The 61,141-nt window shown below is 59.8% G+C and overlaps 6 protein-coding genes across 9 annotated transcripts; 2 read left to right on the top strand and 4 right to left on the bottom strand.

Annotated features, from left to right (window-relative positions):
* The first annotated feature begins 20,938 nt into the window (after nt 1–20,938).
* On the top strand, nt 20,939–35,055 carry TIMM44 (translocase of inner mitochondrial membrane 44). Its single transcript, XM_080824580.1, has 13 exons — nt 20,939–21,083; nt 23,172–23,273; nt 25,970–26,140; nt 27,090–27,170; nt 27,907–28,056; nt 28,776–28,915; nt 29,213–29,298; nt 30,020–30,112; nt 30,201–30,325; nt 31,687–31,737; nt 33,420–33,509; nt 34,090–34,200; nt 34,502–35,055. The coding sequence occupies exons 1-13, from the start codon at nt 21,039–21,041 to the stop codon at nt 34,619–34,621; spliced, it is 1,365 nt and encodes a 454-aa protein (XP_080680706.1). The 5' UTR covers nt 20,939–21,038; the 3' UTR covers nt 34,622–35,055.
* A 567-nt stretch (nt 35,056–35,622) lies between these two features.
* On the top strand, nt 35,623–37,196 carry CTXN1 (cortexin 1). Its single transcript, XM_080817881.1, has 2 exons — nt 35,623–35,816; nt 36,193–37,196. The coding sequence occupies exon 2, from the start codon at nt 36,213–36,215 to the stop codon at nt 36,459–36,461; it is 249 nt and encodes an 82-aa protein (XP_080674007.1). The 5' UTR covers nt 35,623–35,816; nt 36,193–36,212; the 3' UTR covers nt 36,462–37,196.
* A 1,301-nt stretch (nt 37,197–38,497) lies between these two features.
* SNAPC2 (small nuclear RNA activating complex polypeptide 2) lies at nt 38,498–40,994 on the bottom strand. The gene is made up of 5 exons (XM_080824984.1): nt 40,775–40,994; nt 40,008–40,127; nt 39,780–39,848; nt 39,190–39,505; nt 38,498–39,099 (listed from the first exon to the last, which is right to left on the bottom strand). The coding sequence occupies exons 1-5, from the start codon at nt 40,955–40,957 to the stop codon at nt 38,768–38,770; spliced, it is 1,020 nt and encodes a 339-aa protein (XP_080681110.1). The 5' UTR covers nt 40,958–40,994; the 3' UTR covers nt 38,498–38,767.
* Nucleotides 40,995–41,997: 1,003 nt separating this feature from the next.
* On the bottom strand, nt 41,998–45,466 carry TGFBR3L (transforming growth factor beta receptor 3 like; the record flags this gene model as incomplete). The annotated part of the gene is made up of 7 exons (XM_080817154.1): nt 41,998–42,193; nt 42,657–42,729; nt 42,937–43,095; nt 43,187–43,313; nt 43,942–44,250; nt 44,334–44,470; nt 45,397–45,466. The coding sequence occupies 6 exons, from the start codon at nt 45,464–45,466 to the stop codon at nt 42,662–42,664; spliced, it is 870 nt and encodes a 289-aa protein (XP_080673280.1). The 3' UTR covers nt 41,998–42,193; nt 42,657–42,661.
* Nucleotides 45,467–45,875: 409 nt separating this feature from the next.
* Nucleotides 45,876–55,506, bottom strand: MAP2K7 (mitogen-activated protein kinase kinase 7). Of its 4 annotated transcripts, none has more exons than XM_080817113.1 (12): nt 55,343–55,506; nt 53,541–53,588; nt 50,480–50,621; nt 50,193–50,288; nt 49,992–50,124; nt 49,782–49,901; nt 49,531–49,638; nt 49,247–49,426; nt 49,055–49,135; nt 48,812–48,954; nt 48,271–48,316; nt 45,876–48,144 (listed from the first exon to the last, which is right to left on the bottom strand). In XM_080817113.1, exons 1-12 carry the CDS (start codon nt 55,464–55,466, stop codon nt 48,010–48,012), a joined length of 1,356 nt encoding a protein of 451 aa, XP_080673239.1. In that variant the 5' UTR covers nt 55,467–55,506; the 3' UTR covers nt 45,876–48,009. The 4 variants fall into 4 exon arrangements, with proteins under 4 accessions (XP_080673239.1, XP_080673240.1, XP_080673241.1 ...); XM_080817114.1 differs by having other exon boundaries at nt 49,992–50,105; nt 50,222–50,288; XM_080817115.1 differs by having other exon boundaries at nt 49,992–50,096; nt 50,222–50,288.
* A 1,342-nt stretch (nt 55,507–56,848) lies between these two features.
* Nucleotides 56,849–60,819, bottom strand: LRRC8E (leucine rich repeat containing 8 VRAC subunit E; the record flags this gene model as incomplete). The annotated part of the gene is made up of 2 exons (XM_080813854.1): nt 56,849–60,094; nt 60,682–60,819. The coding sequence occupies 2 exons, from the start codon at nt 60,817–60,819 to the stop codon at nt 57,851–57,853; spliced, it is 2,382 nt and encodes a 793-aa protein (XP_080669980.1). The 3' UTR covers nt 56,849–57,850.
* Between the last annotated feature and the right edge of the window lie 322 nt (nt 60,820–61,141).

Genomic DNA, 61,141 nt, shown 5'->3' with positions numbered 1-61,141 from the left:
TTTAGTGAAGTGTGAATATTTTTTGTCAATGGCTTTCTCAAAGAGAATGAAACTTTTGCACCATTTTCAGAGTTTTTATAGAGATGCCAAATTGATATATTTACATGTAATGGAAACATGAAAAAGTTTTATTAAACAATTGTTCATAGCTGTGTAGACATTTTAATTCAGTTTCCAAAGCTCTCAAAGCGTATTTTTGGAGTACGGAGTGATATCGGTTTGGGGTGTTACTTACGGTTCCAAATGACTCAATTGTCCAAATACTTAGATCTTTCCACAGGGATCAGGTTTGTGTTCAATGCTGTATGTTAACTCTGACTGGAATTGTGTGATATTTTGGTAATAAATGAAGTGGGCTCATCGACATGTGGTGGTGTAGGGCTGGTGGTGTGTGATCGTCAGCAGCCCCGCTGAGCACAGCGCCGCCCAGGGCCGCAGGTGACTCCCTCCCGCCTAGGTAAGCGACAGCTGCCCTCTGCCCGGCTGTCCCCTACGTGCCTGGCCACAGAGTGCCCTGGGACAGCCCAGCCCCGGGGTGTAGAGGGGAAGGCACCCTCCCACCCCCGCCCACTGACTCTGCCCAGATGTACCCCTTGTCTGGACGTCCACACAAGCCAGCCCCCTCCCCTGGGAGACCCAGAGGCCTCTCTCCTCCAGAGGTTCTCTGAGAGGTTTGTGGGCTTCCTGCGTTGCCCCTGGCCGCTGCCTCCCCATCTGCTCCCCACACCAGAGCCCCGTGGCCGTGGCTGTGGTTGTGCGGAGTGTCTTCTGATGCTCATCTCCTTCGGTGACGAGAGAGTGAGTTCTCACGTGGAGGCACAACGGAGCACAGGGGTCCGTAACACCCACCCATCTCCTTCGTTTCCAGATGTGGCTAAATGGTCCCATGCGTTCCCTGTAGAGAGGGTCAGTCTGGTGCCACCTGGGGAAGCAGGGTGGCACTCCAGCAGGAAGGGGCTCCGAGGGTGTCTCTCGGGTCCTCAGACCCAGGGCCAGCTCGGGGCCTCCAGCCGGGGCTCCTGGGGCCCCCGGGGCCCCTGGGCAGCATCTCGGGTGCCGGTAGTCCCAGGCATCAAGGAGAAAAAGGATCTGGGTGTCAGTCCTTCTCCGTGTGTTGGACAGCAGGGCTTCCTGGACCAGAGCGCAGTCCACCTCCTCCAGGAGCCTCGTTTAGAAGCAGACTCTCGGCGTCGGCAGGTCCGGGGTGAACCAGAGTCTGCAAGTCTAACCAGCGGCCCTGGTGAGGCCAGAAGTGTGCTTCAACGAAGCCTGCCAGCCCCCCATCTCCACCTGATGGCTGCCGATTCCCCCCCACCCCAGAAAGTGGAGCCCAGAGAGACAGAGCCCCGGGTGCAAGGTGGTTGGGGGCGGGGAGCTCTTTTCACCAGATGGTCTCCTCCCGAGCTGCTCCGTTTCTCCGTTCAAGGTTACGCTCCCGAGGACCTAACGCCTGCCTCCCTTTATCTCTGAGTTTTGTTTTTTTGTTTAACCTCAGTAACATCTTAGCCCGATTTGAAAGGATTTCCCAGGAGAGAAGGGAGAAAGTCACAGGCACCGCTGTCGTCTGGGAAACTGGTTTGTGTTTAATAATAAGATCGTGGGGGCACCGTGAACTGACCCCTGATCCTCCGGGGCTCCAGAAAGATGGTGGTGGCCGGGGGCTTTGAGCCTCTGACCCGTGGCAGAGCCCTGGGCTCTCCACCCCACCAGCTCTGGGAAGGCCCGCAGCCGTCCTGCACCACAGGGAAAGCTGGCCTGGGAGCACTTGTCCCAAGCGAACACCTGCTTTCCTCCACGTGCTGGGGCCTGGCAGAGGTTGGAAGGGACCAGCCTGAAGACCCCCAGCCGGTGCGGGCGAGCCGCGAGCCGGGCGGGTGCGGCCGCGTGGGGCCGGCGGCGCAGAGAAGAGTGGGCAGTGGCTGGAAGACGGGGGGGGGGGGGGGGGGGGGGGGGGGGAGGGGCGGGCAGGCGTGGCCGCTGTTGGTGACCAGTCAGTGTCGTTCACTTTGCCCAGTGCTTGGCAGCCCTTGACGGGCTCGTCCCTGCGAGGGAGAGGTTAGTGCAAGTGCTGCGCAGGTGCCCATTTTACAGATGGTGCAAGTGAAGCTCGGCCGGTCGGAGAGGAGACGGCATTCGGTGCTTTGCTTTTTGTTTTTTGTTTTTTTTTTCCTTTTTAGCCAGTCTCGTATAGAGCATTCCAGGTTTGGCTTGCCTCTTAGTTTTGTGAGAGTGTCACAGACGCGATCAGATACAGTCTGTGCCGGGCCTGGAGCTCCAGAGCCACCAGGGGCCGCAGGAAAGACCCTGGAGTCCAGGGCAGGAGGACAGGTGGCCTCAGCTAAAGCTGAGTTCAGTTCTCTACAAGTGGATGCAAGCATTCTTCGTCCTCGTAAATAAAATTGCCGCGTCCCGGGGAAACCGCCGCGTGGGTCGTCACCAGATGTGGACGGCGTGACGGGGACAGTCTGACCTGACACACGGAACTCGTGGCAACCGGCAGCTTCCCACAGGGGCCCCTCCGATGGCTGGGCTGCCAAACCCGGGGCCATGGGACTCCCGAGGAGGGTCACACGTGCTCGAAGTGGAGGCGCTGGGGCAGACGCTCCGAAGGCAGGTGGAGACGGGGCGGCGCGTGTGTCTCCGCAGGTTCACAGGTCTCCGCGGCAAGCTGGCCTGAGGCAGGCGGTGAAGGCCTCCAGGGCTGAGGCCACCCCTGCGGTGAAGGGGGGCTGGGAGCCGGCAAGTCCACTGCGAGTCCCCACACAGGGCATCCGCGGTGTGTGAGCTCACAGGGGACAGACAAACGGCCCGCGGCGCAGCGGTTCCAGGTGAAAAGAGGAGGTGACCAAGTAAAGGGACTCTTGGAAAGGGAAGTGTGCAAGGCGGAGGGGTCGGAGTCCCGCACGGGCTGCTGACCGCCGAGGGGGCCGTCCCGAGACCCGGTCGGAGGTGGAAGACGCCCGCCGTGTAGGCGTCTGGGGCCCGGACCCGCAGAGGCACAGAAGCACGAACCTTAAATCTGCTTCAGCAAAAGGCTTCCAGATTTATTATGATCTTTTCTGATAATTTAGAAAAAAAAAAATCTTAAAACATCCCACTCATCTGTTTTTGTGACCCAAAGAAAAAGATGTGTTTGGTAAAGTTATTTTTAAACCTTTCAGCCACACGAGGATGCAGTCTTCAATGTTTGAATTTAAAGAGATTGTGTGTGAAGCACCCCGCTTTCTTCCCTCTCCTTCCCCGCCGTTTGGGCCCTTTTAATCCCCCCTGCCCAATGCAGGTTATATCCCTAAAAAAGCCAGGAATCAGACCGGAAGGTGTAGCAGCTTGTCGGTGAGGACCGGGTCGGCAGGGGACAGAGGGAAGGAGAAGTCAGGGCCCTCCCAGCCATCCCTGGCCACATCCTGCAGGCTGGCGTGAGTCTCAGAGGAAGGGGGACATTCCTGGGCTTGTAGACATGTCACCCCAGTCACGGCCGTCTCCCTGTGCCTTCGCACCGTCTCCCGTCTGTCCAAACTGCCCCTTTCTATGACCTCAGTCCATAGGGTCAGGGCCCACCCTACTGACCTCGGCTTTCAACTTGACCACCTCCTTGAAGACCCCGTCTCCAAATAAGGTCACATGCGGAGGTCCTCCGGGTTAGGACGCCAACACGTATTTTTCAGGGGACACAATTCAACCCATGCCTGGCCTTCTCCAAGGTTTGTCACCAGGTCTTCTCCGTGCTCCCCCAAAGCAGTGCGGTGGGGGTCCACTGTGTGCCCCACGCTGAGCTCCCCTCCGTGAGTTTCGGGGAGGAGACTGAGCCCGCTTTCTGCTGCCTAGAAGGGTTTCTCCTGCTGGATTCCACGTGACAGTGGCTGGCAGGACAGGCTACATAATTTGTGAGGCGCAGTGCAGAATGAAAATGGGCTTTGTTCAAAAATTTCAGACAGGGAGTGCCTGGCTGGCTCAGTCGGTGCACCATACGACTCTTGATCTCAGGGTCGTGAGTTCCGGCCCCATGTTCTTAAAGAAGAAGATAAAATGTGGTCCATACATTGGAATATATGCAGCCTTAAAAAGGAAGGGCCTCCTGACCCCTGCCACAATGTGGAGGGACCCCAACGACACGGGGCTCAGCGAGAGCAGCCAGACCCAGAAGGACGCATCCCGCAGGACCCCACTCCCAGGAGGGCCCCGGAGGAGTCCCGTCCACACAGACCAGAGAGGAGAGGGTGGGAGCCGGGGCTGGGGCAGGGGCTGCGGAGTCCGTGCTTCGTGGGGACAGTCTCTGTTTGGGGAGATGGAAAGTTCTGGAGACAGAAGGTGGGCATGACTGCAGGACAGTGTGAGTGTGCCTCATGTCACTGAACTGGACACTTAATGGTTACGATGGCAAATCTTATGTCATACGAATTTTACCACAATTAAAAGTAAAGTTTAAAAAATGTACTGAGAACGTTAAAATGGCAACAGCAGAGCGTGACACGGAGCACAGGGCCGTGTGGGTCTGCAGAGGGTCACAGCCCCCCAAAGCCACCCACTTGGCTGCGTCTCACACCACCTGCTGCATGAGCCTACAGGCCTCCGGTGCGGCCGAGGCTCCCTTGCCCTTGGTGCCCAGGTTGGGGGAGGGGGGGAGACCCGCTCCCCTTGCTGGTGCTGACCGAAGCCCGACACCCAGTCCCGGCCAGTCCCCGTGAAGATCCACACCGGGTTTGCTGGCGGACGGTGCTCGGCGCCAAAAGAAGCAAAGTGGGCAGTGATGGGTGCCAATGGCCTGGGTGCTGGTCTGGGGCACCACCCCTCCTGGGCTCCCGGCCCACGCTGAGGGCTTCTGCCTCCGCAGGCAGCCTGAAGTTGGGGAGCCCGTCAGCCCTGGCCCTGAGCCCCTGGGGACGGGAAGCCCACAGCCCGGCATGGCTCCTTCTGCTGGAGGAGGACCCTGTCCCCTCTGGAGAGCGTGTCTGGGATCGCTCCCAGCCTTCGTGGATCTGCCCCCTCATTCCACAGGAGCATCAGCAGGGCGGCTGTCTGTCCTCTCCGCCACCTGCTGTCCCCTGCCACCAGCCGCCACCCACACTCCCCACTGGTTCCTGCCCTGCCGGCCTGGGCTACTGTGTCCCCGATGGCCTCCGTCCTTCCAGCCGTTCTCGCACTCAGTCTGCACGTAATCACTGTGTCAGACATTTGAGAGAGCTTGGTCCGTGGGTGAGCACGTGGTGGTCCATCCATACGGCAGCGTAGGACTCGGCCATGAGAAGGAGCTGACAGGCTACCGCGTGGATGATCCTAGAAAACGTGCTGAGCGAAGGAAGCCAAGACACGAAAGGTCACAAATTGGGACGCCTGGGTGGCTCAGTCGGTTCTGCGTCTGCCTTTGGCTCAGGTCATGATCCTGCGGTCCCGGGATTGAGCCCCGCATCTGGCTTCCTGCGTGGTGGGGAGCCTGCTTGTCCCTCTCCCCGCCCCCCAACTTGTGTTTTCTCTCTCTCCCTCTCAAATAAATAAAATCTTAAAAAAAAAAAAAAGTCACATATTGTCTGATTTCATTGCTAAGAAATGTCTAGAACAGGTAAATCCACAGAAAGTAAGTTAGTCACTGCCCGGGGCTGAGGGAGGAGGGACTGGGAACAGCTGCTTCGTGGGAACAGGGGTTCCCTTTTAGGGTGATTGAAATGTTCTAGAACTACAGACTGTGACGTTTGCACAACTTTTCTGTGCTAAATGCCGCGGAACTGCTCACTTTAAGAGGGCGAATTTTCTGTTACGTGTGTTTCACCTCAGTCAAAAGACAAAAACCATCTTAGGTGTTTCAACTGCCAAGAATCTGATGCCAGTGAGTGAGACCAGCTGACTCACCCATGGGTGCTCAGCCCCGGCGGTGCCAACCTTGAAGGCTCCAAATGGGTCTGTTCCCACGGGAACAGGGAGTCAGGAGAGCTAGGTATCTGTTGGCAAGGGGGGCTTAAACGACAGAAGTGTATCGTGTCACAGTTCAGGAGGCCGGAAGTCAGGGATGCGGCTGAGGGCAGGCTGGTTTCCTCCGAGGGGGATGGGGAGTCCTTTCCAGCCCCTCTCTGGCGTCCCCTGGCTTCTGGGAACCTCACCACCATCTCTGCCTCCGTCTTCACATGGGTGTCCCTGTGCGCGTGCCTGTGTCCAAATGTCGCTTTTATAGCGACGCAGTCCTGTCGGATCTGGGGCCACCCGCCTCCAGGATGACATCGTCACCTTCACTAACCGTCCCTGCAATAAACCTGTTTCCCGATCAGGTCCCACCCGGAAGTGTGCTGAGGGTCAGGACCGCAACATACGAATTTGTGGGGAACCGCGTATCGCTTCACAACAGATTGGAAATGATAAAGATTTATTTATTTTAGAGAGACAGAGCGAGAGTAGGAGTGGGAGGGGCAGAGGCAGAGGGAGAGAGAATCCCAAGCCGGCCCTGCACTGAGCACGGAGCCCGATGCGGGGCTCGATCTCACGACCATGAGATCATAACCCGAGCCGAAACCAGGAGTTGGGCGCTCAACTGACGGCGCCACCCAGGTGCCCCCGGATTGGAAATTTTAAAAGAGGCCAATTTCAAAACCGGAGCCTTCATCGCAGCTCGTTAGGGAAGCGTAGGCTGCCTGGGAAAGACGCCCATCCCCTAGACAACCACGCGTGTGAGCCCTCCCAGGCCGGGCTGAGAGGCCAAGTCTGGATGGGGGTCAAGGAACTTGGGAGGTTTTGTGGGACCAGCAGGCGCAAGAGTAGGGAGGAGGAGGAGGGAGAAGCCCCTGGCGGAACAGGACAGGGGGATTCTGAGAGCCGTGGGGCAGGGCTCCCGGGACAACTCCATCCGCGAATGTGGAGGGATGTGCCAGAACCCAGGAGGGCAAGCCTGGGGAATACGGGGCCCCCGAAATGCTGGCACCATCGGCTTGGACCCTGAGCTCCACCCTGGCAGTTCCCTCAACCCCCCACTCTGGAGAAGTCTCCACGGCAGAGGGCATGAGAGGGTGGAAGAGGACGGGGCTTGATCCCAGGACCCAGCATGGACGACCTCATCTTCCCACTTCATCCGTATGCTGGGACGTGACGTTTCCCGACGGGTCGGTGGCTCCCAGCCCCCAGTCCTGTGTCAGCCGTCCTGTCTCCGCTCCCTCTTGCAACTTAGCCAGCGTGGAGCCCTCTGTGAGCCTCGAACCCAAGACCTGAGCTGAGATCAAGAGTCAGGCGCTCAGGGGCACTTGGGTGGCTCAGTGGGTTAAAGCCTCTGCCTTCGGCTCAGGTCAGGATCCCAGGGTCCTGGTATCGAGTCCCGGATCGGGCTCCCTGCTCAGCAGGAAACCTGTTTCCCTCTCTCTCTCTGCCTGCCTCTCTGCCTACTTGTGATCTGTCTCTCTTTCAAATAAATAAATAAAATCTTTAAAAAAAAAAAAAAGAGTCAGGCGCTCAATGGACTGACCTGCCCCAGGCACAACCCCCCTTTTTTAAAATTCCATGATATTTATTGCTACTTAGGTGACCATGTGAATGCCTTTTATAAGTCATTAAGTGCTGTACAAACCCGAGGAGTTACTAGTGTATGACCTTCCCACACCACCTGTATCGGGTATGTCCTCCCCTCTGACAACAGGTGGGTCCGCAGAGACGGGAAATTGGTCAGCGCTTGCTGGGGGAAGGGAGGAACAGGTACAGGGTTTCTGGGGCGGGGGAGGCCAATAAAAATATCCTAAAATTAGACATTGCCATAGTCGTACAACTCTGTGAATATACTAAAAACCGCTGAATTGTATACATTTTAAAAGGATGAATTTCATAGTATGTGAATCCTGCCTCAAAGGTGTTACTAATAACACGAATCCCTCCCACTGCCCTCAGATGCTCGCCACCGGTCTCAGGGGCTTCACAGACACTCCCCATCATGTGCTAGATGCCCACCCGCTTGTCCCCAGGACACCAGGACACATGATAAACTGTAGAATCTTTCCCAAACTTCTTTTTTGGATTTTTTTTTTATTTGACAGATCACAAGTAGGCAGAGCAGCAGGCAGAGAGAGAGGGGGAAGCAGGCTCCCTGCTGAGCAGAGAGCCGATATGGGGCTCGATCCCAGGACCCTGAGATCACGACCTGAGCCGAAGGCAGAGGCTTTAACCCACTGAACCACCCAGGCGCCCCCCCAAACTACTTTTTTAAATAGTATTTGAAACTGGGGCTCCTGGCTGGCTCAGTCAGTAGAACGTGCAACTCTTGATCTCTGAGGGGTAAGTTCAAGCCCCATGTGGGGTGTGGAGTCTAATTAAAATAAACAAGCAAATGGTATTTGAAATTGATCTGGGGGAAGTAAAGTCAGAACAGTAACATATACCCACCTTCTTACAACTATTTTATTCATCATCTCATCTCAGGAAATACTAAATATGAAAAAACCTGAAAATAAAAAAATAAAAGAAAGAGGAAAATTCTTGGAATATAGGTGTGGGTAGATTTCTTTATTTTTCCTCTCCATTTTGATCGAATTGAAAAACAGATGACGGTTTCTTTAAAATCACAAAAATTCTCAAGATACAAAGTGTATTTATGGCTGTGTAGCCTCAGTTTCCCCCAAATTGTGTCACAAAACTCTCCAGTGTGCCCAGAAGATCACTATAGTTCTTATACACTATGAGCAGGTCGCTTGGTACAAGGTCAAAGGCAGCACCTGCTTCTGCCAACGAAGTATACCGTGCCTTTTATCCTGGAGGGAGCCCAAGGGGGGTTCCTTCGTGTGTTCCCTCCCAGCGACTTTTGATGTGGAATGTGGCCAGTGGATGTGTTTCTAGCTGCCTAGAACTCAAAGGTCCGGAAGTAAAATTAATGTTGGCAGCTGTGAGTGTTTATTCCCACAGAAGTTCAATGCCAGCGACTCAAGACTTTCTCACCCTGTCCTTTTTAACTCCCTGAGCAAGGGGATATAGGAGGAAAGGAGATAATCCAGCCACTTCTCACCTCCCTGAGTGGGATTTCAAGCAGGCTGAGAGGAGAGAAATGGGGGAGTAGCATCGTGTCCACGCGCGGTGGGGGGTGGGGCGGCTAACTCGTCTGGCGGCGGGTCCTACCGCTCCAGCTGATACCCTTGACTGCAAACGAGGCCAGCCCTCCACAGGGCACTGATTCCCCCGCCCCCAGCATGACTGAGCTGGGGGAGAACCACGCCGAGGGTATGCTCTGTATGGGCGTCTGAGCTAAACTGCCCTCGAGTCTCATAAGACTTTTTACAGGGGTGCCGGGGCGGGGGGGGCTCAGTTGGTTAGGCGTCTGCCTTCGTCTCAGGTCATGATCCCAGAGTCCTGGAATCGAGTCCCACATCAGGCTCCCCGCTCAGCAAGGAGCCTGCTTCTCTCTCTCTCTCTTTCAAATAAATCAATTAAATCTTTAAAAAAAAAATAGTTTCTCGGGACGCCTGGGTGGCTCAGTTGGTTAAGCCGCTGCCTTCGGCTTGGGTCATGATCCCAGGGTTCTGGGATCGAGTCCTGCATCGGGCTCCTTGCTCAGCGGGGAGCCTGCTTCTCTCGCTGCCTCTGCCTGCCTCTCTGCCTGCTTGTGTGTACTCTCTCTCTGACAAATTAAATAAATAAAATCTTTAAAAAAAAATAGTTTCTCTGGTGATTCTTATTGTTTAAAAAAGACTCTTTTTACATTGGAAGAAAGCAGTGGTATCGCCCTCCTTGCTCAGAGGAAAGAAGGGATTCCGAACACATCTAAATGTGGTGGTTAGAATGAAATCTTGGAAGAAACACAGGCCGTCGGTAGTGACAGATTAGAGCATGAGACTTGATAAGCGATGTGGCAGATTATGAATTTGATAATCCGGAAATGTTTTTAATCTGTTTTGCCTTCTGCACACAACCGCTCTTCCTAGAAAGAGGCTTTCTGGATCTGACACCAGGGAGATCGTGAAGTCTAGAAAACTTAACAATAATAGCTATAACAATTGTAGCCGTATTTGTATAAGACGTTCTCCCGTCCTCAGATTTCTGTTATTTTGTCATAATGAGGAAAAAGTCAAAGATGCCAAAACCTTTCATCTTTTGTTTGGGCGGGGAGGGGCGGAGGGCGAGGGAGAGCGCGAGAGAGACTCCCAAGCAGGCCCCACCCTTCCCTTAGCACGTGTTTCCGGTCCATCCCTGTTGCAACAGGTGCAGAGCGTTATCCCCTTTTTGGGCTGAGAACCGTCCCTGCGCGTGGATGCGCCGCGTGACGTTTTTATCCATTCATCTGTCGGTAGACGCTGGGGTCGCTTCCCCCCTTCTGGCTGTTATGAGTAAGGCTGTGTGAATCTGGGCATGTGCGGGCCACCTCCATGCCAGCCGTTCTCTGTTTTGTTTTGTTTTGTTTTTTTTGCTTTTTCTCTTCTCCCCTCCCCATCTTCCCTTTCTGGATCACAGTCGTGGAAGCAGGATTGATCATCGTACCAAGACTGAAAAGACAGACCCTAGGATGATAAGTGCCCCCAAACATGCTCAAAGCACGCCCCACTGTGATTTACCTGTGCCCCGGGCGCTTTGGCCTTCATGGGTCCCCCAGGCCATAAAGAAAAAAATGCATATATATATATATATATATTAAAAGTTAAATTTTACAACTGGGGTGGGGCGTAAAGATGGATATAATCCGGAGTAGATTATGGGTGTTTTTCCTTCTAACTGTAAAAGAAACGGAAACATTTGCAAGGCCCCCCAGAGTACTGTGGGGCCCTAGGCATTTACTAGATAAGTCAGCTCTGCTAACAGGTCCGGCCTGGCTCTTGGGAAGGCCTGACTCACTGACCATCCCACCCACAACCTACCCAGGCTCGGATGAGCGCAATTGATTTCGAGAAGAGCGATCAGCGCGGTGGTTACGAATGGCCTGCGTTGCCCGCCTTATACCCGAGCAGGCAGGCGTTGCCATTCACCCGTCACCGAGCCCCGTCCAGCCCGTCTCCTGGCTTCTCAGCAGAGCCCCCCTGGCCAGGTTCCCCGGTTTGGGACACTATGGTGGCTCCTAGTGACCTCAGTGGTCTCCTCACTGCAACCAGAGGGATCTTTCTGCAAAACAGAACCGACGGTAGGGCTCGCAGGACACCCACCACGTCCTTCTGCACCCCGGATATTTGCATAGGTCATCCCCCCCGTCCCAGAGCGTCCTGACCTCGTCCCCTGCCTGCCATCCCTCCCACAGCAGCCTTCGAGAATCGCTTTGGGCCCATACCACAGACCTCCCCGCTCGCTGCCCTTTGCTTCCTTGCCTAGAAAATGGGGGAGATGCTTGCTGTCAACCTCCCAGACTTGAAGGAGAAGTCAGCGTCTGCGGATGCATGGCTCTTGCTTCCTCATTACCCTGCCCCGGGGCCAGGAGTCCCCCCTGCTCTGACCTGGGGCGACAGCCCTGCCCTTTCTTTCCAAGGCCACATTCTCTCCGAGGCTCCCAGCGGCTGTGGGCAGCTTCCTTCCCCTTGGCAACTTTGGGCGCCCATCTGCACCCAAGAGCTTATGCTAGCATCCGCCTCAAAGGTGGGGGGAGCTGCTAAAGGAGCCGGCAGGCTGGAGCAGAGGAGGGGAGCCTCCAGTGCCAGTAGCTATTATGGTACCTGGAGGAGGCGAGAGCAGGAGATAGAGGAGAGAGCCAGCCGGTAGGGGAGGGAGCAGGGGCGGGAAGGAAGCCAGGCAGAAGGCAGACAGAACACGGAGGCCTGTGGGCAGCAGCAGCTGGGCGTGGGCAGGGGCTCTGGGCCCGAGGCAGGACTCGGAGAAGCTGTTGGAGGAGTTTGCAAGCGCTGCCCTAACAAAATACCACAGGCTGGGGGTGCTTACATGCCAGACGCCCCCCCCTCCAACCCCGGGCAGGCGCGGCGGGGCCTCTGTCCTTGGCTGGCAGGTGGCCCTCTCCGCACCCGTGTCCTCGCAGGGTCGTCCCTCTGCCCGTGTCTGCCTCCTCCTCCTCCTCTAAGGGCACCAGTCACGCTGGACCAGGATCCATCCTGATGACCTCATTTGAACTTGCTTATTATCACTTTGAAAGTGGTGTCTCCAAATCTCCAAATCGTCGCATTCTGCCGGGCTGGGGGGTAACAAGGTTCACAGATGAACTTGGCGGGGGGGGGGGGCGGGGATGACGGCCAGCCCAGAACAGCCAGCGAGGGGCTTGTTGGAAGATGGGAAGCAGGAGGAGCCGTCGGTTGCAAAGAAGCAGACTTCTCTTGCTGAGGATGTGTCTGGGGCCCCAGCCGGTCTCCCCGAAACCAGAGGGCTGTCCGGGGCAGCCTGCGGGGGAGCCTAGCTACGTGGTGAGATGCCGGACTCCCTCATTCGGGTTCTTCATGGCTACAAAGGGCCTGACGAAGCCTGTATGCGAAGCTCTTGGCACACTGCCTGGCCTCGAGAGCTTAATAAATCACAGCTATCATTCTTAATTAAGATGATTTGGCCGGCAATATTAATCTAGGAAAACCACCATTTGGGCCAAAAGAAAAAAAAAAAAAAGAGCCTGATTACATAATGATAAACATCACGAGAAGTTGGAGACATGGCATTATTAAAACTCTGTGCCTCATAAAATATAATCACACCACATGGAAAAAATGTTCGAAATAGAATAAACTGCCAGAAACGTAATTGCAGTGAGAATTCAAGAGACTCCGTGGCAAAGCGAGGGTATGAGAACAGAAATCCTTTATCCGACAGTCACACTCCTCGGTATTATCCAAACTTACAACCGCACCCCCAAACCCGCGCGCACAGGTGTCTAAAGCTGATTGACTCCTCATCACCCAAACCCGGAAGCAGCCCAGACAGGCTTCAGCGGGGGCGAAGGGACAAACTGCGGGACATCCCGCCAAGGGGATGATAACCAGCGTGAGACAGAGATGGTGCCATGTTGACGGTCGGGGAGGCTGGGCATCCCGAAGGGCAGAGGGTCTGTGGGGTAAATGGGAACTTCCTTCACTTTCCACTCAATTTTGCTGTGAACCTAAAACTGCTCTAAAATGCAAGTTATATTTTAATTTTTTAAAAGAGGCCCTTGTTTTTTTTGTTTTTTTTTTTTTAAAGATTTTGTTTGTTTATTAGAGAGAGGGCGCAAGCAGGGGGCATGGCAGGCAGAGGGAGAGGGAGAAGTAGGCTCCCCGCAGAGCAGGGAGTCTGATGTGGGGCTCGATCCCAAGGAGCCCTTGTTTTTTACATTAATGCCTATATTGAGAATACAGTACCCTTCAGGGAGATGAATATATCAAATGTATGCATTCATAAAAAGTAATGACACAGAGGGGCGCCTGGATGGCTCAGTGGAGTAAGTATCTGCCTTTGGCTCAGGTCGTGATCTCAGGGTCCTGGAATCGAGCCCCACATTGGGCTCTCTGCTCAGCGGGGAGCCTGCTTTTCCCTTTTCCTCTATCCGTGTGTTCTCTCTCAAATAAATAAATAAAATATTTAATTTTTTAAAACATTTTATTTATTTATTCAACAGAGAGATCACAAGTAGGCAGAGAGGCAGGCAGAGAGAGAAGGGGAAGCAGGCTCCCTGCCGAGCACAGAGCCCGATGCGGGGCTCGATTCCAGGACCCTGAGATCATGACCTGAGCCGAAGGCAGAGGCTTTAACCCACTGAGCCACCCAGGCGCCCCTAAAAAAATGTTTTTTAACTTTCTATTTTAGAAGATTTACAGAAAAATTGCAAAGATGGTACAGAGTTGGGGCGCCTGCGTGGCTCAGTAGGTTTAAGCCTCTGCCTTTGCTCAGGTCATGATCCCAGGGTCCTGGGATCGAGCCCCACGTGGGGCTCTCTGCTCGGCAGGGAGTCTGCTTCCCCCTCTCTCTGTCTCTGCCTGCCTCTCTGCCTACTTGTGATCTCTGTCAAATAAATAAATAAAATCTAAAAAAAAAAAAAAGATGGTACAGAGTTCTCCTGTACCCTACAACCTTTCCCCTAGTCATAATATCTTAGAATAAAGTATTTATTATGATTAATGAACTAACACTGACACATTATAATTAACTAACATCCATATTTTATTCAGATATTTTCAACCTTTCCGTGATGTCCTTTTCCCTAAGGTCACCCAGCTGTCATGTCTCCTTAGCCGCCTCTTGGCTGGGCCAGCTTCTCAGACTTTCCTGGTTCGTTATGACCTTCCTTGACAATTCAGAGAGGAACCGATCAGGAATTTTATAGAATCTCCATCAGCTGGGACCTGTCTGATGCTCTTCTTACAGACAGAGTGGGGTGGTGGGTTTGGGGAGGAAAACCCCAGAGGGGAAGGGCCCCTCCCATCATATCACATCCTATCCAGAGTCCATGCTGTCAGCAGGTCTAATCACAGGTGTGTGTTCGAGGAATAGTAACAAAGACTGACAACATACATAGGCCAAGAAGGAAGTGTCTAAGCACAAAAAGTGGACACTGCCCAGGCCCCAGGTTCTGTTACAGTACAACTACAGAAAATGCAAGGGGCGCTACCCTTGAGCCCTGAGTCTCACCCTCCCCAGCCTGCACAATCAAAACACTCTAACACTGATGGCGGGGCCTGGGGGGCTCTAAATTGGCCCCCATGGACCCCATCTCCTATATTCGTGCTCCTGTCTGATCCTCTCTCCTTGAGTACAGACAGGATCTAGTGAGTCCATTTCGACTAAAAGAATAGGATCCCTGGGATCGGAGATTAAGTTACAGAAGACCGTGACTTCTGTCTTGCTGGCCCTCTCGTACACCCGTGCACGTCAGCTGGTTGTCGTGTTGGAAGCTGCCGGATGCCCACTTGGCAAGCACTGAAGAAGGCTGCCAGCCTATGGTCCGTGAGAGACGGAGGCCCTCGGTCCGACAGCCGGCCAGGGACTGAATCCTGCCAACAGCCGTAGGAGTGATCCTGGAGCAGAACCTCCCCACCGTCGGGCCTTGAGAGGATGACAGCCCCACCTGACACATGGCTCGCAGACCCGTGAGACGCTCTGAACCAGGGGACCAGCTGGGTCATGCCAAGATGCCTGACCCACAGAAACGGTGAGAGCATCCGAACTGGTCTTAAGCCATGACATTGTAAAAAAAAAAAAAAAAAAGTAAAAACAGCTTTATTGGGGCGCCTGGGAGGCTCAGTCGCTAGGCGTCTGCCTTTACCTCGGTTCATGATCCCAGGGTCCTGGGATCGAGCCCCGCATTGGGCTCCCTGCTCAGTGGGAAGCCTGCTTCTCCCTCTCCCACTCCCCCTGCTTGTGTTCCTGCTCTCGCTGTCTGTCTCTCTGTCAAGTAAATAAATAGAATCTTTAAAAAAAAAAAAATAGGGGCAGCTGGGTGGCTCATTGGGTTAAAGCCTCTGCCTTTGGCTCAGGTCATGATCCCAGGCTCCTGGGAATGAGCCCCCATTCGGGCTCTCTGCTCAGCGGGGAGCCTGCTTCCTCCTCTCTCTGCCTGCCTCTCTGCCTACTTGTGATCTCTGTCTGTCAAATAAAGAAGATCTTTATGCATAAATAAATGAATAAATAAATAAAAATAGGGGCGCCTGGGTGGCTCAGTGCGTTGAGCCTCTGCCTTCAGCTCAGGTCATGATCCCAGGGTCCTGGGATTGAGGCCTGCGTAGGGCTCTCTGCTCAGCGGGGGGCCTGCTTCCCCCCCCCCCCCGCCTGCCTCTCTGCCTACTTGTGCTTTCTCTCTCTCTGTCAAATAAATAAATAAAATATTTTAAAAATAATAAATAAAGTAAAATAAATAAATTAAAATAAAAATAAATAAAAACAGCTTTATTGAGGTAAAATGGATATGCAAAATCTGCAAATCCTTAGCGGATATAATGTGATGAGTGTGAACCTACACGCACGCCGATGACACCATCGCCACAATCCAGGTAACCTATCGCTCACCTCCAAGGTTTTCTTGTATCCTTTGTTTTTGGGGTGTTGGGGGGAAGAACACCTAACATGAGTTTTCTTAAAACTGAAAAGAATTTTTTTTTAAAGATTTTATTTATTTATTTGACAGACAGAGAGCACAGGTAGGCAGAAAGGCAGGCAGAGAGAGAGGAGGAAGCAGGCTCCCTGCCCGAGCAGAGAGCCTGATACTGGACTCGATCCCAGAATCCTGGGATCACGACCTGAGCCATAGGCAGCAGCCTAACCCACTGAGCCACCCAGGTGCCCTGAAAATAATTTTTTAAAGATTTTCTTTCTTTATTTGATGATGGGACGGGGGGAGAGCACAAGCATGGGGAGTGGAAGAGGGAGAAGCAGACTCCCTGCCGAGCAGGGAGCTGGCTGTAGGGCTTGATTCCAGGACCCCAGGATCATGACCTGAGCCGAAGGCAAACCCTTAACTGACTGAGCCACCCAGATGCCCCTAAAACTGAAAATTTTAAAGTGCACAATACAGCATTGAGAACCGTAGGTCCTGTGTGCACAGCAAAACTCTAGCACTCACCTTGCTTAAATGAAACTTGACACGCACTGAACAGCACCTGCCCATCCCCCCACCCCCTAGTCACCCGGAGCCACCACTCCGCTCTCTGTTAAGCCATTCTGTTTTGGAAGAATCTGTCCCACGGCCATGCTGAAATAATAGTGTTTCTGTGATAATCCCAGTCCCAAATCTTGACCTTCCTGGATGAACACTGCATGCATACACACTCCCAAGAACAGGCTTTCTGGATGCTTCTCCCGAGGGCAAGCCCCCTGAGTGCCTTGGCCCTTGTCCTGCTCTTGGACTTGCCATTGCCTTGCCCAGTGCACACTCACCACACGGTGCTGGGAAGGTTGCCTGCATCCTGCCACCACACCAGGCATCCTGGAGCACACACACGGCTTGGTCTACTGATCAGGGGAAGGTCTTCGTCAGCTGGGCTGGGGGAGGGCGGGGCGCTAAACCACACACAATGATGTCTCACAGCCTGGAGACTTGAAAGTCCAAGATCAAGGTGGTGGCAGAATTCAGTCCTTGGAGCGGGCTCTCTTTCTGACTTAGAGAGAGAGCGAGCGAGAGAGAGAGAGATCTTAACCAATTCTTGAGTGTACAGGACAGGATCGTCAACTACATGCCCACTGTTGTAAAAATATGGAAAATACGGAATGTTTCCCAAATCTGGGTGTCCCCCTGAGGCAGGGGCTGTGCTATCTCTGTGTTCCTCCAGGTTTCTTCCGATGTTGGTGTACACGGTGCCGCAGCGAGCGCCCAGCCAGACTGCTGCTTACAGAACTAGGAGCTGAGGACCAGGGGTGTTTTAAGCCACTAACTTGGTGGTGAGCTGTGGTGCAGGAATGGAAAAATAACATCTCACCACTTAAGATCGTTGGAAAACTTAAACGAGACACAGCACGCACAGCACTTCGTACAGCAGGTCAGTGTCGGGAAATCAGCGACTGTTGGTATCACTGACCACCCGCTGCGCTCCCAGTACAAACCAGCTGGAGCCCATCGCGGGCCTGGAAACCTAAACTATTTCCCCACAGGGGACCAGGGTGATGAATGCAGAGCAAGGTTCTCTGCCCACACCTCCCAGGCTGGAATAATGCCCGGATGGATGGACACACCCTCAATGTTCCCTGGGCCCAGCATGACATTTGCCAGCTGCTGCCGTCCCTTCCTCCCCATCCCCTCCCCATTCTCCTTCTAGCTCTTTTCACCCAGCAGCTCAGCATGTAAATACACTCCTCCCTCTCCCAACACAAACGTCACAAAAGATCGAACCCTTGACCAAGCCAGCAAACTGAGTGTCCCCCGCTTACATCATGAACCTCCTGTTGGCGCACACTGGGAAACACACATCACCTACAGGACCTCTTGACAACATAGGAACTAATCATACTGAAATCAGTCACCTTCAGAATGTGGGGCGTTTTTACAAGACAACAGCCCTTCAAAATCCTTGGTCATAAATGATCCCTCCCCCCCAAAACAAGGGGAGTGTTTAGATTTTTTTTTTAAAGATTTTATTTATTTGACAGACAGAGATCACAAGTAGGCAGAGAGGCAGGCAGAGAGAGAGGAGGAAGCAGGCTCCCTGATGAGCAGAGAGCCCAATGTGGGGCTCCATCCCAGGACCCTGAGACCATGACCCAAATCGAAGGCAGAGTCTTTAACCCCCTGAGCCACTCAGGTGCCCCAGGGACTTGTTTAGATTAAAGGAAACTGAAGGAGGCATGACAACCAAATGTAGTGACACTTGATGGAACCTTGGATTTTTCTTTTTTTGAAAAGCTATAAAGAGGGGCACCTGGGTGGCTCAGTGGGTTAAGTCTCTGTCTTTGGCTTGGGTCATGATCCCAGGGCCCTGGGATCGAGCCCCGAGTTGCATCGGGCTCTCTGCTCAGCCTGCTTCCCCCTCTCTTTGCCTGTCTCTCTGCCTACTTGTGATCTCTGTCTGTCAAATAAATAACTAAAATCTTAAAAAAAAAAAAAAAGCTACGAAGAGAAAATTGGGGAAAGAATACTAGAGAGTTTTATTTGATTTGATTTAATTGCCGATAATGACTGTTTTGGGGTGATAAGGGCATTGTGGTCTGGTAGAGAATGCCCTTATCAGAAATGTGCTTAGGTATTTTTTTTTAAGATTTTTTATTTATTGGGGCACCTGGATGGCTTAGTCGTTTAGCGTCTGCCTTCAGCTCAGGTTATGGTCCCAGGGTCCTGGGATCTAGCCCCACATGGGGCTCCCCGATCAGTGGGAAGCCTGCTTCTCCCTCTACCACTTTTCCTGTTTGTGTTCCCTCTCTTGCTGTGTCTTTTTCTGTCAAGTAAATAAAATATTTTTTAAAAAGAGATTTTTTGCTTATTTATTTGACACACACACACACACAGAGGGAGCGATGCAGGGCTTGATCCCAGGACCCGGGGATCATGACCTGAGCCGAAAGCAGACACTGAACGACTGTGCCACCCAGGCGCCCCAGAAGTGTGCTTAGGTATTGAAAGGGAAGTGTCCTGATGTCTGCAACTCTCTTTCAAAGGTTTAGCAAAACAAACAAATCTGCTTGTAGACATTTGTGTATATATATATGAGATGGCAAGTGTCAAAATGAATCTAGAGGAAGCGTCTATGAGTGTTCATTATACTGTTCTTGCAACTTTTTGTGTGGCTTTTAAATGTCTCAAAATGAAAAGGTGGAGAAACACAGCACCCTCAGGCCTCCCCATATGTTCCTCCAGCTGCCATCATTTCTCCCGCTACACACAGCAAAGATTCCTCAGAGGTGCCCATGCCTGCTCTACGGGCCGGCTGAGTGTTCACTACCCAACCCTCCGAATGAGCCAAAGCTCCCGATCTGTAGTGTCTGCCAATTCCCATGGTATAAATACTCCCACCGTGGCTGATTTCAAGCCTCGGATGTGGTGTCACGGAACACGGAGCTGACAGAAGATGCAAAAGCCCACAGAACAGCATTCCCAGCATCCAGATGTGACTTACGTAAATACCTTCAGTAGCATAGCTAGCGACACGTGGAAAAATAACTAGGAAGCGTTGCGTTTTGAGTATTTATTACCTTTGTCTACATACGATCCATTTCATGGGGAAGTTTACACATGAACTTTTCAACAATGGCTGTTTGACAACTAGCTCCCAGATTCCTAAAAATCTGACAATGAGCTCTCGCCGGCCAGTACAAGTTGACTCTGGCTTACCTCTGTAAAAAAAAAAAAAAAAAAAAAAACCAACAAAAAACTCAACCCACTGAAATCTGGCTTCCACCATCACCATTCGACCAGAATGCCCTTGCTTCTTACCAGGGACCTCCGTATTGCAAAATGCCAAGGAAGACAGATCCGGCCTGGCCGTGCCTGCCTTGCCCGAGTCCCCTGCAGCATCCAACACTCCGCACTCCACCCGCCTTCTCTGAGGTCTTCCAGGTGCTCTCCCTACCTGTTGACCAGTCCTGCCCAGTCTCCTTCGAGGGCTCCTCTCCCTCCACTTTACCCTTGGCCTTAGATATGCCCATTTGACACACTCCCGGGTGCCCTGATCCGATCCCATGATTTCAGCTACTACGAAGAAGCCCAGACCTTCTTCTCAGCAACAAACCTATATATCCCAACCACTTAATTCGTTTGCTCTTCTTGGAGTAAAGACATTTCAGACAAATCCAGAGTGGATCGCTTACTCCCACCTCGAGGTGGAGCTTCTGAGAGACAGAGAATCTGTCCAACCCTGAAGCTAGGGAGTGTGTGTGGTGCCTCCCTTTCAAGTCCCACAGACCTTACCACAGTTTAATACCTCGAAAGGCTACAATAGGGCAAAGGCAACATGCGCGGACTCCCCCACCGTCCCCATCCCTCTCAGACTCAGACTGCGCGGCCACGTCAAGGTACCGCCACTTGGTGGCGGCATTCTCTAAATGGAAAATAGTATCCCGGCGCTAAAAAGACAAAGGCCTGATCTTCAGGGCCAAGTGTGTCAAGGCACACGGAATCCGTGGAGGAGTGGCGTCCACCCGGCCTGGTCTCAGCTTCACCTTCCTGTTCTGGACTAAAACCAACAGGCTCTTTCTCAAAGTTTTGTACAAAGTGGGCGCCTGTGCTCTCGCTTTGGAGCAACTCACTTGCCCGTCTGTCGGTCACTCTAGGCCACTGTCAGTGAGAGCCAGGGTCAGTCACTACAGGGCCGGCCCGCGGGCCCATCGGTCAGAATCCAACGGAATCCGTCCTCGCAGTCAGCCGCTCCACTCGTCCTTCCAGCCACTGCAACCCCGCGTGATCTGCCGGGGAGCTCGCCCCTCGCGACGCAGCACGCCCTCACGACCCGCCCCTTCGCAGTCTTATCCAACCATAGGTCTCCGCTTCTAAAAAGTGCCCGCCCCCCGGGTGACATCCAGTACCAGGCCCCGCCTTCCGAAATCCTGCCCTATCAGAGGCCTAGCTGTCTAGGAATTTCCCCCCTCATTACGCCCCGCCCTATGCCGGAGCTCTCTCCAAGGCTCCGCCCTCCCCGGGAATGCTGTCTAGTCATAGGCTGTTTCCTCTCCGAAACCCCGCCCCCAGAGCCGGCTTTTCCCAGGCCCACGCCGAGCCACATCGACGCGGCGGGTGACGCCATCGGGCCGCGTCGCAAGAAGGTCACACGGGATCCTGCAACATGGCGGCGGCGGCGCTGTGGGGAGGCTGGTGCCGCTGCCCGCGGGTAAGCGGACGTGCGGGGTTGGGGTGGGGATTGGGGGCGGGTCCAGGGAGCTCCAGGCCTGCGATCTCCAGGGCCTTTTTGTCCTTAGGCCTTTGGCCCCCTCGGCCCTTCCTTGGGCTCGGCGAGAGCCTTGGGGTTGGGGCATTGGGTCGGCGGAGGCCGGGCCCGGGATCCCGGAGCGAAGCTCGTGGGCAGGAGCAGAGCGTGCCGGGTCGGAGGCCGCCATGGGCGGAGCCGGGCGGGGGGCGAATCGCCCCTCACTTCCTGATCAGGCTCCACGTGCACCGGGGAGTGAATGGTGGCCTGGGCGCCCAGTGGAGAAACAGCGAGAAGTCAGAACACCGTGACAGTCACGGCTCGCGTTTATATGCCAGGTCCTCTGCCAAGAGCATTTCCTGCCTCGGTCCTCCCAACCCTCCGTGTGAAAGTGCGGGAGGTGGTTCTCGCCCTGGCTGAGAGCTTGGGTTCACAGGGGTGGTGGGAGTTGAGGTGTGTATAGCGCGCTCAGAAAACAGTTGTTGGAACTGGGTTAGGAAACCGCGGCTCAGAAGGTTAAGCAACCTCCCCACAGCCTCAGCTAGTGGGGTAGCTGACCTGGCCAACACCCTGGGTCAGGCTGACGACAGAGCCGGAATGCAGGGAGGAAATGTCTCATAGGGATCCTAGTGTGGGGAGAGAGAAGCTCTCTGACTCAAGGCTTGTTCTTTGGGGTGGGTAGGGGCTGCTTGTCTTTTGAGTCAGGGCTGAGAGATTGAATCTATACATTTTTGGATTTGGGCACAAAAACTGGTGGGGAACCAACCTCAGGTTTGGGCATACTGTGGGATTTCTTTCCCAAGTTAGACAACTGTCCACAGTCTATTTCAGACTGTTGCTGAAGTCAGTGGCTCCAGGATCAAGAGTGTAGGCAGAGAAGAACTTACTTAAACTCTTGGGAGTTGCTCTCTCTCTCTCTTAAAGATTTACTTATTTATTTGACAGAGAGAGAGAGAACAAGCAGGGGGAGCAGCAGGCAGAGGGATCGGGAAAAAAACAGGGAGCCCGATGTGGGGCTTGGTCCTAGGTCCCTGGGATCATGACCGGAGCCAAAGGCAGATGCTTAACTGAGTAAGCCACCCAGGCGTCTCAGGAGTTACTGTTCTTAAAAAAACAGTTTTTTGGGTAAGTTTATTTATTTAAGTCATCCCTATCCCCAGCATGGGGCTCGAACTTATCACCCCAAGATCAAGAGTCTCATGCTGTTCCAACTGAGCCAGCCAGGCATCTCGGGAATGACTCTTGAGCTGTAGGAAATGGTGGCATTTGAGATGTTGCTTAAAGTTCCTGGAGAATGGAGGAGTGACACAGGGAGAGGAAAGGGCCGGGGAGTGTGGACATGGAGGAGTGGTTCCGCGGGGTCACTGACATCAGCATACCTGGCTTAGCTCTGGGTGCGAGGGTTCAACATTGAACAAGACCTGCCCAGGCCCTTCTCTTATGGGACTTACGTTCTTCATTTGGTGGGAGCAGAAATGCCTTTTATATGACATTAAGAGTATCTTTGCTCAGGTGGGTCCCCTCAGTTGTCCCGCTGGCAGCCTAGCCCTGGACCAGGACATGGAAGGTTTGTCCCAGGGTTGTGCCCGGACCAATAAGTTCTCCGTGTTTTACCTCTGAAAGCCCAGGTCTCTGCTCTTCCAGAAAGAGGGTAGGCAGAAAGGGGGTAGGCTGTGAGAGAAGACTGCTTACCGCCAGCGTCGAGGCTCTGGGTGCCCATTTCAGGCTCCGGGATCACATCAGACTGGCACGATTCGCCCTCTTCCACTGTAGGTTGGCCTTTCCCAGGACTCCTCTGGTTTCCCCCAGGTTCAGAGGCAGGAAAGTAGACATGGACTCTGGAGGTGCAGATCCAGTGTCGTCTTTTCCGCAGGATTCCACTGGCTTCTCAGAATTTAGCAAGATTGCCGAGCGTCTAGCATGCGACACGGGCATGCGGTAAAAATTGGCAAATGAGTTTTGGGCGACACCCCCGCTTTTTAGTGTGGCCTGCCTGCTTCGCTGTCCGTCTCTTACCTGAATTGGGTCTTTCCTCTCTTCTCGCCCAATTAGAGATGCCTCGGCAGTGGGGTCCAGTTCCTGTCCAGCCACAGCCTGCTGCCACTCCGCCACCGTACCTCTCAGACACGCTGGCCCCGGGGAGAGCTGCCCGTGGTGAGTGACTCAGAATGCTGGCAAGCTGAGGGCAGGGGAACGTCTTCTGGAAGAGCAGGCCTGGGTGACAGGAGAGAGGGCCTCAGGTGTTGCCCACTGCCCGGGGCCACTGATGGGCTGACGTTCCACGGCTAAGCCCTTCGGGGTTGCGGAGCCCAGCGTGCCGGTCCTCTCGGGAGGAGCTCCTGCCTGATAGAAGGGATGACGTGTCGGCTCTGAGGGCTGGGCAGGCGTCCCTGGACTCTGCTGAAACCCACCTCCCTGTGGCTCTTCCCTTTTCTGCGTGACAGCCCTCCAGGCATTGGGGCAGAATCACCCACATCGGGAGCTTGGTTTCCTGTTTCTGTTGTTCCTCAAAGATCACATTTTCTAGAGCTTTTGCCCTTCCCTTCATACCTCTTCAACCATGCTTCTTTCTGTGGGTGCCTCACTGCCATTGGGAGGAAAGCCCAGAAGCTGACCTGCCTCCCCAAACCCACACATGGGGGCAGCCCACACCCTACCCTTCCCTCTGGGTTTCCTCTGAGCTCTAGACTCTCTCGCATAGACAGTGGTGCAGGGACGCCTGGGTGGCTCAGTTGGTTAAGCAGCTGCCTTCGGCTCGGGTCGTGATCCCAGCGTCCTGGGATCGAGTCCCACATCAGGCTCCTTGCTCGGCAGGGAGCCTGCTTCTCCCTCTGCCTCTGCCTGCCACTCTGTCTACTTGTGCTCACTCTCGCTCCTCTCTCTCTCTGACAAATAAATAAAAAAAAGAAAAAAGAAAAAAAAGAAAACCTTTTAAAAAAAAAAAAAAAAAAAAGACAGTGGTGCAGTCCCAGACAGTCTTAGAACCTGGACTCCCCCCCCCCCCCCCGCCCCCGCCACCAGAAAGCCTGGCCCTGTGGCTTGATGGGGGCTCGGGAGTCCCCTGAAAGTAGGAAGGCGAGCCGTGTCCACGGTGGTGCACTGACACACTGTGAAAGTGCCCATTGTCCCATGGCACGACTCCCTCGCGTGGTTGTTCAAGCATTCCCTTTTCGGAGCCTGCTCTCATGCTTGTGGCAAAGCAGGGATCCGAACCTGACCTAGTCTGACCTTGGAGTCTGTGTGTCTTGGGCAGTGGACTGACTCTTGTTCCTAGAGTGGGGCCTTGGCCTTTCTTCTGGCCTCCCTAGGCTCTGGCTTCTGGGTGTGTCGGGTTTTCCTACAAGGGAGACCCTGAGCTTCAGTCCTTGGTGACAGTGATCCTGTGGGTTGATGAGGGAGGTTTGTGCCAAGCCCTGGGGTGACACATGAGTCCCAACTTCGGACTTGAGAGTGACCCCCAAAGGAAGGAGTTATCCCGGCCCCAGAAGCCCAGGGAGCAGGGTCCTGTGCCCGCTTCTTTGGGATAAGGGGCCACAGAGTCCTTTGAACCCCAGTCCTAGGACAAGGGCCCCTTCGGGTGTCGACCTTCATCTGGGGGCGAGCACACTTGAGTCCGTCTGAGGATTCTAAGCTGTGCCTGTTTCTCATCCAGGGTTTCCTCTGTTGGAGAAGGAGCCTGGTAGTTTGTTTTGTTTTAGAATAGACTTTATTCATTTATTTATTTATTTGACAGACAGAGATCACAAGTAGGCAGAGAGGCAGGTCGGGGTGGGGGAAGCAGGCTCCCCGCCGAGCAGGGAGCCCGATGCGGGGCTCGATCCCAGGGCCCCAGGATCATGACCCGAGCCAAAGGCAGAGGCTTTAACCCACTGAGCCACCCAGGCGCCCCTGGGATAGACTTTATTCTTTTGCGTACTTTTAGATGTACAGAAAAGCTGAGCAGGAAGTGCAGAGAGTTCCCATGGGCTCCCTCTCCCCCTCTCCTCCCACCTGGGCGCAGTGTCCCTGTGAGGCTTCTGTCTGTGAGGCGCGTCTTGCATTAGTGTAGCGAGGCGGCTACGGCTGACGAGCCGGTGTCAGTCTGTAATCATTACCTGGCGTCCGCGGTTTACCTCAGGGCTCTCTCTGCACGTTCCCGGGCTGAGGACAGACGTCTGCCGCATGTCCGCCATCATCATGTCCCAGAGAGTAGTCTTGGTGCCCGGAAACTCCCGTGGGCTCTGCCCGTTCATCCCCCCCCCCCCGCCCCCCAACCCTGACAACCACTGATCCTTTGTCTGCATGGTTTCACCTTTTCCAAAAGGTCCTAGAGCAGGATCATACCGTCTGGAGTCTCTTCAGACCAACTTCTCTTACTTGGCAATATGCAGCCAAGGTTCCCCTGTGTCTTTTTTCAATTGAGATGTCATTGAGATATGATGTGGTGGCAAGCCACATGGCTGGCTAACTCATTTCTTTTTATTATTGGATAATATTTTATTGTCCAGACATTTCACAGCTTACCACCTGATGCTTTTGTATTTTATATGTATATATGTTTTCTAAAGATTTTATTTATTTATGAGAGAGGGAGAGACAGAGCATGAATGAGGGTGGGGGCAGAGGGAGAGGGAGAGGCAGACTCCCCACTGAGCAGGGAGCCCAACTTGGGGCTCCATCCCAGGACCCAGGAATCATGACCCGAGTCGAAGACAGATGTTTAATTGACTGAGTCCCCAGGCACCCAACCCGATGCTTTTTTGATTTGACTTTTGTCACTCGGGAAAGAAGTAGCTGTTCATTGTGAAACCCGTATCGGTACCGAGGAGAAAGTACAAACCCTTTGTTCTTTTTTTTGCATTTTTTTCTAGTCCAGATCTTATTCTTCCGGAAACAGGAAAGGCTTTCTCTCTGGCTTGTTGGATAATATCAAACAAGAATTAGCCAAAAACAAGGAAATGAAAGAAAGTATAAAGAAGTTCCGAGATGAGGCCCGCAAGTTGGAAGAGTCCGATGCGCTCCAGGAAGCCAGGAGGAAATACGTGAGTCCCTCTGCTGCGCACGTCCCCCGCTGGGACACTTGCTTCCCTCGCGGTGCCCGAGTGGCAGGGGCAGGCGAGGTCACTGCGCTGTCGCTGGGGGGCGAGGGCACAGGAGTCTGCCGCCAGCCCTCCGTCTCCGTGGTGACACGGAACGCGGTGCTGTGCACACCGGCAGCGCCATCCTCTCCTGGGAGCTCGTGAGAAATGCCGGGTCTCAGAGCCCCCCAGCTGCAGGATCCGAGTGTGCGTCCGCCGGGCGCCCCCAGTGACCGCGGGAGCAGTAGGCTTGAGACGCGCTCTCCTGAGAGCCGCTCGTGGCTCTCTGAGTGAAGTGGGTAGAAAGCGGGTCACAGCACTGCGGGTGTCGTCATAGATGAGCAGCTGCCAGACGCCTGCCACGGCGCGCGGGCTTGCACCGCCTCTGCCGCACGAGGCCTGGGAGGTGGGCAGTGCCCCCACCCCCGTCTCACTGGTGGGCACCCTCGCCGGGCCCCTGGGCTCTCTGTTCTCTCGGCCCCCTCCCGAGCCGTGCGTGAGGTCTGCTTCATCCGTGGCGGATCACCCTTCCTCTCCATTAAGGAAAGGAAGGGGGCTGAGGGGTGGTTTGGGAGCAGGGCAGGTGGGACCGTGGCTGCGGGAGATCTGGCAGGGGCTGGCAGCTGCAGGGGTGCCGAGTGAGGCAGGACAATGTCAGTTAATGTCAGAGATGGGGGCGGGTTTGGGGAGGGGCCCGGCTCTCCCCTGCACCTAGCGAGAGAGTGGACCCGAGGGCTGGGCCTAGAGGGTCTCCACGTGTCAGCCTTCGGGCTGCTGAGCCCGCTGGAGAGGCTGTGGGGCACTGAGGGGCCCCCGGGGCAGGGGAAGGGGCCTCTGAGAAAACACTTCTTGGACCCTCCCCTGTAAGAGAACTGTGGCATCGTAACCAAAAGAAACAACGTCCCTACCGTAGAGAACCATCGAATCGGAAACCATGCGGACGAGCGAAGTGATAAAGAAGAAGCTGGGGGAGATCTCAGGCACAGTGAAGGAGGTAATGGTCTCTGGGCCCCCGCGCTCCGTCGGCCGTGCTCCGGGGCCGTCTGCTCGGCGCCTCTGGGAGGAGCGCGGAGTGGGAAGCAGCAGGCAGAGCTGGCGCCCGGGACTCGGCAGGCGGGACTTGGCACAGGCGAGGAGTAGCCGTGGGCAGCGAGAAGGGAAGAGCGTGCCTGGTCGGGTGGCTTCCGGAGTTCGGCTGCAGGGCGCCCCGCGGGAAGGAGGGTGAAGTCAGACTAGCCCACGTGCCCTGCAGTTTACCACTTGGGTGAGAAGCTTGCTTGCTGCTGGCAAAGGGAGAAGGAGAAGGGAGGATTTTTTTTTCTTCCTGCCTAAAAACTGGGAAGTGCTGCTTGGCCCGCAGGCCAGGGTGGAGATGGGAGGGAGATGCGCTGGGGCCTTCCTTTTGGTGGTTTGTTTTGCTTTTCTCTGTTCTGGGTAGGAGAGAGGGTCAGGCCAGTGCGGTGCTGGACGCAGGCTCCTCCCCTGTTTTCCCCAGGCTGCCACTCCTGCCCATTCTGGGGGGAGCCCAGCAGACCTGGTGTCTAGCCCAGAGCCCAAGGGCCCAGCACCCTGGACATCGTACACAGGGGACCCGAGTCTCGGGGCCCCATGGGCCAGATGAGCTCACCTGTTAACGCCCTTCGGAGGGCTAGACCGGCCTTAGCTCTGGGGGAGCTCGTGCGGGCCCCAAGGGGGGCTGTGCTGACATCCCCGTCCCTCTGTCTCAGTAGAGTCTTGACGAAGTCAGTAAAAGCGACCTTGGCCGGAAAATCAAGGAGAGCGTGGAAGAAGCAGCCAAGACTGCCAAGCAGTCCGCCGAGTCGGTGTCCAAGGGTGGGGAGAAGCTGGGGAAGACGGCCGCCTTCAGAGCCCTCTCCCAGGTGGGTCAGTTACGGCCGGGGATGCCCTCGCCTCCCTTGCCTTGGCCTGCTCTGAGTCCAGGAGCCAGAGCTCCCACCTCGGAGCGCCGCCCTGGAAGGGGGGCCCCCGCCCGAGGCACCAGGTCTGTGCTCCACTCGCGGCGGGGCAGCCTTGGGCAAGCGAGATCCTCTCAGCTGCTAACGGCCTTCGCTTATGGCCATAAACCAGGGACCTTTTGCACTCTGGGTGACTGGAAGTCCTGAGTTCATTCCCCATCACCTGTCGAATCTTCCCATGGCTGGGTCCTCGCTGGCCACGGGGCCCCCAAGATAGAAAGTCCGTGTTTCTGCTCTCAGGGGGCCTGGGGGACCCAGCAGGGGATGAACGGTTCCTGAGCGACAAGTGAGGGAGGAATATATAGGGAAAAGGCTACAGGTGGGGGGGGGGCAGGCTCTACAGAGCGGGGCACGCATAGCCCCCTGAATGCAGCCAGAGCCCCTGTCTGGGGGATTGAGAGGGAGGCTGAAGAAAAGCAGGTTCCATCTAGAACAGTCCTGCCGTCCATGCAGGAAAGTCAGGCAAGTTACTCTGGGCCACGTGACCTCAAAATTGGGGGAGGCCAAGGCCCTGGGTTGCCCTACGCTGGGGTTCCCAGCACACATGCACAGGCCCGCCGTCGTGGTCCGCAGTGTCGGGAAGGTCCTGGGTGCCCACTGCGTGGCTGGCTGCTTTCCTCCAGGGGGTGGAGTCCGTGAAGAAGGAGCTCGACCAGAGTGTGCTGGGGCAGACCGGGCCCTATCGGAGGCCAGAGCGGCTCAGGAAGAGGAAGGAGTTTGCAGGAGAGAAGTTCAAGGAAGAGAAGGTGTTCGAGCCCAACGAGTAGGTAGCAGACCTGTCAGTGCCCCTGTCCCCCCCGATCCCCCGCGCACTGGGTGTGTTCAAGCGCCCGCAGAAGCCTCCTGCCCGAGTCCGTTCGTTCCGCAGCTGCTTTCCTGCTCAAGAGTTCCTGCTCCCTAGTGCATCTGGGGGAGAGGGTGGGGCAGTGGGAAAGGGAGGGAGGAGGCAGGAGGCTGAGAGATGAAGGGTGAGCTGTCCTGCTCCAGCCCTCCCCTCTGGGCCGGGTAGATGGGAGGGGTCGAGTGCTCCCCTGCTCACCGCTGGCGCGGTCTTCCCTAGGGAGGCCCTGGGAGTCGTGCTGCACAAGGACTCCAAGTGGTACCAGCAGTGGAAAGATTTCAGGGACAACAACGTGGTATTTAATCGTGAGTGTTCACATCTCCAAGGCGCAGCTGACAGCAGACACTTGCTGAGTGCCCCCCCATGGGCTGGGCACAAGCCAGACCCGCCCCCCACTTTACAGAGGAGGAGACCAGGGTCAGAGGGGACCAGCCACTTCCACAAGATCACCCAGCCAGTGAGCAGCAGAGCCCTGGCAGAGCACAGGCCAACAGTGGACAGCCCTGCTCACACGGGCAGCCCGGTACATCTCGGGCTGGCGGGCCAGGGGCCCCAGGCGGGCTGGGGGCCAAGTCACCCGCTGCTGTCATTACCAGAGCTGTTGCCAGCAGCAGGGAGGCCGGGCACACCCGCCTCACTGGGGGCACGGCTGCGGATTCCACCATGAGATAATCCCCGGTAGGGAGAGCACTGGTGGGGCCCGGCCGGCCAGCTCGCGGGCCTGGCATGCTCTGCTCTTGTCTGGGGTGTGGGGCCTCCCAGGGGCGGCACACCCTCGTCCCTTGTCCTGTGAGGCTTGCTAGAGGCCTGTTTCCTATGGAGGGAGAGCGCCAGGCAGCGGGGCGGCCCCTCACTGTTCACATAGTCCCCTCGGCCCACTGCTGGGGACACGGGCTCGGAGAGGGCCCCCCATTTACCTGTTCTGCTCAGAGTGGATCTCACAGGGGCCCCAAAGAGCCCTCGGAAGTCGTGGAATAGAGGCGTCATTTTGGAAGGGCCCCCTGAACCCGGCCCACGTCCCCACAGGGTTCTTCGAGATGAAGATGAAGTATGACGAAAGCGACAACGCGCTCATCCGGGCGTCCCGCGCGCTGACGGACAAGGTCACGGACTTGCTGGGTGAGTGGCTTGCCTGTCCTCGCCACTGGGGCCGGCCTCCGGGGAAGGCCACGGGCCCTCGACCCACTCCTGGCTCGGCTGCCTCCAGGGGGCCTGTTCTCCAAGACCGAGATGTCGGAGGTGCTCACGGAGATCCTGCGAGTCGACCCCGCCTTTGACAAGGAGCGGTTCCTGCAGCAGTGTGAGAACGACATCATCCCCAACGTCCTGGAGGTGGGTCGCCCCTCAGTGGGCCCTCCCCGTCCTGCCCTGCTTCGGTCACCCGGGGCTACGCACAGCACACGGGCTGCGGCCTGATGGGGCACTGTGCCAGGGGCAGATGGCTGTCCCGGCTTCAGAGGTCTGAGCTCCCCGACGCCTGGTCCTTGTTCGCTCTGTGCCTCTGAGAAGGCACCCGGGGCCGCCCGTGGGCCCTGCTGGTCCCCGTGATGGCAGCTGCTCTCTGCCTTGCCTTGCCTGTGGGGTGCGTCTGCTCCCGGGACTGCGTTCCCCGTCACGATGTCCAGCAGCAACTCCTACCTCCCTTGCAAGCCGGCCTGGAGCCTCCTGCCCGGCTCCCTCGTGCTCGCTGCTGGAGGCGGTTCCCTCGAAGCTGCCGCGAGCGGCCGCCTGGGGCCTTTCAGGAGTTGGGGACACTGTGGCACGGGGGCCAAGCCACAAGGAGGACCCTGAGGGGGCTTCCCTCCGAGGTGTCCTCTCTGTGGGAATCCTGGTCCCATCTTCTAGCCCCTCCTTCTGGCTCAGAAGCGAGGAGGGAGCAGTTTGCTCAGGGTCCTGCCACGATGCACCCTCCCCAAGGCCCGTGCCCGAGGTTGGTGGCCTGTTCCCTGCCATGTCTGTTCCTTTAGCCCCCAAGATGTGGCCGGACCTGGGGAAGGTCCTGATGAGACCACAGAAGGGCCCTGCACTCCCCGATGGGTTCCTATCCCCACCTCCTTCCTCCTCCATCCCAGTGACCTTCCCAGGGTCACCTCCCCCTCCGATTTCCCAGGTCCCTCAGGCCACTTTGGGCGGGGCCGGGAGGCTGTAGAAACAGAGCAATCCCCAAAAGCAGCAGTGCGAGCACAGTTGAAAGATTTCTTCCACGGGGGAGGCTGTCTCAGCCCCCAGCCTGCCTGTGCTTACCCTCGGGTCCTGGGCTCCGGGTCCTGGGCTCCTTCGTCACCTTCCGCGGGTGTGGCCCTGCCTGTAGGTTCCTGCGGAGGCCTCCCCCATGCCACCTGGAGGCCACCCCCGGGTCCCTGCTTCTGGGCCTGTGTGGACCCAGCCGGGCAAAGCCCCGTGCCCAGTGGAGGGAGAATGCAGCTGCTGGCCTCCTTGGCTTAGTTTCCCGGCCAGGGTGAGCCACGATGCCACCTTCGTCTGCCTCCTCGCATGAGGCCCTTGGGACCACACTGGGCTTCCAGGGGTCAACACACAAGGCCCTTGGTCCCTGGAGCCTGACGGGGCACCCGCTGCCACAGCCCAACCTGAGGGCCCCTTCTCCCCAGCTAGAGCCTGTAGGGGAGGGCCCCCCACCTGAATCGTCCCTTCTCAGGCTCAAGCTAATTTTTTTTTTTGTTTTCCCCTTTTAGGCCATGATTTCTGGAGAGCTCGACATTCTCAAAGATTGGTGCTATGAAGCTGTGAGTACTTCTTTCTTGTTATTTTTTCTAGTTAGGCCTAAAAAGAATCACAGCCTAGAGATCTGCTTGGGCAGGACGGTCAGAGAAGGGCACGACAGGGTCTGGTGTCCTGATTGTGGGGGGACCCCAGGGGCCAGGGCTGGGTGGAGAGGGGCTGCGAATAGCCCTGGGTGTGTGTGACCTTCCCGTCCCTGGGCCAGAGTCCATCATCATGCCCATGTCACAGGCGTCATGAGGGCACAGCACGAACACAGATGCAGCATTTGCAGGACACGAAGCTCTGACGGGACTCATTAGCTGTTCTCACTTCAAGTTCCCGAAACACAGATCAAAGCAGACGGTGATAGATTTCCCGCATGGGGAGGAGCCGTGTGTCCTGACAAGGCCCGACTGGGCTGCCCGGAGTCGGGGCTCCAGGTCCCGGGGCTGCACGGCGCCGGGCTGTGGACGGCGGGCCAGCCCTCCCCCGGAGCACACCCTGTCTGCCCGGGGCCTGGCAGCCTCTGCGTCCCCGCAGGGCTCTGGCCGGCCACCTCGCCTCACCCTGCTCACTCCCTGACCTGTGTCTTCATGGGGCTTTTTTTTTCCCCGAGCTTATTTGTATTAAGCAATCCAGAGCCTTTTTTGGCTGATTCTATTCTGCTTCCAGCTCACAAACAACTTGGAGAAAGCAGAGGAGAAGATGTCAGGTTTTTTTTTTTTTTTTTTTTTTTTTTAAATACTCCTCTGCATGGTGACTAATCCAGCAGACATTTCTGAGAGTGGGGGTGGCGGTTTTTTTTTTTTTTTTTTTTTAATACTTTGGGACCATTAGGATGTGGTTGATTATCTTTGCCAGAGAGCTGCTGGTGCCCCTGGAAATGCACTTGAAACTGCAGGTGCTCATAGAGAGGGTGTTTTTTAAATGTCGTTTTTTAAAGAATCACACCAGAAATGGGAATGGCAGCGTTTTGGTTTTTTTCTTGGTAGATCAGTTATTTCCATAAAAAGTAGGTGTGATTGGAATGTCTTCCATCATAGTTGCTGAGTCCAGAGAAGGTTCCAGAGGAAAGCTGCAAGGCTGCCCATGTCCCGGGCCTGGGCGCAGGCTTGGGGGGGTGCACGGCTGTCGGGGGGCGCCGCTGCCGCTGGGGAAAAACGGGCTGCCTGCGGCCAGCAGCTTCTCAGAGGAGCTGGTCAGCGAGGAGCAGGCATCCCGGGCAGCCCATGTCAGAGTAGCCGCGGATTAGGGCAAATCCTAGAAAACGCGTTTGATTCCAGGCCAAGACTCAGGACTGTGAATATGGGCAAGTCCGGGATCAGCCAGAGAGGCCCCACTGTACATCTGGGGCTGTGGTTTCAGCTCCTGTAGCAGGAAAATTACCAACCCTTTGGGGCTACCACTTGCAGTCCACGGTCTTGATGCAGCGCTGCCTTTGCCTCGAGGGAGGGGGCCGTGCTTCGGGCCAGCAAATGGGTGGCACCAGCCGACTGCTTGGAGCCAGGCTCCTGGCATCTGCCACTCCTGGCATGGCAAACCCAGGTGCCAGGAGCCGTTGCTGGACAGTGCCGGAGCCGAAAGCACGGAGCTTGGCTGGCGAGCCGGCCCGCAGGGGGAGTCTCCCGGGCCTGTGCACCCAGCCCCGTGGGGCGCCGGCCTCGGGGCGTGCTGGGGGCTACAGGTGTGCGGCTTCTCATTGCAGACCTACAGCCAGCTGGCTCACCCGATCCAGCGGGCCAGAGCGCTGGGCCTGCAGTTCCACTCCCGCATCCTGGACATCGACAACGTCGATGTGAGTGTGTCTCCCTGGGGGTGTGCTCGTCACGGGGGCGCCCTGTCCCTGGAGGAGCCGTGGCACGGGCAGGTGCTTGGGTTAAGGGACCTCCAGGGTCCCTTTCAGTGGGAGCCTGTGGTGGGAGAATGCTTAGGCGGGTGGCAGACACACAGGATGCCTCTGCCCTGACCTCGGGGCCCCCGAAGGCAGTGCTGTCCCTGCACCTTTTACTGGGAAGGGTGGGTGCTTTGTCACGACCGCTCAGGCTCCCACTGTCCCTATGGGGAGCTGAAGACGCGCCAGCGCGTGCTTCCCTCTCCCCTGCCTGTGTGCAGAACTGGCTCCTCTGGGAGGCCTTGATGTGTGCACCTGGCCCAGGTCTGGGGAGGCCGCATGGGTTCTTAGCAGTTGAGACTTGGGCTCACATTGGGAAGGACCTCGGAGTCCCCCACCCAGAAACGGGCGACCCCTCAGGCTCCTTCTGGGGCCTGGGCAACAAGGGGCACAAAGGGAGTGCTGGGGCCGCCCCCCTGCAAAAGGGAGGAGCAGGGAAGGGGTGTGGCCACTCTGAGCACTGCCCCCCCCCTTTCCCCAACAGCTGGCCATGGGCAAGATGATGGAGCAGGGGCCTGTGCTGATCATCACCTTCCAGGCCCAGCTGGTGATGGTGATCAAGAACCCCAAAGGCGAGGTGGTCGAGGGCGACCCGGTGAGTGAGGGAGGAATCGGAGCAGGACGGGCGGGTGGCCGCCCTCAGCTCCCTGCGCTCTAGAGCCAGGAGGTGTTATGACTGCAGAAGCAGCAGGGCCGGGCCTCCAGAAGTCGAGGGCCCTAGCTGGGCCTGGTGGAGGTCAGAGGGTGACTGAGCGGTCTGGTTGTGCCGCATCCTGAGTTGCAGCCTCTGGAGCCCAGAGCCAGGCTTACCGCCCGCTGCCCCACTCCCTGGTCCCTCCCAGTGTCCCCTCTCGACAGTCCCTCATCCCCAGCCCGCACCTTTCCCACCTCGGCAGGACAAGGTGCTGCGCATGCTGTACGTGTGGGCGCTCTGCCGAGACCAGGACGAGCTCAACCCCTACGCAGCCTGGCGGCTTCTGGACATCTCCGCCTCCAGTACCGAGCAGGTCCTCTGAGCGCGGTGGCCACGACTCGGGGCTCCTGGGCTGGATCAGCACACAGTGGACACCCCCGGAGGACTGGTGTCTGCCCGCAGTAGCTAGACCTTTGGGGACAGGACTGTTGGTTCTCTACCAGGGCGACTGGAAGCAGCTGGATGGGGAGGGGCTGGCTGCTGAGGGCTTCTCTCCACACTGCCGGCCCGCACTGCTCCTCTGCCCTGTGGGGCTGCTGGGCGAGGTCACTGCGGTGCACAGGCCAGATGGTGCCAAGGGGCCCCTGCCCAGGGATGCTCTGGAGGCAGGACGGCAGGGCCCAGGCCCCTGCCACTCAGAGTGGCCCACCGGCCACTTCAGCCAGGCCATTTTGGCTGTGTTTTTTAACAGTGCCCTTATTACCCTGTATATATGCCTGATATTTGGACATAATAAAAGACCAAAGTGCAGGAGCAGCTTGGGTCGTCTGATGTGTCTGGCACTGGGGGTGGGGCCGGGGGGAGCTGGGACTGATGATGGGGTGGTGGGAGCTGGCCAGAAGGTCACGAGGAGGTGGTCAAGGTCACTGAAGGAACTGCGGCCCTGGAGGAGCAGCCTTGCCTGGTCAGGACCCTGCTTCCCCTGTGGTGGGGGGACCGTGACACAAGAGCTAGGGAGCTTTTCAGTAGTCTGGCTGGGGTTTCGGAGGGTTGGGGTCCCCACAGCTGGAGAAACTGGAGCGCCAACAGGAGTGATTTGTGGAGGCACAGGGATCCGCCCGCGCAGGACGTCTGGTCCAGGGGTCCATCGCATAGAATGGCGGGGAAGGTGCGGAAGTCGGGCTGGGCTGCTTGGGTGCTTCTGGGGTGCGGTGGGCGAGGTCCTGGGTGCTGAGGCTCCCCGCGGCCGGGGTCTCCCAGGCGCCTCGGGGTGGGAGCTCCGTTCTCGCGGAGTCCGGGGCGGGGTCGTGAGCCCGCGCACCGCTCCCTGCGCAGCCTCCGCCCCCCGCGGCGGCCCCGCCCCCCGTCGCCATGGGAACAGCCGCGGCGGCCCGGCTAGCGCGCGGCTCGCCTGCCTCGGTCTCCGGCGCTCCAGGGGCGGGTGGGGTGGGCTGAGCCCGGGGCGCCGCCGCCGCCACCGCCGCTGCCGCCGGGGAGAGGCCGAGAGCGGAGCCGGCTGGGTCCTGGAAGAGAGCGCAGCCACCGGGCGCACGGTCCCCGTCCCGGTCGAGGCCAGGGTGAGGGGCGCGGCGGGGCGGGGGTGGTGGGGGAGGGGTCCCCGGGACGCCGAGAACAAAGGGAGAGGGGCGGGGGACAGGGCTTCGCCCCGCTGCGCCGCCGGGCTGCGCGTTCGCACCTGTTGTGCGCGGGCCAGCCGGGTCCGGGCTCCCTCTCCCCACTCTCAGCGCCCCCACCTGCGCGCACGGCCGGAGTTGGGTCCCCGCGTGCCTGTGGCGGCTTGCCCGCGAGCCGGGCTTGGGCGTAGCCGGGGGACAGAGGCGCGGGCGGGGGCTGGATCCGGGCAAGGTCAGGGGGCGGTGGCGGGAGGGGCGGCGCAGGGGGCGGGAAGGCGCATCCTCATCCCAGCGCCCCCGGCCGGCGCCTCTTCCGCAGGGCGCGCGGCGATGTGAGCCATGAGCGCGACGTGGACGCTGTCCCCCGAGCCGCTGCCGCCGTCGACGGGGCCCCCGGTGGGCGCGGGCCTGGACGCGGAGCAGCGCACGGTGTTCGCCTTCGTGCTCTGCCTGCTCGTGGTGCTGGTGCTGCTGATGGTGCGCTGCGTGCGCATCCTGCTCGACCCCTACAGCCGCATGCCCGCCTCGTCCTGGACCGACCACAAGGAGGCGCTCGAGCGCGGGCAGTTCGACTACGCGCTGGTCTGAGCGGCGCGGGGCCGCTCCCCGAGGGCGGACCCGACGGGGGCGCAGCCTGGCAGGGGATCGCGCTCAGGACCCCGCCCCACCGCCTAGCCCGAGGTGGGAGGGCGTTAGAGGTCCGGCTCCTCCCCCTCAGACCCCTCCCATCTTTCCTCCCGGCCCGGCCGGAGCCCCACTTCGTGCCTTTATCCCGCCCCGTCCTCGCTCCATAACTCGACAGCTCGGCTGGCCCCCGACCGGGAAGAGGCCCCCCATCCCCACCCCAAGGCGTATAGGTGGTTCTGCTATTGTCCTGTCGCCGAGCATGAGTGTCATGTCCATTCCTGGATGCGGGGGACCCCCGTGTCCCCCCTCTCTCCCCTGTGGTCTGGCCACCCTCACTCCTCCGCCCCCAAACCCCCCTTAGTGTTGAGCCGCTTCTGCGGGGCAGGCTGTCCTGCGCCCGCGTCGTGGAGGCTGCCATACCCATGTGCCCCGCGCGGCCCGCCCCGGAGTTCGGGACCCGAGAGCACCGATGGCTGCTGTGTGTCCAGGACGCGCGGCACCTTCGGTGGGAGGAGGAGTGCGGGCAGGTTCTCCCCAGCCCAGGTCAGCCCCCCTCCCCGGCCCTCCTGCCGCTTCCCGCCCTTCCCTCTGAGCCCTCCTCGCATCCCCCGGTGGCCTTCCCCAGCCCTTCTCCCCGCTCCCTGCCTCCGAGCGGATGGTGTCAATAAAAGCTATCACTGAGCGCTTACTACCCGCCAAGCCGCGTGTGACCTGTTCCCTCTGCAGGACCCGCAGTGAGCCCTCTTAGCATCGCTGCTCCTCCGGCGGGGGACCAAAGTCAGGCAGCCGGAGGGACTAGCCTGTACAGTGCTGAGTGGCAGGATTCCAGCCTGGCTGGACTTTGAAGCCAGGTCTGACCCGCACATGCTCTTCACGGCTGCCGCACGCTGCCAAAACAGCCGGCCGCATTCTGGGGGGACTGGCGTGTAAGCCAGCTCTGTTCAGCAACGCGCATCGCTGAGATCCACCCCCCCTTTCTTTCCCTTGACTTGGGGAGAACGGGGGGGCCTCCGTGGGAATGGGGGGCCGGGGAGGCCAGCTGAACCAAGAAGTGGCAGGCTCTCTGGGCATGGACCACAGCTGCACCCCAAAGCTCTCTCAGCCTGGTTCCTCCTGCCCACCCTCCATGCACGCTTTGGAAGTCGGGGGCCGGGCAGCACCGAGTGGGCTGGCTGGGCTCCACACCCGCTGGGAGACGTGTCGTGTCTGTGCCCCAGGGAGCTGTGCGCAGCGTGCGGGGAGGGGGAGAAGCAAGCGCTTCTATAAAAGGCAGGCTGTGCGAGTGCACGGGCTCTGCGAACACAATTCAGCTCCCAGAGGACTAGCTGGGCTTGGGGGGGGGGGTGCTGTGCTGTGGGAGGACACCCGGCTCCCGACCGTGCGCTCCAGCCTCTCCCTGAATCTACAGGCAGGCTGGGGAAGGGGGACCCCTTGCAGGGAGACCCCTGCCGCACTCCTGGGAATTTGGGACCTTTGGCAGCAGCGTAACACTTCCTCCCCCAGCTCGGCTCCTCCCTCCCTGTCCCCAAGGCCCCTCCACCCCCAGCTCTGCCCGCCTCCCCCCCCCCTCCTTCCACCTCCTCACTTCGCTAAGGCCACCTCAGGGGGACTTGCTCCCCTCCCTCCGACCTCCTGCCACAAGAGGCCCCCAAGCCTAACCCTTGACCTGTACCTGGGGCCTGGCTCCCCCTCCTGGCTTCTCTTCATCGGTGTGAGGTGAGGTCACCTGCTGAGAACCTGTCAGGCTCAGGCCTCATCCTCCATGCAATCAGCAATCACCGAGGGTCCCCTTCACTTCACGGCCAGACCAAGGTCACTCCCCAGGGCATTGAACCTGACCTGGCAGCGGCAGCCTCTACTGATGATTGCGCCTTCCCTCCGGCCCGCCCTGCCCAGTTCAGCCTTGGGACCTCAGGCCACATCACTCCTGTCCGACTTCTCCCTCTGGCCCTTCGGGCCTCCACTCCCATCTTTCACTCACAGGAAGAAGGGAGCAAGACAGATTGACAAGAACTTTACTCACAGGATGTAGGACGCAGATGTTGGACGGGACAGGACCACCCCCCCCCCGCCCCGCGCTGCCCCCACCTCAGTTCCGTGGCCAAACCCCTGCCGTGTCGGTCACCTTAGAGGTCAACCCCTGCTGCCCACCGTGACAGGGACCTTCCACCGTGACTGGGTCCTCCTGACAACCTGGGGCCAGCCCAGGCAGCACTGAGGGCCGGGGCGCTCACAGATGTCTGCTGCGTCCTCTGTCCGCTGGGCCTTCACCTAGCAGGGCCGGCTGCCTGGCCCAGAAGTTCCAGGGGCACCAGGAACGGGTTCAGGGGGCAGACCCCAGCTGCTTGCCAAGCAGACCTCGGCTCCCTGGGCCTGGCGTTCTCCGGGGCCTGCAGCGCCGCCTGGCCGGCCTCCTCGTGCCCCTGGGAGCTTGTCCCGGCATCCTCGGCTCCGGGTGCCAGGCTCTCGCACGCTGGGTCTGGCTGGGGCGCTGTCAGGTGCGCGTACATATCCGACAGATGTTTAACCAGGGCCTCGCAGGGCAGGCGGAGCAGCTCCTCGGGAAGTGCCATGAGTAGGTCCAGGACCACTGCTGCCTCTGGTGATGGACACGGAGGGCTGGGGTGAGGGCAGCGCAGGCGTGCTACCTGGGGCTCCCTCCCTCGCAGCCCCTGCCCGTTAGTCTCACCAGCTGCAGAAAGCTCAGGGCCATGACACCTGCGGGACACAGACGACAGGTACTTGTAGATCTTCTCGAAGTCCACGGAGAAGTCTCCTTCCACTGCCCCCACCGCCCCCACCGCCGAGGGGTCAGCCAGGGATGCAGATGCGGCCTCGGCAGCGGCGGGGCCATTCGTCTTAGGGGCGGGGCCGGGAGTGTCAGGGCTGGAGTCCTCCCGCCCGCCAGGGGCGCTGAGCAGCAGCAGCTTTCCCCGCGCCTGTGTGGGCTTGGGGGGCTTGGAGTGCAGGAGGCTGACCGGCTCCGTGGCGGCGATGGTGAGTACCTGGCAGGAAGGGAGATCAGGGAGGGAAAAGGGGGTAGGTCCTCCTACAGGCCTCTCCCCTGCCCTGCGCCCCGCCGAGCCGTCCACCTCCACCTGCTCACCAAATCCCCCCTGTTGGACGTAACCTGGAAGGGCTGTCGCGAGCGGGGTCACTGAGGCTCAGGGTGTTCAGTGACTGGCCAGCGTCACAGGGCGGGCAAGAGGAAAGGCCCAGCAGCCCAGTCCCCCTTGCCTTGTGCGCACCACCCTCACCCGGCCTGTGGGATGGCTGTACCTGTGAGAAAGCCACAGTCAGGGCCTCCTCCAGCGGGCCTGTTATCTTCTCTGCCAGATCCATCCATACCTGGAGGGGGCGACAAAAAAGGCCCACGGTGGGCCTAGGGACCCACTCTCGGGGGTCTCCAAGCCCTGCCCCTCCTGGGGATTCCCTGACCAGGTTATTCCCCTCAACACCCACATCATGCCACAGGGGCCGGCCTTGGGGGGCCTTGTCCTGCCTCACCTCGATGGGGGCCGGGGTCTGTGTTTCCCGGCGCCTCCGTCCCTGCGGGCCACCGGGATGCACCCTCTGGATGGCCTCCCGGACCACGCGGCCCTTGAGCTGCCGCAGGAAGTCCCGGACCTGGAGAAGAGAGGAGGCGGCCGAATGGGCCTTCTGGGCACCCAGGGCTGGGGAGAGAGGCCAAAGCCTACCGCCTGCTGCGGGACCGGCACTGCTCCCCAGTCTCCCGCTACCCCGGTGTGACCGGTCTCGGTGACTCTGCCCCGGGGTTCGGGGCCAGGCCCCAGGTGTGACCAGCCACCCCGCACAGGTGTAAGGCCCAGGACAGCTCCGGTCCCTCCCCGCAGCCACGGCCCACCCTTTGCTAAATACTACCTCGCTTCACCCGCTCGGCCCCGTTTCCTGGCTCTCACTTCAGCCTCACTACCCCGGGGTCCCGCGGCCCTTTCCGCCCTGACCCGGCCTCCACTCCGTCTAATTCGAAGTCCGACCCCTCAGCCTCTCGCACGCGCGGCCTCCACCTCGCCCCGCCCCTCAGCCTCATGCATGCCCCGCCCACACCCAGCCGCTCCTCCAAGCTCGCCCCGCCCCTCAGCCCGGCCTCCCCGTCCCGCCCCTCGGCCTCACGTACGCCCCGCCTACACCCCGCCTCCTTCCCAAGTTCCCTCGCCCCCATCCTCGCGCTCGCCCCGCCCCTCCGCCGCACGTATGCCCCGCCCACGTCCTAGACCCGTCTCCAGCCCCGCTCCCTTCCCGGGACCCCTCACCTCCGCCTCGCTGCGGCCCGGCAGCTCCCGGGCCAGCTCGGCGGCGTCCGGCTCCGGCTGGCCCTGCCGCGCCTGCAGTAGTCGTAGCAGCTGTCGCTTCTCGCGGGCGCTCCAGGCCGCGGGGCCGGTCACCTCGCCCAGGTAGCGCGCCGGGGCCGCTCGCCGCCGCTGTGGAGGCTTCATGCCGGCGAGGGCGGTGTCGCCGCTCCGGGCCCCTTTCCCTGGTAGGCGGGGCTACGGAGGCCGCTGGGGTCAGAAAGCGCGGCGCGGAGGCGGAAACAGATGGGGGCGTGGCTCCGCGTTGGCGGCCCAGGAGAGCCGTGTAGATGGGAGATGGAGAGACTGGCCTGCGAACTGAGGTGGGGGCGCATGAGACACCCCCCCCCCCCGCCTGCATTTTATCTCATCCGTGAACTGGAGCCGAAACCTTGGATCTCCTGCCGTCCCTCCATTACGGGACATAAGTCTTGCAAAACTCCTACTGTGTGCTTTGCTTCTCCAAAAGGGGTGGACCCTGGCAGGAGGGCAGCTGTTCAGTGGTAGCCAAGAACCTGGGTTGTGAGGTTGGCCTGCCCGGAGGACCTAGAGCAAGTGGTTTGGCCAAACCGAGCCTCAATTTCCTCATTGCTAAAATGGAGCTAGTAGTCCTGCTCCTGGGAAGGGAGGAACTGGGACAGCAGACATTGTAAGAGCTCTAAACCGGACGGAGAGGAGACTGGAGCAGAGGCCAGAGGTCGAGGCCTTAGCGAGGGCAGGGTCCAGGGTGGGGGTGGAGAGCGGAGAAAGCCTGGCTTTGGAGGAGGAGGCAGGTGGGCAGGTGCAGGGGTTGAGGAAGGAGGGGGACCTTTTTTTTTTTTTTTTAATTTGACAGAGATCACAAGTAGGCAGAAAGGCACACAGAGAGGGGGGGGAGGCAGTCTCCCCGCTGAGCAGAGAGCCCCACCGGGACTCGATCCCAGGACCCTGAGACCAGGGCTTGAGCCGGGGGCAGGGGCTTAACCCACTGAGTCACCCAGGCACCCCAAAGGCGGACCTTATTAAAACTTAAGCAGATGGGGTTGGGTGTCCCTTTCTGTTTGGGAAAAACTCCCTTGGGTCTCCCCTGGCCCCCATCTGCACACGTATATATGAGTGTGTGGGCCAGGCCCCCAAGTCCTGGTCCAAGGCCTCTGCTTCCTGCCCCCTATAACCGCGCCAAGTGCACACGCACACTTCAGAACTCAGTAGGTCAGACCAGGTGTTTATTTTGAGCCCAAGTGGGAAGGTGTGAGGAGGAGCGGGTCAGGGGCAGGAGGATTCAGGGGGCAGAGACAGTGGTCCCGTTGGGTCTGAGTTTAACCGCGGCTGGTCCAGTCCTGGCGGGCCTGGTTCAAGGCCGTGGCTGTTGTGTCTCCGGACCGTGCTGGGGGTGCACCATCCCTGGGGAGGGGCTACCCAGACTGAGCAAAGCAGAGGGACACCATGCAGGCCGCCCCCTTCCCAGCGGATCATTGGCCACCTCTGTCAGTCTGTGTGCGGGAGTGAGGGTGAGCGCTAGGTCTGAGTCGCGAATTCTCCTTGCCTAGTACCTGTCCAGGTCTGAGGACCCCTCTTGTGACACAGAGCCTGAAGCTGGCTGCAGGTGACCCGGTGCCCGAGTCTGAATTGCACAAAATTTTGTGACCTTTGACAAGTTACTTCAGAGAGTGCCTCATGTTTCTCATTTCTAATATGGGCATTATAATAATATCTACCTGAAAGTTGTTATGAGGATTACATTAATTAATAGGCATGAAACCTTGCGAACACTTCCTGACACAGGGAAAGCCTATGGAGTCATTATCATTACCTCCCTCTTCCAGCTGTCCTCCCGGCCCCACGTTACAACCCCGCCCCCGTTTACCTGCCTTATTGGGGCCTCCTAGGCTGGGGGCCGCTGGGCGAGTCCCTCGGGGCGGGACCGGGGTTCGGGGGTGCTGGAAAGGAGAGGCAGGGTGCGGAGCAGTCGGGGTTGCTGCGCATTGAGCCGGGGCAAGGGCGCCCCCTGGCGGCTGCTGTGGGCGTAGCGCAGCCAGGTCTAGGGATGGTCGTGCCCCACCGGCTGGGTGGCGGCGACCCGGGGTCCCGACCCGCGGGAATAGGCTGGGGACCGTGCGGAAGCCCCGGCGGGCCAAGGTTGGTACCTGAATGCGCACAGACGAGGCCGAGCCCGGCGGCCAGCGCAGCGCCCAGCACGAAGGCAGCCAACACCAGCGCCACCACGGGCGCGGGCTCCAGGGCCGCGGGAGCCGGGGCGGGAGGCTCGGGGCGCACGGCTCTGCCGGGGAGGCCCTTGGGTGGCCCTGTGGGAAGTACAACACAGGGACTGGGCCCCGGCCCCAGGTCCCTCCTCACCCCCCCTTCCCGGGGCCCTGCGGAGAACTGCGCGCTCACCGGGGGGTGGCCGCGGCACTGTGACCACGATGGGCTGCGTCAGCGTGTGCAGGTGGGGACCGTCGGCACCCAGGCTCTCGCCACTGCCGCTGCCGGCGCCTGTGCACGCCTCGTCCTGAGGCAGACACTGTGGGGAGGAGGAGGCAAGAGATGGGGACGTCAGGCGCCAGGATTCAGGGACCTGTTCCTGGGGCTCCCGAGAGGTCTAAGTGTCCAGCTCTCTACTGCAACCGGGAGTCGCACCAGTAAACTGGAAATCCGACCCCCTAAGAGGTCCCCGAGCCCAGCCCCTAAGATATACAAGCAACCAGGGGCCTAGCCTGTAAGGACTCCAAACCTCAGGCCCTCAAGGTCACACGACCCGGTTCTCTGAGAACATTAGACACCCAGAAGTTTGGCCCCTCCGCCGCCTCTGCATCTGTAGAGGCAGCCAGCCCTGGAGGGAGCTCAGAGTTCCGCCCAAGGCTTCCCAGAGCAAGCCCAGTGTTCATTCCCTGTCCCCTGGGGAGCCCCTAGGCAGAGCCCCACAGTCCTCCCCCTCCCCACCAACCCACACTCCCCGCACCGGCCCTGAAGCCCAGCCACCGGCCTGAGAGAGACCCAGTGACTCTCCCCAGCTCCAAGGGTCTCCACGCTCCAAAGCGAATGACCCCTAGATCCCCAAGCTCCAAGGGACTCTTCCTTCAGAGGCCAGAGGGCCTGTGCCCAGCCCCCGACTGGCCCAGGCGCCCATTCCCCCCGGTGCGCCCGCGCACCAGCGATGGCGGCGGCAGCGTCAGAGGCGCAGGTGTCCGGCGGGCTCCCCGGAGGCGGCGGCAGCGGCTCAGCTGGCAGTGCAAAAACTGCACCGAGGCGTTGAAGACCGGGCGCAGGCGGAAGCTGAAGCGCACGGGACGGGCGGCACCCGGGCGCGCCGGCGGTGGCGGGAGGACGACCGAGGAGTCGGCGGGGCAGCCCCCGCGCAGCAGCGCCAGGGCGGGCCCCGGGGCCGGGCGCGAGGACGGTGTCATCGAGCAGCGGTGCAGGACCAGGCCCCAGCGCGGAGAGGGACGGGCCAGGGCCGCCTAGGGTGCGGGGGCGGGATCAGCACCAGCCCCGGCCGCCCCCGTCCGGCCTGACCCGGCCCCGGCGCGCCCCGCGTCCACACCTGCACGAACACGCGGCTGTCGGCCGGGACCTCGAGCGGCCCCGCGCGGCGCGGGAAGGCGTCCTCCGCGTCCGACAGCTCCAGACTGAAAAGGGGTTGGCGCAGCCAGGGCCCAGGCGCCGCGGGGAATGGGGGCGCTGGCGGGGAGAAAGGGTGATACAACAGAGGTCGCACAGCCCCTCAGCCCCTCCAGGCCAGTGCAGCGACCCCCCCCCCCGCCTCCTTTGGAAAATGGGTGCCGTTGCGGTGAGGATTCACCCGTGCTCGGCTCCACGCCGGGTTCACTGCTGGCAGAATGGGTGTGGAGTGTCCCCCCGAACGTCCAGGGACCCTCACAGCCCCGCAGCAGAGGCTGGGAGCAAAGCTGCACACCTCTGGGGAGGAGCCCCCCCTTCTCAGACCTGGACTTCTCCACCCAGCGCAGACCAGGGGATCCCTGGCTGGGCCCGTCAAGTCGCAGGGTGTCTGCTGGGGGCCAGGCGGTCAGGCTGAGGGAGGGCAGCTCCCCAAGGGCCCCAGAGCTGCTCTGTGGGGGCAGCAAGGCCAGCTCGGGGCAGAGGGTGCCATCGCCCACTTTCCTTTCCAAGCGTACTGTGACCAGCGGGGAAGGGGAGAAAGAAGGTGCTGTCTCTCTGCCCCTCTGGCACAGCAGGAGCCCATCCAGGCCCCCAGGGTCTCCGGCTTCTCCCCTTGTCCGGGTTCCTCACTCCTGGACTGAGCGCAGCAGCAGCAGCACCAGGCAGGGACACACGTGCACCCACACCCTCTCTGCTGGAGGGACCCTTGTCAAATTATGTTCTCATTTAGGACGGTCCCCACACACAGTTCCTAAAAGCACTGGCCCACTGCTCTCCCACGCTCATGGGCCTCATAGCTGCTGGGGCCTGAGGAAGGTGGGGCGTCCAGGAGAGGAACCTGGAGAGGGGAGACAGAGGCAGGGCCCACCTCCCCCACCCCCCCCCAAGGGCTCCCCCACTCCCAGCAGGGCAGGTGAGCAGTGGAGCTGAGAAAGGGCAACACGGGGGCGGCAGTGTGACCGGCTGTGTCCCCAGCCTCTACGTACCAAGCGGCCCGCTGGGCGAGGCGGCGACCCCAGGGAGCAGGGCCAGCAGCAGGAGCGTGGCACCCGGCATGCTGGACCAGCGCTGGAGCGGGCACTCCAGCAGCGGAGGCAGCCTCCGGGCAGCACCGAGGCCCCGCAGGTGGGCAGGCGGCCCTGGCCTTGGCTGGGCGGCAACCCAGGAAGGCAGGGTGCGGGGGCGGCAGGCTGAGGGGTGCGCATCAGAGCCGGGCGCCCAAGGTCTGCCGGGGATTAAGGGCTCCTCTCTGACCAACCTGTGGCTGTTGGGGTGTGAGGTCCCGCACACTGCTCGCTTGATACCAGGCCACTCAGTACAAACACCACCCTACCGGCCCCCCACTGGGCTTCGGTCTCCCCCAGAAGGGCACGACTCCCCCCATCCTCCCCCCCCAAGGTCAGAGCTCACAGCCCTTCCCACCTCCCACTGCCTGGGCCTGCCGAGCTGAAGACAAACCACAGACTCAGTGGAAGAAGAGGGACAGTTTATTCTCAAGCGGCTAAGGGTTTACAAACAAGGGCATTTCGTTTTTTAAAAAGGGTGGTGGGGGGGGAATACTGGCGACCGGAGAAGGAGGGGTCGAGGGCCAGCGGCCTGGGCCAGGCCACGCCAGGCCCCTGCCTGCCCCAGAAGGATGGCTGGTGACTGGCGACGGAGGGAGGACAGGAAAGAGGCGGAGGGAAAGAAGAGGTTCCCCCAGAACCCCCACTTCGCGCAGAAGTAGGGCAGGGACGGGCAGACACACTCACAAAACAGAAAATAGTTAAATAAAAATAAATCCAGGTGGCTGGCCCAGGGCCTCCGGTGGCCCTGGGCCCAGCCACGGAACCTTCCAGCTACCCACAAAGGCCTCCCCCCACTCCTTGGCTGGGCCAGGTGAGGGAGGGTGGGGGACCAGGCCTGTGGGCCCCCCACCCTGCCCCCATCCCCTCACAAAGGGGACAGGGGCAAGAGAAGGCGGCCGTTCCCCTCCCGGGCAGGGGGCAGAGAGCAGAGAACTCTACTTTTGAACATGCGGCGTTTCGGGAGTACGGAGCAGGAGTGACAGTCGACAGGACGGACGGGATACAGTGACACCTCGGCCCAGACTGCGTCCATGGCCGGCCGAGCTCCTCACCTTTGCTATTGGTTGGTTTTGTGGTTCTGTGGGTTTCTGTTTGTGTTTTTTGTTTTGTTTTGCTGTCCACTTGATTTGCATGCATCACCAACAAAAAGGAAACACACCCCCTTCCCATTGGGGCTGCCGCGGAGGGCTCAGGGCGCACTGGCCAGCTCTGGGCGAGTCGAGGGGTGCTCAGGGGCGCTCCAAGGGCGTCACTGCCTGCACACGCCCAGCCCTCAGCCAGCCCCACCTCTGTCCTGTCTCACGTCCTCGAACCCCCACACCCGCCCCCTGCACCCTCTCTCCCTGCTTCCCCGGGGCCCCAGGGCCCCTGGGCCTCCACTCCTGCCACTGACCCCCTCTACCACCTCCCTGCCGCAGCAGCGTCCGCTGCCCTCACCGGGCCCTGCGCCCGCCTTCCCTGAAGGCCACCCTGTGTGGCCACGGTCCCTTGGGCTCCCTCCACGCCCCCTGAGGTCCTCAACTCACCCCACCCCAGCTGTGGCCAGTCTCCAGCCCCAAGGGCTGGCCCCGAGGGAGGAGGAGCCCCCCAGAGCCCACGTTTGGGGCTCGCCCCCCCACCCCCACCCCAGACGCCTATACCCACAGGCGGTCGGGGGGGCTCCACCACAAGCAGCTAAACATGACTTTGGTAAAAGTTTCTGAAGGTACCGACAAACCCCGTGAGAACAAGCTCTTTGCCCCCCCCACCCCAAACACCCCACCAAGTACAATAAAATACAATAAACTCCAAAAAGGACCCCCTGAGATCAAAGAGAGAGAGAGAGAAAAAGAGAGAGAGAAAGAGACCAGCCCAGGCCCAGCTGCAGTCGGACGCCCAGCCTGCCTTCCTGGGGCGAGGACACCAGCTGACCACTCGCCGCTGGCCACTGCCCGAGACCTAAGTGGACCCAGGAGTCCCGCCGGGGGCGTGGGCAGAGCCCAGGTTTGGGCAGGAGAGAGGCAGAGGCAGGGAGGGAGATGGGGAAAGCCGGAGAGGTAGAAGGGATGAGAGAGGAGGGGAAGGAGGCAGGGAGCATGTCTGCGGAGGGAGACGGAGGCACAGGGGCAGGCACACGGCCCGGGGGTGGCAGGAAGGGGCGAATGCGGGGGGGAGGGGCGGGACGGGCGGCTCTCTCCCGGCCCCTGGGGGCCGCCCCAGCCCAGAGGTTACGACTGAATAAATAGCGAGTCTGCTCGTGGCCTGCTGTCTTCCGTTCACAGTGTCTGTCAGGGGGACGCGCACGGCCGGCTGACCCGGGGAGGCCGGCTGACCCCGGGGACGGGAGGGGCTGGGGCCTGGCGAGCCCATCTGTCCACGGCTGGTGGGCAGGGGGTCGGGGCTGGGTCGGCGCCCCCCCTACTTTCTGTCCTCGGCCCTCAGCAGCTGTCCAGGTCCCAGGTCTCCCCTGGCGGGCAGCTGGGTGGCCAGATGGGGAAGGGGGGCCTGTGGCCATGCCCCTGGCCCCCGGTGGGGCTGGCCGCCACCACGTGGCTACCTGAAGAAGGGCAGGTGGTGCTGGCTCAGGACTCCGCTCGTCCTCGGTGACTCGGTCTTCGCCATGACGTCCTTGAACCAGGACGCCACGTCTACCTCCAGCATCTCGTAGCGCTTGATGAAGCTGTGTTCCTGCGGGGCCGAGGGGCGGGGCTGAGGACGGGGGGAGGCGCCCAGCGGTGGCTCCGCCCCGGGGAGGAGGGGATAGGGGGTAGGGGGTCCGGAGGGGAGGGGAGGGGAGGGGCCCCAGGTACTCACAAGTAGCTTATTATACTTTGGTCTCTTTCTGTGATCCTTAGTAAGGCTGAAAGGGAAGGAGCAGAAAAGAGAAATAAGAGCCGGGGAAGGAGGGGTTCCGGGCAGCCGGGGACTCGGTGCCCAGGCCTGGAGGGGGTGGGCACTCGTGACCTGGGGCCGCTTGCTGAAGCCTGAGGCCCCGGAGCCCCGCACTTGGGAATCCGGCCTGCGACGGAAGCCCAAATTGGACTGTGAGGGGCTTGTGGGTGAAGTGAGTGGGTCTCTCCCGTGGGACCAGCAAATGCGGCCCCCCGTGCAGGCAGAATTCGGCTTGCAGGGGCTGGACACACAGCCTCCCCTCCCCCCCCACACCTCGTGAAGGGCCGGCTTCTGCCCGCACCCCTGCTGGGAGGGCCTGCCTTCTGGTGGGGGTGGGGGGCTGCTCCGTCGTCGTCCCCCCAGCCCCAACATCCCTAGCTGGCGACTCTAAGCACCTGCGACCCTGGCCCCTCGCCCCGCCTCCTGCAGCCCAAGGCGGGGGGGCGGGGCAGGGGCTCCTCACCAGTCTTTGACGAAGGACTGGAAGTCCCCTGAGAAGCCCATGTGCCCGGGCAAGAGCGGGGGCTCTTCCTGGAGGACTTTGGTAAGGACCTCGAAGTCTGTCTTGCAGTTCTTGTAGGGAAACTGGCCCGTCGCTAGCTCCACCTAGAAGAGACAGCGGGGCCGGCGGGGCTGAGGACGGGTTCCTCCTCTCCCTTCCCGCCTCCCTCTGGATCCCCAAACGGCCGGGGGGGCCCCCACTCACCAAGGAGATGCCCAGGCTCCACACGTCGGCCCGGATGTCATAGTCCGGCTTGGTGGGGTCCGGAGGGTCTATGCGCTCCGGCTGCCGGGGAGCAGAAGGGGAGGATGTACCCCTGGGGCCGGTGCGCCACCCGGATCCCCCAGGCCCACCCACCCAGGCGCGGCGCGCACAGGGAGGGGGGGGCCCACTCACCGCCATGTAGGCGGCACAGCCGGCGCTGCGCGTCTTGGCCTTGGAATCGACCAGACGCCCGCTGATGCCAAAGTCACAGAGCTTGATCTGGCCCCGCTCGTCCAGCAGGATGTTCGAGGGCTTGACGTCACGGTGGATCACGCCGTGCTTCTCCTTCAGGTAGTACAGCGCCTTCACGATCTGCAGGGGGACAGCGGGGCAGCACCGGTGACGGGAGGACACAGCGGGTGGGAGGATGGTGGTGGAAGGACCCGGCCAGCCGCACCCCTGCCCGGTCCGCTCACCGCCACCGTCATCTTGCCCAGGATCCGCTCGGGGATGGGTCCCTGCACCCGCTTCTTGAGCTTCTCGGCGCACGTGCCCATGAGCTCCATGGCGATGAAGACGTCCGTCTGCAGGCGCAGGACAGCAAGGCTTGGGCGCGGCTGCACCCCCCAACTCCCGCCCACCCCACGTGGACTCCGCCCAGCAAGGAGGAGACCGGCAGAGCCCCGGGGGGACAGGGGAGCATCGGAGGCCGCCTGCCAGCGCTCACGTTGGTGATGAAGGTGCCGAAGCACTGCACGATGTAGGGGCAGTCGTGGCTCTTGAGCACCACGTCCAGGTCCATGAGGATCCGCTTGTTCTCCTCCTTATTCCCCGAGCGCCGCATTTGCTGCACGGAGGACCAGGGGAGCCTCAGCACGCAGGTGGCGGGGAGTGGGGGTTGGTTCTCGAGGCGGGGCTCACGCGGGGCGGGGCTCACCTTGACGGCGATGACGTGGCCCGTCTTCCGGAAGCGCATCTTCCACACCTGGCCGCAAGTGCCGCTGCCCATCTCCCCCAGGTTCTCCAGATCGTTGATTTCGGCCTGGTAGCGCTGGCCAGGACAGCCAGAGCTGGAGGATGGGCCGGGCCTCGGCACCGCCCCCACCCCAAGACCTAGCCCCGTGGTGCGTCTGCCCACCCCCCAGGGGGCCAGGGCCAGGGTGGTACCTGGCCCCCGATGGTCAGGTAGCCGGTCTGCTTCATGATCTCCTGTAGCTTCTGGTCAATCTCGATGCTGGGGGGACAGGACGGAGGTCTCGGTGGGGGAGAGTCCCAACCAAACCGAGGCCACCCTGGTCCCGGACACACAGGGGTTCCCACAGATTTAACCACCCTCCTCCCTAGGACAGGCGAAGTGGCCCTCCCCACATGATCTCCTGACCCCCTTCCCCCCACTGGCCAGCTGCCCCCGTTCCAACAGCTCACCTCTCCATGCTGCGGGGCATGAACAAGGTTGATGGAAGCCCCAGCATGTTGCGGGGCCGGGCAGGGGGTGTGGGGTGCTGTGGGGAGCTCTCGGAGGACGGTGAGCGGCTGCCCCCATCATTGGCCAGCGGGAGCTGGAGGGCTGGGGGGGGGGTGAGAACCAGGGGTGAGAGGGGGTTAGCCACCACCTGGCACTCTGGGGCCTTGGGACTCTGGTCTCCCCCTTCCTGGCATCAGGTAGGCCAGCACAGACCCCCCCACACCCCACCCCACTGGGGCGGAGGAGCTAGGGTCTCCCTGACCACTCTCAAAGTGCCTTGTCCCACCCCCCTGACCTGGAAGAAGATGGAGTGGGCTGGCAGGGAGGGGTGGTTCCCAGAGGCTGAGGGATTGTCCCCAAGTCTATGCTGACTCGGGATCACGGCCCAGGGACTGATGACATCCTTCAGCCAGGCAGCCTTCCTGATATGTCCCTTTCCTCCCCACCTCTGCCCAGGAAGCTGGCCCAAGGCCACAGCGCCCACACTCTGGACCATGCGAGGAAGGAATGCCCACTAGGATCAGCCTGGGTTCTGGCCCTGATGGCAGCACTGAACTTGGCTGCCCATCAAGAATCAGACAAGACCATCCTAGGGAGACAATGGGCGAGGGCCCCATGCTTCCGGCTGCCTGGCCCCACGTTCTGTTCCAGGGTCAGGGAGGGCCACCCTCTGGCCAGTAGGCTCATCTCTGAGCCTCCCAGTTTGGCCTGCAAAGCTGGGGCCAATGGATGGGGGCAGGACCCCAGGCTGGGCCTGTGTCCTTGGGGTGAGGGGATTCAGGTGGCACAGCCCCCGCCAAGGGCTGGGGGTAGGGGTGGGGAGTGGGCCAGGCAGTGGGGTCTTCTCAGCAGCCTGCATGCGGACAGCTCGGGCATGCTCCACGCAGGCGGGCGGGCAGCGGGCAGGCAGCGGGCACCCCAGGACGGGCAGGCAGCATTCGGGGATCGGGAGGGCAGGAGACAGACAGACAGATGGGAGCCAAGACTTGGGGCCCAGCTGCCCAGAGGAGGCACTGCAGAGACAGGCCAGATAGGGGCCTGGGACAGGACAGTAGGTGCTCTGAGGGGCTGGGATCCTCCCTGGATGGGCTGCCAGGAGGGTGGGAGCAGAGACCCGTGTGACCCCTGGAGAAGACGGATGATCCTCCACTGACCCCTCGTAGCCCAGAGGCCCAGATGCTCCAAAAGGGGGTCCCTAACCGTGTAGGGCACTGGCTGCAAGTATCTCTAAGTGGGGCCAAAAGAGGACCTTCCTACGGAGAATGGCCGGGAGGCCTGGGGCCACTGTCCCACAACCCTCAGCTGATGCCCCCTTCTCTGCCTACACCTCCTGCCACGGTTCACGCCTTCCTCCCACAGTTCTGCAAGCGCCTTGTGATGCGGGCCCAGTGACCCGTGGACAGACACGAATACACTCGAATTGCTGCCGTCTGGGTACTTTCCCTGCCCCGTGACCCCGGCCCAAGACCACGTCCAGAGTGAGGGAGCAGGTCCGTGATCCTAGCCTGCAGCCACAGAAGGAACACAGGTCTTGGTGAGGTCTGCTCAGAGCAAAACAAGAGCTCTGGGGACCCCAGGGAGCCTCCTGTGCTCCCTCCCTGTCGCTCTAGGCCCTGGCTTTGTCGTGTCCTTGCTTCACTCCTCTGTCATGGCCAGAGTCCTCATCCCTCTGTCTCTGGCTCAGCAACCTCAAGGGCACCTAAGGGGCCCCCGTGCTCCCCTGTACCTGGACTCTCTGGGGACACTGCCAGGCTCTCGCCCCCTGAGAGGTATCCGGGCCCCTTTTCTGCCCTGCATGGTCACCTCCTCTCTGGGGTGAGAACCACACCCCGACCCTCTGCACACTTCTGGGGTGGGGGGAGAAGCTTCCAGTGGCCCTACAACTGAAACACGGTGGGGACTTGGGGGGGGCTAAGGTGGGGAAAGGGAGGAGGTACATAAAGGCTCTGAGAATGGAGGTTACAGAGGTGGTGACAGGCCACGTGGCAGGTCAGGAGGGCACAGTGAGAGCGAGAGGCTGAATGAGAGAGAGAGAGAGAGAATAAGAAAGTGCATGGGAACACATGACCAACAGGAGCCACAGACATACCGGGCTGTCAGCCCAACACACATGCACACACACACACACACACAGGGGATGATACAACCCCCCTGCACACACACATACAGATGATATGCCGAGAGCCCTGAACAGAACCAACCCCACTCTGTCTTACACACACACACACACACCCCATCTAGTTCCACCTACACAAGGACCAACAGGGCCAGACCCCCCCCCACCCAGGTGTCTGTCTCTCCAGCACACTCTCTCTCTCTCACACACACACACACCCCCTGCACACACCTGCTCCACACCCACCAGCAACTGCACTCAGGACCCCGCCGGCTGCTTCCTCTACCGTCGTTCACGGGCTCCCTGCCTCCCATGAGCCTGTGCTCATGTCCCAGCGCCTCCAGAGGCCTCCCTGACCAACCACCCGCTTGCAGACCCGGCCTTTTCTACAAGGCATCGCTGCTTTCTCCGCTTCTCCCACACTGGGAAAGAGCTCACTGTCCGTGACTGTCAGCCATGCGACAAGGGGCCCTGGGTCCATTCTGTCCGCCGCTGTGTCCCTAGAGTGGGGCGGCACGTGTTTGCTGTGTTGTTGAAACAAACCAACAGGAACGGCCCAATGGCCTGACCCAACCTTCTCTTTCTCCCTTATACACGCATGCACACACGTGACCTCTCACAGGCGGCAGACTCCCGGGGGGGGGGGGGGAAGGAGCTCACTTCCTCTTCCAGGAGTCCAAAACTGAGCCCACCAGGAAGGGAGGAATGGAAGGTGAGTGGATAGAGAAGAGGCCAAGTGGGCCAAACACTGTTGATCACTGATGGTGTGCAAGGACAGAAAGTAAGAGTGACAGGCGCGCGCGCACACACACAGCATGGGGGGTAGGGGAGGGCATTCTGCGGCGGGGGCAGCGGTTAGGTCAATGGTGCAGACGTCCAAGCGACGATGATAAAAAGGCTGGTACCTGCTCGTTGGGACGGGGCAGGAGCAGGGCTTAGAGTGATCACAATAACTGGATGGGGAAGAGGAAGAAAAAAAAAAAACAACACCACGATAAATCACAACAGAAACAACTGATTTGTTCAAAAGAAAAGAAATCAAATCATAATGAGGAAGAGGGGGGGAGGCGTGAGGCACCAAACTGCAGAGACGGGTAGAAACCAACAGAAATGGGAGGACCGGGAGGATGGATGGAGCTGACACAGACACAGATGCCTGGAGGGGGCTCCTCAGGGACCTGCCCGCCATGGGCCTCACCGTGCCTCACTCTGCACCTGGGACAGCCACCCCATAAGGGATCCCTGGCCCCATACCCAGCCCTGTTTCGTCCGTGCCGGGGCTAGCGGAGGCAGCACTGCAGAGCCCAGGAGGGACCCTCCAGTCCTGGGAGGGCTTTCTGCCCCACGGAGGAGCCCACACTACTACCCCAAGTCAGAAGAGGGAAGGGAAGGATGAGGACAGGACCGCACACAGGGATTGGGGGCGGTCAGGCTGGGTGAGCAGGGAATGACTGCAATGCCCTGATGTGGGGAGGGTGCCCCCTCCTACCCGGACGACCCCTTGGAGAGCTATATAAGCTACAAGGATCGTATCAGAAGAAGCACAAAGGAGGCCAATTTGCCAGCTCGAGAGACACAAAGTGTGTGGTGGTGTGCCATTCCTCAGGTGTGTGGGGAGGGTGAAGATCTGACGCCCTCTAGCTGAGGGATCTGGGGGGGGAGGCGTCCTGTGGGACATAACAAAGAAAGCAGACTGACTGCGGGAATCCCAGGCCAGGTGTGAGTGTTGGGGGAAGGAGGAGCAGCTTTTGAATCCAGATGGTAAGATGCCAGGGAGGTGGTCACAGAGAGAGCAGGATCGGAGACAAGGGGTATGTGGACTGGGAGGCCGAGTTATCACACACTCGCCTCGGGTATCCTTAGGCTAGGTGAGTGTGGGTGTGCAGGGAAGAAGGAGTCACTGGAGTCCAGGTGATGAAAAGTTGCCAGGCTGCGGGATGGGTGTGTTAATTTTGGAGAAGCTAGAACAGTCCCCAAGACAGCGACAATGAAACCAGTCAGAAAAGTCTGAGGGCGCCTGGTGTATGTGGGTAGGGTGTGCAAGGGACGGGGCCTGCTAGGTCCAATGACAAGGGCCCAGCCTGGGAAAAAGGGATTCCCAGACACAGCCACCGGGAAGGAGTTCGGAGGAACAGGGAGTTATATGTGGTCATATGACCTCAGGGGTCACCAGGGCCGGGTGTGCGTGTGTGTGAGTGTGACTGGATCGTCCACGGAACCATATGACAAGGACCCAGGTGCGGAACAGGGAAAGGGGCCTCCTGCCGGGCACTGAGACGGCAGCAGCGAAATCATCTGGTCGGCAGCGGTGTCCGCGTTTGCCGGGAATCTGGATGTGGTCACGGTCGCGTGGATTAGGGGGAGCCGCGGCTCCAGATCGGTGACGGTGACACAGGCTCAGAGGATCACGGTGAGGGGGCGGGTCATCGGGTGGTGGGGGGCCTTGCCCTGGGGCCGGGTAGCTGGGCTCGTAGGCCCCGTAAGGGGAAACCCCTACGTTGGGGGAGGGCAGCCCGGGAGCCCGCGGCCCCACGCCCCCCGGGTCACCGTGACCCTCTCCCCGCGAGCCGACAGCACGGGGTGTGGGGCGGAGAGGAGGAGGAGCAAGAGCGCCCCGGAAGCGGGGGCGGGGCCTGACGGCGGGGCGGGGCTTCCCGCGGCGCGCGCCCCGCCCCGCCCGCCCCCTCCCCCACGCCGCCGTGCTTACTGGGCCTGGGCCGCTGGGGGCTGATATCCAGGTTGAGGTCGATCCTCCGCCGGGCCTCGCGGTTCTCCTGCTTCAGCTTTGCTTCCAGGCGGGACAGCTTCTGCTCCAGGGAGGACGCCGCCATCTTCCCCGCCGCCGCCGCGCACCGCCCGGCCGCCCGTCAGTCCGGCAGACAAACACCGCACTGCGCCTGCGCTTGGATGACCCCGCCGAGCCGCCGTCTGTCCCTGTACGGCGCATGCCCGCGGCGCGCGCTCGCCCATCCCTCGCCCCTAACCTCTGAGCATGCGTGCTTCTTCCCAGCCGGAGGGCTGACGCCACCTAGAGCTCGCGTCGGGCAACGTGCAACGCCTCTCACCGTGAAGCGCACGCGCTGATTCCGAGCGCACTCTCGGGAGGCGCTGTGTTGAAATCCATTCACAGTTTTTCAGAGAAAGGCGGGGGCGGGGGCTGGGCGCGGGGGGGGGGGGGGTGTGCGCCTGCGTACGGAGGCGTAGACGCGATCCCGCGAGTGGCCTTTTCTACGCATGCGCAACCTTGGCTCGCTCTTCTGCCGCTGTTCCCGGGAGTAGCTTACTGCTGTGTGTCCTCCCCAGCGTGGTTTTCGCCCTTCCCCGCCCGGCTGTTCTCTGGCACCCACGCTCCCTCACAACTGCCTTTCTGGTCTGGGACAGTGCTTCATTAGGATCCCTGTTAGGCTTAATTGCTGCCTTCTCACCATAATTAGGCGCCCGTGGGGAGCCCTTTCTATTTCAGCAAGCTCGGGGTTGGGCAAGGACTGGCGGGAGGGGCGCGGTAGGGCTCGGTCACTGTACGGTCTCTAGGACCAGCGGCATGACCCCTGATCTCGACGACAGAGCCAGGGTCATGGCCAGAGTTCCAGGTCAGACCCAAATGGGATTTTTCAAGACTTTCCCTCTTCTTCCAGCCCCGGAATGTGAGCCCTGCTCCTGGACAATGCAGAAAATGGGCCTTGGTGTTAATGCGCCTCAGCCCGTCTTCCCCGAGGCTTAACTGGTCTGATGGGTGCCTGGGAAAATGTCTCCAACTGGAATCCTGGTTTTCGGAAAGCAGCTTGCCTCTGCTCTCAGTTGCCAGGAAGAGGCTCACATTTTGCAGACACCTCGTGGTGTCCAGTCCCAGGAGGTCAGGGTCAGGCGGCCTGTCCCATATGCCCCACGTCCCAGCACAGGAACACTGGTGGGCGATGAAGGCTTGTGGGAACTCCTGTGGTGACAACTGACGGGTGAACAGGTACAAGAGAGTGGAGTCTGGAGAACTAACAGAGAATGTAGAGGAAAAGGGGTTCTCCAGAAAAAAAGGTAGGCAGAGGATGCCACCTAATTTCTCCTGGTAAGCCAAGATCGCTCTGCCTCTGCTTCCAGGACAAAAAAACTCATACCCTTGATGCTGGCAGGTGGGTGTCACTGCTTGCCTACAACTGGTCTGGTGAAATGGAAGGCTTAGACAACAGAAATGGATACCAGAGACCAGAAGTTTAGTTCTCGTGATTCGTATTATTTATTAAGCATCCTCTGATAGATGCTCCCTCATACAGGGAGTATTTGAAAGACAAGTTCCTGCCTGTGCTCGGAAGAATGTAACCTCCACCGCAGGCGTTCTGAACCCTGGAGTGTGCCATCCTTCGGATGTCCATGAATGGCCCTCTGGGACATCTGGGGGAATCTGCTGCCTGCCTCAAGTCACTTGCGGAACTTTGCATGTATGTGTACCGGAGCATTTTCCTGGGAAAGGAGGTGCCCAGCTTTTATCAGATGTTTTTAAAAGTCTAGGACTTAAAAAGGGTTCAGTATCTGGACATCCAGATTCTGGAGGTCCACAATTCCCAACATACGGGCCTAGGACCACCTTCATTAGAATTACCTGGGATACTCACTGACAGGCAGGTTCCTGGTCTCCAGCCAGACCTGAGTCAGTCTTTCAGGGGTGGGGCCCAAGATGTTTTGTTTTGGGGATGTTGATTTTGATGCGTAGCCAAATGTGAGAACCATTTTTCTGAGTGCACGTGTACGTAGCAAACAACTTATAAATAAGGGATTGGCATCGAAGCTGGGGGTGAGGGTCACCGGTCTCCTGTGTCTGTGTCCCCTCCTTGGGAGAGAACCCCAGATAGAAGCTGTTTTGGTCCAGGGCAGGGGGAGGGTTGAAATCCCATTGGGATGTGCCGCACCCCCTTATATGGCACTAATTGAGCTAGAATGTCCGCGGGCGGGGCAGGCCAGCCAGCCAGCCAAAGACACAGGTGTGGTTTTACTCTGAGAATCCAAGGACCGAGTTAATCCCTCTCTGACGTTCCACCCCAAATCCACCGCCTCCCGTCTCGTCTCAGACCAGCCCCAGGATCTTGCCTGGACCCCACGAGGCTGATGTGTCTGCTCCTCTTCTCCTGGCCTGGGCCCTCTTGGCCACCTCTCTTGAAGACAGCAGCAGAGACTCTGGCATGGAAGCATCCAGAAGGCCTCTACCCCAACCTTCCCCACCTCCGCTTCATTCCTCCTCCAGTTTCTCCCGCACCTCTGCCGGCAGGCCCTCGTAAAGGGCATCCTCTACCACGAGCCCCGCTTTCTTGAGCCCCACGCAGTTGCCAAGCTCTTCTGGCAGCGCCTCCAAGCGGTTGCCCCTGAGCTCCAGGCGCCCGAGGGCTCTGAGGGCCCCCACCTGGGGCGAGAGCTGGCTCAGGTGGTTGTAGCCCAGGAGCAGCGTCCGCAGCTTGCGGCAGAAGAAGAGCTCGTCGGGCAGGGCCTCCAGGGCATTGTAGGACAGAGCGAGGTGCTGCAGGTTCTGGAGGAGGCCCAGCTCGGGGGGCAGGGAGCGCAGCCCATTGTGGGAGATGTCCAGCAGGCGGAGGCCGCAGCACATGCCCAGCTGGCTGGGCAGGGTCTCCAGCTTGTTGTGGCTGAGGTAGAGCTGCTCGAGCCCCCGGAGCTTCCGCACGTGCTCGGGGACGTAGGCGATCTGGTTGTGCCACAGCCTGAGCGTGACCAGCTTGCGACAGTGCTGGAAGCTGAGGATCTCCTCGATGGACCGCAGGTGGTTGTCCTTGAGGTCCAGTTCCTGCAGTGCGCCCAGGCTGAAGATGGCGTGGGGGATGCGCTCCAGCCCGCAGGCCACCAGCTCCAGCTCTCGAAGCGCCGCCAGCTTCTTGAGGCTGTTAAGGGCCAGCAGGCGGGCCCCGTCGTTGTGCAGGCTGAGCCGCTGCAGATGGCCGGCCACGTCCGTCACGCTGGCGGGCACCTTGCCGGCGTTGCTCCGCAGAGACAGCACCTTGAGCTGCTTCAGCTCCCGGAGGCTCTCGAGGGTCGCTGCCCGAGCCAGCTCCGGGGGGAAGAGCCCCTCGAGGTGCAGCTCCTCCAGGCCCCGCAGCCCAAACACCCACAGGGGCACCTCGCGGAGCTCCTCGCACTTGACGCGGATGACCTTGAGGCGGTCCCGCAGAAAGACCTGCGAGGAGAAGGGCAGCCTGGCGGGCGAGTGCAGCAGGCTGAGCTCCTGCAGGCCCACCAGCTGCGAGAGGCCCGGGGGGAACGTGATGTCGCAGATGGCCTCCAGCCGCAGCGCCTCCAGCTCGCTGAGCTCGAAGACGGTGTCGGGCAGCCCCGGGAGCATGCAAAGGGCCAGCTCGAGCCGGCCGCGGGCGTTGCGCTGCAGCTTCTGCCGAAGCTTCTCGGGCGTCCACTCGTGGTTCAGGTTGAGCTGCTTCAGGCGGCTCTCACTGACCTCGGAGAGGAAGACGGCGAAGCGCTTGGAATAGAGCGAGTCATACTGGTCGATGAGGTGGAGCATGAAAGCGAAGTCATTCTTGACGTCCGGTATGTCCCCCATGCCGGTCTCCTCCCGCACCGAGCGGAAGGAGTACTCCTTGAGGGGCCGGTGGAAAAGCCAGTAGAGGGTGTAGAGACAGGTCAGCCCGTAGACGCACACGAAGGAGATGTAGCAGAAGGCCAGCTTGGAGAAGAGGTGGGCCTTGGTGTGGTTGCAGCAGAAGCTGGCGTAGCCTGTCACCTCCGAGGTCTCCACCCTGCAGGCCACCAGGAAACTGATCTTCTCCACGTAGACCAGGTTGTAGACCAGGATGGCGAAGAACTTGCAGACCTTGAGCACCGTCTGCCGGATGTACATGGTGTACAAGATGTCGCCTTCCTCCACGTGCACGCGGAACTTCTTGACCTTCTCAAACAGCGCCTTGGCCTGCTCGCCCTCCTTCTTGTCCAGCAGGGTGACGGCCGGTGGCTCCGTCACCACCTTCTCAGGCTCCATCAGCACCTTTTCCTTCTCACCCTCACTTGCCTTTCCTGGCCCCGCGGACGCCTCCACGGTCGCCGTCGCCCGTCCCGCAGCGGGGCCCTTGTGGTTGTCCCCAGAGACCTCGGACAGGGCCCTCGTGGTCCACGGTGAGTCGAAACACTTGCCCAGAATGGAGATGAAGTGCTCGATCTTGGAACTCGTGCCGGGGAACTTGAACCAGAAGCTGGTGCAGACCATGAAGATGAGCGTGTGGATGACAACCAGGTAGGGGAAGTACTTGGCATACCAGTGGAGGGCGGTCTCGTAGCACAGCTGGTTGATGAAGCTGTACTGCTGGAGGTCCAAGTTGTTCTTGAGGCCGCTGACCTCCCGGAGGCCCCCCATCTGCTCAGAGACGCTGCGTGGCAGCAGCTGCTGGCACGGGGCTTCGGATGAATTCTCTCGGAGTTCGTGGCTGGGCAGACAGATGATCTTATCCTGTGTCACCTGGGAATGAGGCGGGGGAAGAGGGTCAAGGAGCTGGGTTGGCCTGGATAGCTGGGGGGAGACAGGCCCTGACTGTCCCGAGCTGGCTGTGATTTTGGAAGAGTCGCTAAGCTTCTGAAAGTACCTCAGTCTTTTTGAAAAAAGGAGTTCAGCTGAATGCGATGCTCTGGTTCTCCCCCTCTCCGCCCCCGCAAAAGATCCTGAAGTCCTAACCCTTAATACCTGTGACTAGATCGTCTTTGCAGAGCCCACGTGATCAAGTTAAGGTGAGGTCATTAAGGTGGGCCTCACGTCCTTTGGACAAAGACACATGCGCAGGGAAGAGGAGCGAGCGGCATCTATACACCAAGGGATGCCGGAGGCCACCGGAGAGCCGGGAAGGAGAGAGGCAGGGAACGCATGCTCCCTCTCCCTCCCAGCCCGAGGAAGGAAACAACCGCGTCAACACTTGGATGTCCCCCTTCCAGGCTCCAGAACTGTGGCACAACCGCGGGAAGACTTCCGGAGTCCCCAGGCCCCGCCCCCGCCAGGGCCCGCCTCCCCAGCGGCGCACCCAGGCCCCGCCCCGCGCCGGCGGGGCGCCTTACCTGCAGAGTGCAGCCGAAGACCCCGATCATGAGCATAGCCACGGTGAGGTACTCGGCCAGCACGTCCCACCAGGGCTTGAGCACCTTGAAGGCGGGCTGCTGCTCCGTGAACTGCTTGAACTCGGCCACCGGAATCATCTTTCCTGCGGGGGAGGGGCAGGCAGGGGTTGCAGAGACCCTCAAGAGGGGGCGCCTGGTCGTGGGCCCCCAGCGAGCCAGACACCTGCCTCTGCTCCCAATTTGCCTCGTCGCCTGCCCCAGCCTGGCAGAGCGCACGAGCTGGGTGCCCCCTTCCCCTCTGCCCCAGACCTCACCTCCTTCCTGGAGCCAAGCTACTACTGTTCTCCCCACTTCTGCTCCCCGGGATCCCTGCTCCCATCTGACGCTGCTGGCCCTTTCAGAGGTCAGGACCGGCAGTCCACAGGGCCGCTGTCCCCCTGCTGGCCCGTGTGGCTCTCTC

The sequence above is a fragment of the Martes martes genome (assembly GCF_963455335.1).
Source record: "Martes martes genome assembly, chromosome: 1".
NCBI lineage: Eukaryota > Metazoa > Chordata > Mammalia > Carnivora > Mustelidae > Martes > Martes martes.
Note: the sequence above shows the minus strand (reverse complement) of the source record. Positions and strands in the feature narration are given on the sequence as shown.

Excerpts from the sequence above, each read along its gene's own strand:
- SNAPC2 (XM_080824984.1), bottom strand. The coding sequence starts at position 40,957 with ATGAAGCCTCCACAGCGGCGGCGAGCGGCCCCGGCGCGCTACCTGGGC. Across the intron at positions 39,849-40,007 it reads AGACCCCGGCCCCCATCGAG|GTATGGATGGATCTGGCAGA; the intron begins GTGAGGCAGGAC and ends CGCCCCCTCCAG. Across the intron at positions 39,506-39,779 it reads TGACTGTGGCTTTCTCACAG|GTACTCACCATCGCCGCCAC; the intron begins GTACAGCCATCC and ends CCTTCCTGCCAG.
- CTXN1 (XM_080817881.1), top strand. The coding sequence starts at position 36,213 with ATGAGCGCGACGTGGACGCTGTCCCCCGAGCCGCTGCCGCCGTCGACG.
- MAP2K7 (XM_080817113.1), bottom strand. The coding sequence starts at position 55,466 with ATGGCGGCGTCCTCCCTGGAGCAGAAGCTGTCCCGCCTGGAAGCAAAG. Across the intron at positions 50,622-53,540 it reads TGCCCCGTCCCAACGAGCAG|CCCTCCAGCTCCCGCTGGCC; the intron begins GTACCAGCCTTT and ends CCCCCCCCCCAG. Across the intron at positions 48,955-49,054 it reads GGAGCCTGGGCATCTCCTTG|GTGGAGCTAGCGACGGGCCA; the intron begins GTGAGTGGGGGC and ends TGTCTCTTCTAG.
- TIMM44 (XM_080824580.1), top strand. The coding sequence starts at position 21,039 with ATGGCGGCGGCGGCGCTGTGGGGAGGCTGGTGCCGCTGCCCGCGG. Across the intron at positions 21,084-23,171 it reads GCTGGTGCCGCTGCCCGCGG|AGATGCCTCGGCAGTGGGGT; the intron begins GTAAGCGGACGT and ends TCGCCCAATTAG. Across the intron at positions 31,738-33,419 it reads AAGATTGGTGCTATGAAGCT|ACCTACAGCCAGCTGGCTCA; the intron begins GTGAGTACTTCT and ends TTCTCATTGCAG.